Source organism: Homo sapiens, chromosome 22 (genome assembly GCF_000001405.40).
Source record: "Homo sapiens chromosome 22, GRCh38.p14 Primary Assembly".
Taxonomy (NCBI): Eukaryota; Metazoa; Chordata; class Mammalia; order Primates; family Hominidae; genus Homo; species Homo sapiens.
This window is the reverse complement of record NC_000022.11, coordinates 44,469,393-44,522,421: the sequence shown is the minus strand read 5'-3', so window position 1 is coordinate 44,522,421 and position 53,029 is coordinate 44,469,393. Positions and strand designations below refer to the sequence as shown.

At 45.2% G+C, this 53,029-nt stretch overlaps 1 protein-coding gene and 1 pseudogene across 1 annotated transcript, besides 4 other annotated features; both read left to right on the top strand.

Moving 5' to 3' along the window:
* Positions 23,979–24,038: a silencer, noted in NCBI's record as "silent region_13868". NCBI's record gives its function as "represses an Ori minimal core promoter by ATAC-STARR-seq in GM12878 lymphoblastoid cells {active_cell/tissue: GM12878}" and the evidence as "EXISTENCE:reporter gene assay evidence [ECO:0000049][PMID:35858748]".
* Positions 24,129–24,258: a silencer, noted in NCBI's record as "silent region_13867". NCBI's record gives its function as "represses an Ori minimal core promoter by ATAC-STARR-seq in GM12878 lymphoblastoid cells {active_cell/tissue: GM12878}" and the evidence as "EXISTENCE:reporter gene assay evidence [ECO:0000049][PMID:35858748]".
* RTL6 (retrotransposon Gag like 6) lies at positions 24,189–29,839 on the top strand. Its single transcript, NM_032287.3, has 2 exons — positions 24,189–24,378; positions 24,611–29,839. Exon 2 carries the CDS (start codon positions 24,866–24,868, stop codon positions 25,583–25,585), a length of 720 nt encoding a protein of 239 aa, NP_115663.2. The 5' UTR covers positions 24,189–24,378; positions 24,611–24,865; the 3' UTR covers positions 25,586–29,839.
* Positions 25,518–26,295: an enhancer, noted in NCBI's record as "H3K4me1 hESC enhancer chr22:44892007-44892784 (GRCh37/hg19 assembly coordinates)". NCBI's record gives its function as "activates a minimal SCP1, AML or CMV promoter by ChIP-STARR-seq in naive H9 embryonic stem cells {active_cell/tissue: H9 hESC(naive)}" and the evidence as "EXISTENCE:reporter gene assay evidence [ECO:0000049][PMID:30033119]".
* Positions 26,296–27,073: an enhancer, noted in NCBI's record as "H3K4me1 hESC enhancer chr22:44891229-44892006 (GRCh37/hg19 assembly coordinates)". NCBI's record gives its function as "activates a minimal SCP1, AML or CMV promoter by ChIP-STARR-seq in primed H9 embryonic stem cells {active_cell/tissue: H9 hESC(primed)}" and the evidence as "EXISTENCE:reporter gene assay evidence [ECO:0000049][PMID:30033119]".
* On the top strand, positions 38,746–38,980 carry MRPS18CP6 (MRPS18C pseudogene 6; annotated as a pseudogene).

Genomic DNA, 53,029 nt, shown 5'->3' with positions numbered 1-53,029 from the left:
CCCTGGAGTTCAAGACAAGCCTGGGCAACATAGTGAGACCTCATCTCTACAAAAATAAATAAATAAATAAATGTAAATAAATTAGCCAGGCATCGTGGTACCCACCTGTCGTCTCAGCTACTTGGGAGGCCGAGGCAAGAGAATCGCTTGAGCATGAGAGGTTGAGGCTGCAGTGAGCTATGACCTTGCCTCTGCACTCCAGCCTGAGTGACAGAGACCCTGTCTCTAAAAAAAAAAGTCCTGAAGAGTTCACATCCCTGGAACACCCCTCATCCAGTGAGTGCTGAGGGTGGGGGATAGACACTGCCAGGGGTCCCTGAGGCACCAGCTCTCAAGGGACTCCCAGCGTCCCCAGCTTTTGGGATGAATGCAGAATATAAGCACGCGTATCTGCAGCCGAGACGTGGGTCCTCAACCACAGGAGACCCCACACGCTCAGTCACAGTCCCCAGTCCCTTGTGGCTCAGTCTTGTCCTTTTGTGTGTGGGACAAAGACCCAGGGAGCTGGCACTTTCAGCTCCTCTTCCATTCACTGTGTATGTCAGTAATAAACTGTCTCCAAGAGTGGTTTATTGTGTTCATACTGGCTGAATCTGACCATCAGACCTCAGCTTTGTCGAGCCTGCTGTGAACTTCTGAAGAGGCCCAAACTAAGCCAGCTTCTCATTTATTCCAACGTACACTAGAAAAAAATATAACTAGAGCCACACACCCTACACTAAGTCAAGCATTGAAGGTTTGTATGTTTCAGTGAATTTTGATTCGAAGGTGACAGTCCAGACCAGGTGGCCCCGTGACACAGAACAAATGGAGAGGCAGGGCTTGAAGCTGCCGGCTGAGAAAGGCCCCTGAGCATCAGCCTCTGGGCCACATGGGAGGTGGGTTTGTTCCTGGGATACATCCCAGATGGCTACTGGTGCTTCCGTGACCAGATCCCAGGTCCCCATCCTCCAGGCACAGGGACTTCCCTCACCTTTTCTGGTTAACTGATCCTGAGTCACCACGGCATGTAGATTTGTGGGTTGCCCTGCCCTCATACAGTAGAGCATACACACTGTGTTTGTCCCTCCCTCCCTCCCTTCTTTCCTTCCTCTCTCTCTCTTTCTTTTCTTTTCTCTTCTTTTTTCTTTCTTTTTGAGACAGGGTCCTAGTGTGTGGCCTAGGCTAGAGTGCAGTGGTGCAATCATGGCTCACTGCAGCCTCTACCTCCCAGGCTCCAGCCATCCTCCCACCTCAGCCTCCTGAGTAGCTAGAACCACCATGCCCAATAATTTTTTTTTTTTTTTTGGTAGAGACAGGGTCTCCCTGTGTTGCCCAAGCTGGTCTCAAACTCCTGGGCTCAAGCAATCTGCCCGCCTTAGCCTCTCAAAGTGCTGGGATTACAGGCATGAGCCATTGCGCCCAGCCCACACTGTGTTTTCTTTCTCTCCGTCCCTCCACCCACTCGCAGCTTTCTTCCCAAATTAGATTCGAGGTGGCATGCAAAATCCATTCCTCATCCCTAAGATGCCCCCAAGCATGGGAGGCAACACTAATTTGATAGTTTTCCAGGACACTAGCAAACACCACTATAATTCCAAGATTAAAAAAAAAAAAGAAAAGAAACCTCAGTGACAAGTGCATACCTCCAACCACACAATTCCATCCCGATTGCTCAATTTCTTTTTGGTGATCACTATCAAGATTTGAGCCCACGATTTCTTCTGAATCCCACTTGGCCACTGCATGTAACATCACACTTTGCTTTCCAAACCCTGTTTGTGATCTGCCTGCCACCGCACCCTCAGAACTGGCAGAATGGATCTGAGTGGCACTGAAGAATCCAGGGGGTTTGTACAGGAGCAAGAGTTTCATTTTCCCCTTAATTGAATTACTTATCACTGGAAGTTAAATGACTCTTTCTGAAAAGCAGCCAGACGCTTCAGATGGAGGGATGTTTGGCTCCTGAGTGATATTCCTTTTTAACACACGAATTGGTCACCGAAACCTCTCCCAAGCCTCGGAAATGCTGGACTCTATTCTGAGAGATTTGGCAATTTCACCTGCCTTTAATGCATTGGCAGGTGTGTGACAAGCATGGGTCTTACATGCAAAATGAATTTTTGGCCTTTTTGTCTATTACTGTAGCTCAGGAATACACTCACAGAATTGGGAGACTATGGTTGGGATGGCCCAACATAAAATGTATTCCAAGAAGTAATTGAAAAATTCACTTGGGGGTGGAGTGGAGGGGAGTTGAGGCAGCACTCAAAGACAGAGGCACTCATCATCCTGAACAACCAGCACTGAAGTGCTTCAGTAGGTCCATGTGACTGCTGTGATATTGTGATATAATTAGAAACGTATATTTTGGTCTTTGTCCCTGGCTGTGGGCCAGAGCTCTGAAAACCCTTGTAATCTTCTGAGTGACAGGGGTGCTAGGAAAACCTTTTGTTCTGACATTTTGTCTGTGACCCTGGTTCCTGACAGTGATTCTGAATCTCTTGGAATTTCTGGGGAGATAGAAGCATCTTTTATTCTAATGAGGTGATGCTTGGTGGCTCCTGGGTGGGGGTTAAGTGCTAGAAAGACCCAGACATGATTAGAAGCAGGGGAGAGGGGCTGGAGATTGAGCTAATAATCAGTCTTGCCTACATGATGAAGCCTGAACTACAGGTGCAGAGAGCTTCCAGGTGGGTGAACACATCCAGGTGCCGGGGGGAGGCGCACCCCAACTTCAGGGCGACAGAAGTTCCTGCTCTAGGGGCCCTCCCAGGCCTCTCCATGTACGCATCCTCCTCTGCTATTCACCTGCCCCCTTTATCATCTCCTTTATAATAGACCAGGGAGCACAAGTGCAGCGTTTCCCTGAGATCTGAGTCGTGGTGAATTAATCGAAACCGAGGAGGGGGTCATGGGTGACTTATAGTCAATTTATAGCCAAGTTGAATGGAAATGTGGGCGATGTGGGGATTCAATACTTGCAACTGGTGTCTGAAGTGGGGGACAGTCTTGTGGGACTGGCCCTTACCTGGTGGGGTCTGCACTAATGCCAGCTATGTAGTGTCAGAATTGAGTTAAATTGTGGAACAGCCAGCCAGTGTCTAGGAAGCTGCAGAATTGGTTGGTTTGGGAAGACATATTTGATGTCAGAAGGGAAGAGGTGGTGAGAGTATAGGAAATTTTTTTTCCTTTTTTTTTTCTTTTTGAGATGGGGATTTCACTCTTTCACCTAGACTGGAGTGAGGTGGCGCGATCTTGGCTCACTGCAACCTCTGTCTCCTGGGTTCAAGCGATTCTCCTGCCTCAGCCTCCAGAGTAGCTGGGATTATAGGCGCCCACCACCATGCCTTGCTCATTTTTGTATTTTTAGTAGAGACGGGGTTTCACCATTTTGGCCAGGCTGACCTCGAACTCCTGACCTCAGGTGGATCCACCTGCCTTGGCCTTCCAAGGTGCTGGGATTACAGGTGTGAGCCACCGCACCTGGCCTTTTTAAATTTTTTAACTGCCTATTAAGAGAGACAGGCTGTGAGTATAAAGATGCTGACATAGATTAGATTATTGTTCCAGAATATTCACCCTCTGCCCCACAACCCCATGGGGGATGGTACTTCTTCACCCCTTGGTGCTGGACCTGGTCATGTGACCTGCATTTGTTCCACAGTGGGTAGAGCCCAGTTGCCCACTTATTGGTGTGACTTGTTTTGGTCAAATGGAAATGAGTGGCTTTGGCCCTGCAAAGACCTGAAATGCTCAGATGAAGTGGCCTCACCACACTGCGCTTCTGCCACCCATGAGGAGGCTGCCCTGAGGTAGCTGCTGCTTCTTTGGCTTGCAGCCGCAAATGAACACAGGTGGAGCACACCTGGATTCAACCTGCAGCTTAGAGTCAAGCCTGGCCCAGTCCTCGTCCACTGACCTCCAGCTAACCACAGGCATGTGGGAGAGAAGACTTGATTATTGTATGAAGCCGTTGAGTTTGGGGTGGTTTGTTAGGCAGCATCACTAACTGTAGCTGACTGATACAGACGCCAACACAGTTTCAAACATGAGCCTCAAAAGTGGCTCATGCCTGTAATCCCAGCACTTTGGGAGGCTGAGGCAGGCAGATCACTTGAGGTCAGGAGTTCAAGACCAGCCTGGCAAACATGGTGAAACCCCATCTCTACTAAAAATACAAAAACTAGCCATGCGTGGTGATGTGTGCCTGTAATCCCAGTTACTCAGGAAGCTGAGGCAGGAGAATCAGGAGAATCACTTGAACCGGGAGGTGGAGGTTGCAGTGAGCCGATATCGTGTCACTTCACTCTAGCCTGGGCAACAGAGTGAGACTCCATCTCAAAAAAAAAAAAAAAAAAGGTGAGGGGGAACTCCCCCGCCCCCTGCCACATGCAGGCATCAACTTGTGATGAAGCTGCTGATGGCGTGGGCAGCTCTGCAGATGCCTCTTTTCCATGTGGACAACTCGTCATTTCTCCAGGCAGCCTGCACTGACCAACAAGGAGAAATGAATGTTTGGCTTTAATACTTCACCATCTTGTCCCATGAAACCCAATTTTAAAGTCAAATTAGGTGTGCACACTTAGGTTTCAGTCTAAATGCTGTGGTGCTACCACTGTCCACAAATTAACTGAAGTGACGAGGTTGAGAGGACACCAAGTGGGCTGAGGTCACACCCTCTGGCCTGTACAGCTGGGTCACCCTTGCATAGGATGACTTGCTTATCCCATGTTTAAAATGGAAATTCCCAAATCCCAAGACCCCTCTTAGTTTGGGGGGTGGGGTCACTCTATGCCCACCTAGGCTTGGGACTGGCCAGGTCTTTGACAGCCACTGTAAGATGAATTCGCTCATTTCAGAAACATTTACACTTTGAAAAATTTGTGTCTTAGGATTATGGAGACATTATTCCTACAGTAAACAAGATAAAAATAGACGCAGACATTAGGATGGAAATTAGGCTGGTAAAGATGGTGTATGAAACACACACTATTTCTCACTCTCCCTCTTCAAACCCACTAGCATGACATTCAGTGGATTTTTACAGATGTTTATCCACAAGGACAAAGAGAACAGGACAGGAGATGATGGAAATAAGATTTGAGAAGCAGAAAGAGACACGCAGCACCTGACCCAGCAGCTCTGAGAAAGATGAATCAGAACAGGTATGGGGGAAATCTGAGAAGCCCTGACTTATCCCCACAGAATCCCCTGGAAGAGGGATGAAGGGTGCCTGGCTAAGAGGCAGTTTGATCCTGATTCTTCTCCCTGGTGCCATGCTGGGGTGCTGCCCTCCTATACCCTGAGGCTTATGCTGGCAGAGGAAACACAAATTTGGTTGTAGTAAAGAAAGACTTTATTCAGAAGGACTATTGCAAGTGGGTGGAGGGGAACTATTGTAATAGAACACTCTGCCCATGAGGTCTGCAAGCATCTCCAGAGTTAGACAAAAAGAACTTTTCTTTTCTAGAGAGGAGTAAGCAAAGCTAGAAAGAGCTAGGTGTGGGGAAATGGGATGAAAGGATGGTCTGTGGCCATGTGTGGTGGCTCATGCCTGTAGTCCTAGCACTTTGAGAGGCCGAGGTGGGCGGATCACTTGAGCTCAGGAGTTCGAGACCAGCCTGGCCAACATGGTGAAACCCTGCCTCTACTAAAAATACAAAAATTAGCTGGGCGTGGTGGTGCACACCTGTAATCCCAGCTACCTGGGAGGCTGAGCAGGAGAATCGCTTGAACCTGGGAGGCAGAGGTTGTAGTGAGCTGAGATTGCGCCATTGCACTCCAGCCTGGGAGACAAGAGCAAAACTCCGTCTCAAAAAAGAAAGAAAGAAAGAAAGGATAGTGTGATTAAATAGTAGATCAAAGAATATTTTATTGTGAGGCCAGCCTATTCTTAGGAAGGGTTGTAAGTTAGCTAAGGTGAGGTGGTGGAGGGCAATGTTCAAAGTTCAGAGATTTTTGAATTTTGAGGAAGGAGACAAGCTTAACCAAAGTTTGGTTCACAAGCATTTTTTTTCTGATTCATTAGTGGGGACAGGCAGTTCAGCTTGTCTGGTAAGAAAGAGAAACAAAGGAGAAAAGACAGAAGGAACTCGTCTAGCAAATTAGAACTGGAGGACTTGAGTTTTCTGATTGAAATGGCTCAATGAGTTTCCAACACAATGGGTAAAAATAAATTTTTTAGAATTTTAGAACAACAGAGCAAATACTCACACACTTCCTAAGAGGAAGCACGGATCTTGAGGCAGAATGATTTTTGCCCTCCCAGCAGCAATATTGCTAGTTAGATGATAATAGAAGAATGCCTTCAAAATTCTGAAGGCATTTCAATTTTAGAATTTAAATTCTAAAACCAGCTGAAATGTGACATTAGATTTTAAACAAAACCAAAACCAAAAACTTTTAACACACCTTTTCTGAGAAAGCTACTAAGGCGTTTTCACCACTAAACAATGACATAAACCAAAAGAAAGAAGGCAGAAGAAAAAGAAGTAGGGAATTCAACTTGAAGGAGAAATGAAGAGAATCCTTAGAAGGGATTCATGAAGGCAGATCCCAGGATGTAGAGGATTACCAGTTCATATTGGGGCATATTAAAGTTCTCTAGGAGAATTATCACCAATAACGTAAAAGTGTTAGAATTCTGTTGCGTATAAATATATTGAGAGGCCATTTAGACAATCAGTGGTAAATGTGAGACTAAATTAGCAATATGTAATTGAAAACAAAGCAAATAAAAAACAAGACAATCATGAATTCAGGAAAAAAATATAAGAAAGGAAAAGTAATCATAGAATACTGTATGGTTCAGCTGTAAATATACTTATATAGTCATAAAAAGTATTGGATATTGATCTAAACACAATTACAATATACACATCTGTGAGGGGTGGAGAGAGAAAGCAAGAGGTTGAGGATTAAGAGAGAAGTCAGGAAAGAGGAGATTGTGTAGTGTTTGCAGGCATGAAGTGAAGCTAAATCATCATCTTTCACAATGGGAAGCTGATAGATAATGCCTAATCTAAGTAATCAGTAACAATCTAAGAATGATATTGATAGATTTATAGCTACATGTTAAAAAATCAGGCAAAAGAGTACGTTTTTGGGAAGTGGGAAATGGGGATGTGGGTAAGAGATTGCTGTTTTTAGTAAAACAATACTTATAGAAAAATTCAATTCTTTATCCATGTTCTTTAACCTAAAATTTAGATAAAAGCAAAAACACTGAATAGCGGTCCCCTCACACATGAACAAATAAAGACAATACAAAAACATGGAAACCCGTTTTGGATTTAGCTTGCAATCTCTTCTCTTCTCTTCTCTTTTCTCTTCTTTTTTTCTTTCTTCTTTGGAAACAGAGTCTCACTCTGTCACCCAGGCTGGAGTGCAGTGGCATGATCTTGGCTCACTGCAACCTCCGCCTTCTGGGTTCAAGTGATTCTTGCTCCTCAGCCTCCCGAGTGGCTGGGATTACAAGCATGAGCCACTACGCCTGGCTAATTTTTTGTATTTTTAGTAGAGACGGGGTTTTGCCATGTTGGCCAGGCTGGTCTTGAATTCCCGACCTCAGGTGATCCACCCGCCTTGTTGGGGATCTTCCCAAAGTGTTGGGATTACAGGCGTGAGCCACTGCACCTGGCCACAATTTCTTGATTGTTAGTCAAATTGAGCTTTTCTTTTCTTTTTTCTTTTTTCTTTTTTTTCCAGTCTGTTTGCTGGCCTTTTGGGTTTCTTCTTCTAAAAAGTAACTCTTCATAGTCTTTCCTTATTTTTCTATTGGATGTACTGCTGGTCATAACTTAAACAACGATCTTCTCTCATCTTGACCTTGGCCTTCATCTTGACCTTCATTTTGTGTTATTTGTGTGTGTGCATGCTTGCACATGCGGAAGTGTTACATGTTTTGATTAACTGAATTTATCTATCTCTCTTGGTAGTTTGAGTTTTGGTGTCTTACTTAAGGGAGACTTCGTAACCCTGGGGCCAAATGATACTGTCCTATATTTGCTTCTAAAAGTTTTAGAATTTTGCTACTCGTCTTTAGGTCTTTTATCCATGTGTTATTGATTTTTGCAAAAGATGTGGAAATAAATGTGTCACATCCTCCAATACAGCAGGGCAAAGTGAAAAAAAAAATCAATGAACTGGAAACTGTACCTGAAAAAATTATCTAGAACATGGCACAGTGGGACAAAGTGGCAGAAAATCTGAAAGAGGCATTGAGAGACATAGATAATAGACATGGAGCATAGACCGAGAAGGATGAGAAGAGTTAGCATCCCCTATGTTCCAGAAGGGGATTAGGGAGTCCATGTGAGTGAGCAACATAGGAGATGTTTAGACAAATTTCCAGAATGAATGTGAGACACCAATCCCTAAAATCAGGAAACCTTATCAATTTTAAACAGAATAAATAAAAGAAATTCACACTTAGGTAAAGAATAACAGAGATGGAAGGAAGGATGGGGGCGAGACAGAGAGAGAGAGATGTGAGGAAGGAGAGAGAGAGAGAAAAAAAAGGAGGAGGGGTAGGAGGGACCAATGGCTGGCTCTCACTAGCAAAAATGGTAATCTGAAAATAGTGAAAAATATCTTCAATATGCATAAAGAAAATATCTACCTAGCAAAAATGACTTTTAAGAATGAACGTAAAGCTGGGTGTGGTGGCTCACACCTGTTGTAATCCCAGCACTTTGGGAGGCTGAGGCAGGAGGATCACTTGAGCCCTGGAGTTTAAGGTCAGCCTGGGCAACAAAGTGAGAGCTTGTCTCTATAAACAAAAAAGGCCACGAGTGGTGGCGCATGCCTGTAATCCCAGAACTTTGGGAAGCCAAGGCGGGAGGATCACTTGAGGCCAGGAGTTCGAGACCAGCCTGGCCAACGTGGCAAAACCCTGTCTCTACTAAAAATATAAAAAATTAGCCAAGCATGGGTGCAGGTGCTTGTAATCTAGCGACTCAGGAGGCTGAGGCACAAGAATAGCCTGAATCTGGAGGCGAAGGTTGCAGTGAGACAAGATTGCACCACTGAACTCCAGCCTTGGTGACAGAGTGAGACTGTGTCTCAAAAAGAAAGAAAGAAAGAAAAAGAAAGAAAGAGAAGGAGAGAAAGAAAGAAAGAAAGAAAGGAGGAGAAAAAGAAAAAAATGGAAGTAAAATAAAGACATCTTCAAATATTGAAAAATCTGCAGGAATTTTTCCCAAAAGATTGTCACTAGAAAGAATTGTAAAGAAAAGTCAGATACATAAGGAAGAATGATGAGTGAAAACAGTGCTCAATACGTGAGTAAATCAAAACAAAACTGATTACATAGAAAACCAGCATTTTGTGGGGTTTAAAAGATATGTGTTTATATTATTCATCAATATTATACAGCAGGAAAAGACTGATCAGAGTTCAAGTGTTTAAGGTTCTTGTGTTGTTTAGAAAAAGAGTAAAGATTGTGATGAATCTCAGAATTCCTTACTAAAATTACTAGGGCAACCACTAAAGGAATAAAAATAGAAACTATAATTTCCAAATTAACAGAGGGAGATACTGGAATGAGGAAAAGGAATTTAATCCAACAGGAGTTAAGGCAGGTTAGAAAAAAAAGCAAAATCGGTAGCACAATTTGAAAGCACATAATGTGTTGGCGGAAACGAATCCAAATAGAACTATAACTACTATACATAAATGAAGTAAACTTGTAAAACTCTACGGTTAAAGATTGTCATTCTGAAATTAAAAAAAAAATCTGGTCATTAGTTTGAGACCAGCCTGGCCAACATGGTGAAACCCCGTCTCTACTAAAAATACAAAAATTAGCCAGGCATGGTGGCACGTGCCTGTAATCCCAGCTGCTCGGGAGGCTGAGGCAGGAGAATTGCTTGAACCCGGGAGGTGGAGGTTGCAGTGAGCCAAGATTGCGCCACTGTACTCCAGCTCTGGGTGACAGAGCAAGACTCCATCTTGGAAAAAAAAAAATCTATCTACAGGCTATTAACAATAGATACACCTAAAACGTAAAGGCATAGAAAAATTGAATGCCACTTACTAAAAGAAAGCTATAGCTATATTAATATCAGACCAATTGACTTTAATATAAACCACTTGACCAGAGACTAAAAGTGCTGCTCATAATGGACAGTTCAATTAACTAGGAGTCTGTAACAATTACAATTTTGCATGTATCTAATAATATAAATCAAAATACAAAAAGCAAAAATTGATAGAATTACAGAGAGATAAATTCACTACCATGTTGGGAAGTTTTAGTATACCTCTCTCAGCCATTGATAGATTAAGAAGATAAAAATTTAGGAAAGATGAAGAAGATTTGAATAACAAAATAACTAAGCTCAAAAGGAAAACAAAAGACAAACTCAATCCAGGTGGATGAGGAGAGTTTAATAAGACAGATAATTTGCAACAGTGTCCTGACAAAAAGCGATGTTCTCACCAAGTTAAGAGACCTGTAGAGCAGAGGTGTATTTGGCATTGTTTGAGGTGAACCTGTTATTCATATTTGCAGTCAAAGCATCTCTGACATTTTATCTGATATTTTAACAGTAGAAGCTGTTACAAATGTTTACAACTTTTTTTTTTTTTTTTTTGAGATGGAGCCTCGATCTGTCACCCAGGCTGGAGTGCAGGGGCATGACCTTGGCTCACTGCAACCTCTGCCTCAGAGTTCAAGATCACCTTGAACTCAGGTGATCTGCCCGCCTGGGCCTCCCAAAGCACTGGGATTACAGGCATGAGCCACCGCATCTGGCCTTACAAATATTTTTATATATACAGTTCTGGAAATTGGGCTACAAAAAATATTGCAACAAAGTTAATGCTGAGTACCAAAATAGACTTCAGCCTCCAAGGTGTCCTGTCTTTGCTGCAGTCATTAATCAGACCCTCGAGAGGTTGGAGCCCTTTGTACATCAACCTAATGTCCTCGAGAGGGACGCAACTTTTTATAAATAAGTCCTCTAAATTTCTGTCGCACTGTTTTCAAATTTGTTGGAAGTCTTTTTTTTTTAAATTTTTTTAGTATTTATTGATCATTCTTGGGTGTTTCTCGGAGAGGGGGATTTGGCAGGGTCATAGGACAATAGTGGAGGGAAGGTCAGCAGATAAACATGTGAACAAAGGTCTCTGGTTTTCCTAGGCAGAGGGCCCTGCCGCCTTGTTGGAAGTCTTTAATCAATGTGTTCAATAAACCAGTGCCAAGAATTTTGAGCTTTGAAGCTCTAGTGAATTATAATTATCAGAAACAATCCTTGCCAATAGAGAAACATTGAAATTCATTCCTACAAAAGCAAGGGAGGAGATGAAGAAATTAAATGCTGAGAGCTCCAATGGTGTACGAGGTATAATTTTTAAATCCCATAATTGTTTTTGGAATAGCTCAACATGTGGGGAAGAAACTTTTGATGAGATTCTTAGTTTTAATTGGAAAAATTTATATTCAGTACTGGAATGGAAGGAAATCAAGAAGGTCTCCTGTTTTGCAGCATCTAAATTTGATTAAACATTCGAAAGGATAATCAATTTTGGCAGGGGGGAGGGGATAAGTTTTGGCTTATAAAAATATTTGTTGATGAAAATTACCCTGGATGGAAACAGCATGATTGAAATCTATGGAGATATTTGAGCTGGAATATTTACACATTTCAATTAAAAAAAAGAAAGACTCAGTATATCCTCCATTTAGTAGAGTTTTTTCTGAGCTTACCTATTACCTCAGCACCTATAGAAAGAAGATTTTCTCAATTAAAATATGGTCTTTAGAGAACAGTTAATTAGTGTCCACAGATGTAATTTATAACAAAAGAATGCAACTTTGAGTAAGACTGTAAGTGATTTTATCAAAGAAGTAAGAATAGTAAGACCAAACTTAAGAAAAAAAGTTTTTAGAAAAATGCTGGCATTTATAGGTCCATCACTATAACAAACTAATTTTTTTGTTGTTTGTTTGTTTTTTTGAAATAGAGTCTCGCTCTGTCACCCAGGCTGGAGTGCAGTGGCACGATCTTGGTTCACAGCAACCTCCGCCTCTCGGGTTCAAGCGATTCTCCTGCCTCAGCCTCCTGAGTAGCTGGGATTACAGGCGCCCACCACCATGTCTGTCTAATTTTTGGATTTTTTATAGAGATGAGGTTTCACCATATTGGCCAGGCTGGTCTCGAACTCCTGACCTTGTGATCCGCCTGCCTCAGCCTCCCAAAGTGCTAGGATTACAGGCGTGAGCCATCGTGCCTGGCCAACAATCTAATTTGTCAGGCAATACATAATATTTCAGAAAATGTATTATTTTAATTATCTCTAGCAACTCTCAAAAGCATCCCAGTTTGAATGGCAACCCTATCTTTCCTAAGACCTTGACATGATCGATCACCCCACCTCCTCCTGGAAGCCTTTTCTTGGCTTCTGAGGCTCAGCAGTTGCCTGATTTTCCATCTGCCCCATTGGCCACTCCTCAGCTGACATCTCTGCTAGCTCCTCCCCAAACCCTATGCCTCTAAACCATGGCCTGCACAATTCTCAGCCTTCTTCCTTTTCCTGTTTACACTCTCTGCCAAGGTGATCACAGGATTGGGCTTTAAATACTGGTTATTAATGATTCTCCAAAGGACCTCTTTCCAGAACTCCAGAATCCCATATTCCAGAGCCAGCCTGATATCATCCCACTGGGAGAATTTATTTATTACATTTTTTATTTCCATAGGTAACTGGGGAACAGGTGGTGTTTGGCGACATGAGGAAGTTCTTTAGTGTTGATTTGTGGGATTTTGGTGCACCTGTCACCCGAGCAGTACATACTGCACCGAATTTGTAGTCTTTTATCCCTCACCCCCTTCCCACCCTTTTCCCCTGAGTCCCCAAAGTCCATTGTGCCATTCTTATGCCTTTACATCCACATAGCTTAGCTCCCACTCCAAGCTCAACAATCTGTGATCTTCTCCTCGCCAAGCCTATTTCTCTCACCCTTGTTGCTGCTTCAGTTGATGTCTCCACGTTTACAGAACCTGGGGGCAGCCTTAAGTCCTTGCTGTTTCTCACACTTCACATCCAGCCCATCAGCAAGTCCTATTGGCTCTGCATTCAAAATACACCAATAAAAATGGGGACTTAACGAATTACAAATAGGGGTAGTTTGTTACACAGCAATGACTAACTAATACAGCCTGGATTTAATGAATGTGGACACTTTAATTTTGGACTCCTATCTTTCTCCAGTTCTGGAAAAGTTTTCAGCTATTTTATCTTATCAGATATTGTTTCTCCTCCTTCTTTGTTCTTTTCTATCCTCCAAGTGTTTTACCTTTTTCATATTTTTCAAAATATTTGTGTCTTTGCTGCCTTCTAGATGAATTATTCAGTACTTCCTTCTAATTCATGATTTATTTAGCTGTGTCCAGCCTAAAATTTACACTCTCTATTAACTATTTACTTCAATTATTTTCTTTTACTTTTTCTTCTTCTTCTTTTTTTTTGGTTTGTTTTTTGAGATGAGGTCTTGCTCTATTGCCCACAGGGCTGGAATGCAGTAGTATGATCACAGCTCACTGCAGCCTTGACTTCCTGGGCTCAAGCAATCCTCCCACCTCAGACTCTTGAGTAGCTGTGTCTACTGGCATGTGCCACCGGACCAGGTAATTTTCTAATTTTCTAATTTTTTGTAGAGACAGGGTCTCCCTATGTTGCCCAGGCTGGCCTCAAACTCCAGAGCTCAAGCGATCCTCCCACCTCAGCCTCCCACAGTGCTGAAATTACAGGTGTGAGCCACCATACCCAGCCACATTTTCTCTTTTAAACGTTTTTCATTTCAAGATAATTGTAGATTCACTTGCAGTTGCTGAGAAATAATATAGGAAGATCCATCGTACCCTTTACTCAATTTCCCCAGGTTGTTACATCTTGCAAAATTATAGTGCAATATCACAGCCAGGATCTTGACACTGATGTAGTCATGACACCAAAAAGGCTGCCTGTTGCTCTTGTAGAGCCACACCCACTTTTCCTCTGCCCCAACCCCCTCCTTAAGCCATGGCAATCACTAATCTGTTATTTTGTTAACTTCAAGAATGTTACATAAAATATATCCATGTAACACATAGGTACATTTGCATCCTAAATCTAAAATTTAAAAAAGGGGAATAATATCTTTTGGAATTGGCGTTTTATTGATTGATCGAGTGAGTGAGTGAGACTGAGTCTCACTCTTTTGCCCAGGCTGGAGTGCAGTGGTGCGATCTCAGCTCACTGCAACCTCTGTCTCCTGGATTCAAGCGATTCTCCTGCCTCACCCTTTCGAATAGCTGGGATTACAGGCATGTGCCACTATATCTGGATAATTTTTGTATTTTTAGTAGAGATGGGGTTTTGCCATGTTGGCCTGGCTGGTCTCGAACTCCTGACCTCAGGTGATCCGCCCACCTCAGCCTCCCAAAGTGCTGGGATTACAGGCGTGAGCCACTGCACCCGGCTGGGATTGACATTTTTCACTCAGCATAATTCTCTACAAACTCAACTCATTTGTTGCATGTATAAAAAGTTTGTTCCTTCTTTTGTTGAGTATTCCGTGGTAAGGATATATCATAGTTTTTCTAATCATTAATGTCTAGGTTGCTTGCAGGTTTGGGCCATGTAGTTGCTATAAACATTTGTGTACTGTTTTTGGTGTGAACATAATTTTTCATTTCTCTGGGATAAATACCCAGGAGTGCAATTGCTGGGTCGTATGGTAGTTGCCCGCTTAGTTTTTGTTTGCTTTTGTTTTGTTTCGTTTTAAGAAACTGCCAGACTGTTTTCCAGAGTGGCTGTACCACTTCACATTCCCATTAGCAATGTATCCACTTTCTCTGCATCTTTACCTGCTTTAGAGATTGTCACTATTTTTCATTTTAGCCATCCTTAGATGTGCATGGTGACATTTCATTATGGTTTTAATTTTCATTTCCCTAATGGCTTATGACGTTAAATACCTTTCCATGGGCTCATTTGCCATTTGTATCTCCTCTTTGGTGAAATGCAAGTTCAATGTCTTTTGCTCATTTTATAATCGGATGTTTGTTACTTTACTGTTGAGTTTGAGAGTTCTTTATATATTCTAGATACTAGTCCTTTAAAGGATATCTGATTTGCAAAGATTTTTCTCTTTGTCTCTAGCTTGTATTTTCATCCTCTTTCACATACCAGAAGTTTTAAATTGTGATAGAGTCCAATTTATTAATTTTTCCTTTTATGGATCTTGCTTTTGATATTAAGTCTAAAAATTCTTTGCCTAGCCCTACATCCTAAAGATTTCATCCCAGATATATAATTTATCCTGTATATATAGTTTTATAACTTTATGTTTTACATTTAAGTCTATGATCCATTTTGAGATAATTTTTATAAATGTGAGACTCAGAAGTTCTTCTTTGTTAAACCTATGGATATTTAATTGCTCCAACACCATGTATTGAAAAGGCTATCTTCCTTTAATTGAATTGCTTTTGCAACTTTGTAAAAAATCAGTTGGGCATATGTGTGTGGGTTTATTTCTGAGTTTTCTGTTTCATTGATCTTTGTGTCAGTCCTTCCATCAACATAACATAGTCTTGATTATTGTAGCTACGTAGTAAGTCTTGAAATTGGATAGACTAATACCTCCCATTTTATTTTTCTTTTTTAAAATCATTTTACCTACTCCACTTCCTTTGCCTTTGCATATACATATTAGAATAATCTTCTCTATAGCTACACAAAGTCTTCCTTGGACTTTGGCAGATGTTGCTTTAAACCTTCACATCAACTTGGAGGATTGGAGGATAACTGACTTTTTTTTTTTTTTGAGATGGAGTCTCACTCTGTCACCCAGGCTGGAGTGCAGCAGCATGATCTCAGCTCACTGCAACCTCTGCTTCCCGGGTTCGAGCGATTCTTGTGCGTCAGCTTCCTGAGTAACTGGGACTACAGGCACCCACCACCATGCCCAGCTAATTTTTGTATTTTTAGTACAGGCAGAGTTTCACCATGTTGGCCAGGCTGGTCTAGAACTCCTGATCTCAAGTGATCCACCCGCCTTGGCCTCCCAAAGTGCTGGGATTACAGGTGTCAGCCACCTCGCTCGGCCCACTGACATCTTTACTATGTTGATTCTTCCTATCTGTCTTAGTCTGTTTGTGTTGCTATAAAGGAACACCCGAGGCTGGGTGGTGTATAAAGTAAAAAGGTTTGTTTGGCTTTTATGGTTCTGCAGCCTGTACAAGAAGCATGACACCAGCGTCTGCTTCTGGTGAGGGCAGAAGGCGGCTTCCACTTGTGGTGGAAGGCAAAGAACAGCTGGCATGTGCAGCTCACATGGTGAGAAGGGAAGTAAGAGAGAGGTGGGAGAGAGATGCCAGGCTCTTATAACAACCAGTCCTTGTGTGAAGCAACAGTAGAACTCACCACTGTGAGAATGGCACCAAGCCACTCATGAGTGATCCACCCCCGGGGACCCAAACACCTCACATCAGGCCCCAACTCCAAAACGGGGATCAAATTTCAACAGGAGACTTGGCAGGGCCAAATAAATCATATCCAAACCACAGCACCATCCATGTCACAGTGTGTCTCTATTTAGGTCTTCTTTGATTTCTTTCATCAGTTTTTTTGTTGTTTTCTGCATGTAAATCCTGTACCTAGTTTGTTAGATTTACATCTGAGAGGTTTTTTTGAGTTACTGTAAATGATACGGGGTTTTTTTTTGTGTTGTTTTTTTTTTGAGAAATAGTCTCACTGTTGCCCAGGTTGGAGTGCAGTGGCGTGATCTCGACTCACTGCAACCTCCACCTCCCTGGTTCAAGCAATTCTCCTGCCTCAGCCTCCCTGAGTAGCTGGGACTACAGACACCTGCCACCATGCCTGGCTAATTTTTGTATTTTTAGTAGAGATGGGGTTTTGCCATATTGGCCAGGCTGGTCTTGAACTCCTGACTTCAGGTGATCCACCTGCCTCGGCCTCCCAAAGTGCTGGGATTACAGGCATGAGCCACCATGCCCGGCCCATGATATTGTATTTTTAACTTTTCTGTACAAGTGTTCATTACTAGTCTATATAAATACAATGGATTTTTGCATGTTCGTATTGTATCCTGCAACATTGTTGAACTTATTAGTTGTAGGAAGTTTTTATGTTTGTTTGTTGTATAGATTCCTTGGGATTTTTTACATACACAATTATGCCTCTGAAAATAGGGACAGTTTTATTTCTTATTTTCAATCTGTATGTATTTTATTTCCTTTTCTTGCCTTATTGCATTGACTAGAACTGCCAGTACTATGTTGAATGAGAATAGTGGGAGTGGACATCATTACCTGGTTCTCCATCTTAGGGGGAAAGCATTTTGTCTTTGGCCATTAAGTATAATGTCAGTTATAGGGTTTTTATAGATACTTCCTATCAAGTTGAGGAAGTTCCCCTTTATTCTCATTTTTATGTGAGTTTTGATCATAAATACCATTGATTTTTTTCAAAAACATAATTCACATACCATAACATTTTAAATAAACTTAGTAGTTTTTAGTATAGCCACAATGTTGTGCAGCCATTAATATTAATTCTAGAACAATTCATCATTCAAAAGAAACCCTATATCAATTAGCAGTCATTCTCCTTCCTTCCTTCTCCTCAGACCCTGGCAATCACTGCTCAACTTTCTGTCTCTATGGATTTGCCTATTCTGGACATTTTATATAAATAAAAATCATACAATATGTGCCTTTGTTCTTGACTTCTTTCACTTAGCACAGTGCTTTCAAGGTTCATTCATGTTTTAGTATGTATCAGTATTTCATTCCTTTTATAGCTTGCTAATATTCCATTGTATGGTGATACCACATTTTGTTGGTCCATCTATCAATTGATGGACATGTGGGTTGGTACCTTTTCGTGGGAGGGGGAAGCTATTAGGAATAATGGTTGTATGAACATTTTTGTACAAATTTTTGTGTGGATATATGTTTTCAATGCACCTAAGCATACATCTAGGAATGGTTTAACTTTTTGAGGAATTGCCAAATTATTTTCCATAGTAGCTGCACTATTATATATTCCCACCAGCAGTGCATGAGGTTTCCAATTTTTCAACATATTCACCAACATTTGTTATTGACTGTCTTTCAGAGTATGGCAATATGGGGGTGGGGGTGTGAAGTGACATCTTATTGTGGTTTTGATTTATATTTCCTTGATGGCTTATGATATTGAGCATTTTTTCATGTGCTTATTGGTCATTCATATATCTTCTTTGGAGAAATGTCTATTCAACTCCTTTGCTCATTTTTATTAGGATATCTTTTTATTATTGAGTTGTAGGAGTTCTTTATACACTCTGAATATTAGACTCTCATCAGATATGTAGCTTGCAAATATTTTCTTCCATTCTGTGGGTTGGTGTCTTTTGGCTTTCTTGATATGTTCTTTGAAACATAGAAGTTTTTTAACTTTGGTAAAATTTAATTAATCTGTGTTTTCTTTTGTCACTTGTACTTGTTGTTATTTCTAGGAAACCACTGCTCAATCCAAGGTCATGAAGATTTACTCCTAGGTTTTCTTCTAAGAGTTTTATAGTGTTAGTTCTTACATTTAAGTCTTTGATTCATTTTGAGTCAATTTTGTGTATAGTGTGAGGTAGGGGTCTAATTTTATATTTTTCCTTTGGGTATCTCAGGAAGGACCCTTCATTGCCCATTGAACTGTCTTGGCACCCTGTTTGAAAATAAATTAACCATAAATGTTAAGGTTTATTTCCAGACTATCAATTCTATTCCATTGATGTATGCCAGTACCACACATTCTTAATTACTATAGCTTTACAGATATGTTTTGAAGTTGTGAAGCGTGAACCCTCTTAGTTCTTTAAAATTGTTTTGGCTATTGTAAGTCCATTGAATTCTCATATGAACTTCTGAATCAGCACACTAGTTGCTGCAGAAAGGCAGCTGGAAATTTGATAGGGATCACATTGAGTCTGTAGATAAATTTGAGGAGTGTTGCCAGTGTTTGGCTAGAGTAGAGTGATCACTGTCTAAGTTTCCTCTCTTGCTAGGCTGCCCCTGCCCCCCACTTTGTTTATTTGTTTGTTTGTTTTTGTCTAGAGAGAGCAGGCTTTTATGGAGGGGGTGCTTTTTTTTTGTCTGCACCCATTGGCATTTCGGGGTTGCCAGCTTCTTCAGCTCCAAGTCTGGGTTATATGATGCAAAAGAAAACTCGAGGAACTCACCACAGTGTTATTCCTTAGGTCCTGAGGTGCCTTCTCTCCACCTACTGCATCTTGTGGTTTTTTTTTTTCAAAGCTGTTTTTCGATACGTTTTCTGCAAAGAATAGGCATGAGTGCATCTACTCCATCTCACTGGAAATGGAAATCAACTACATTTTCTTTTAAAAGGTACTTTTTCACAGGTACCTGATCTTGGTACAATATGGCTTTTTCTCCACAATCTGTTCTTTTCACAAATATTATTCCTTCCTTGTTCTCACTGAGCATCCCAAATATACTTACTTTAAAGTCTGTTTTTTTCAGACTCTTCTATTATTTTAATTTCCTCTGGAGTTAATTCACCTTACAGTTATTGATTTTTCTTGACTATTATTCTTAGCATAAGATGTCTTCATGGGCTTCAGAATTTTGAATCTCAGACTCATTTTGTGTTGAAAGACTTTGTCTCTCTTTCTCTCTTGGTACTCCCTTCCCCCATCTAGCAGTTTGGGGTGGGTCCACTTGATGTCTGGTCTGTGGTAAAGAAATATATATATATACACACACATATATGCATATTATATATACACACACATACACATATACATACATATATACATATATGTGTATAATATATATGTGTATATATATTTTGTTGGTGGTTTGGAATCCTGACCCTCTTGGTCTACTTGTTAAACCAGGGGACAAGAGATTAAGATGACTATATCTGTGTTCTCCTTTGACCCAGGGCCACACTTTCACATAAACTGTCACACCCCACCCCCATGAAATGACTGAATCCAATTTTTCAGACTTTTTTTCTGACACAGGGGTGACTCCTCTCTCCTCCATCCCCTGGATTCAAATAGGAAGCCTGGCTGTGTTCCCAGCCTTGGGTCCCTATTATGTCTCAGGTCCAGAGCCCGGCAGGCCCACGTCAATACTCAGAAGTTTGTGTTTCTGGACCATTGTGAAGTTTATCTTGTTTATCGATTGGAGCCCACTTATATCCTTTCAATATTTTCTTTGCATATTTTATTGTTCTGTGTTCACAGCCCAGACAGGCACCTCAGGGCATGAATCATAGCTTCATCTGGATGAGAAGCCAAATATTCTTCTCCTGTTTTTACTTTTAAAAGTCCATTAATTTTTATTTTGCTCTATTTTATGGGCTGCCATCTAATTTCCCCTTGGAAGTAAAGTGAAATACAGATAAATTATTTATTTCTTTAAATGTTTTATCATTTCTGAAATTGGGGTGCATCTTATATTCAATGCACCTGGGAATTTAAGATTCATGGTGTCAACCACACTTAGAATTGCAGCAGACACTTCACTAATGTGCCCAGTATCCAGGGGCCTAGACAGACAGAGAGACAGAGAGACAGATGGAGTGACTCCCACGAGTGGATGGGATTCCTCTGTGTGTTTAGAAGAACCTGGAGGGGTAGAAGGCTGCAGGCTCATTTCTGCTTTTGAAGTCATTGACCTCAGTCAAGGTTAACACAGCTCCTGCCCCCATCTGATTTAGAAGGTCTCATGGAAGAAGTTTAAGGACACACAGTCTTCTTTATTTCCCTCTTGCTTCATGCTCTAGAAGTTTTCACCTGGTCACAAAGGGTGCACACTTTGGCACACTGGGGTACAAGTATCCTTTCCAAGTTCTGACACTGTAGTTGTGGGACCAGCCCAAACTGGGCCTACCCTGTTGGTAACAAAATGTCAAGCTGCCTTTTAGGTAGAACAGAGCCCAAAACTGCAAGTCATGTAGCCTGGGCATGTGCCGTAGAAAAAACTTTGACCTCCAACAACACCCAGAACCAATGATTCGTCCTCTTAGAACCAAGAAGACTGGGACATGACCAGAAGTTGAAAACCAGAACTCATTCACAAGCAAAGGGGTCCATCAGCCTGGAAGGTCTGGGGCTAAAATCTACTTTAATATACATTACCACATATGGTCAAATTTGAAGCCCTCCAATCAGACCCTGGCAAGCCAGCATTGATAAATACTTTCTCTTGCCACCTGATCCCTTAAAACTTGCCCCATACCTCAAATCAGGGAGACGGATTTGAGCCCACCTCCTCTCTCCTTGCTGGTCAGTTTTGCAATAAAGCTTTTCTTTTCTCAAAAGCTGGTGCCATATGTATCGGCTTCCGTGTGCATCAGGCAGCAAGACCACTTGCTCAGTAACAACATCCTTATGCCCTAATTCCCTTGAGTGAAAACTGCAGGTCTGAGTGAATCCAGCTCTGTCCCAGGCCTGCCTAAAGAGTGCAGATGGTTCCCAGCTTCAGCCTCCTTGAATACTGTGTCCTCAAAAGACTGGCATACTGGGTATTGTTAACTGAAGAATGACGAGGTTCATAAACCTGGAAAGGAGAGTTTTATTTATCATAAAAGGTTGCACCCTGCAGAGTGGCCATTTGAATAGGCTGGGAAGTGTAGCCTCTGGCCAGAAGCCATAAACAGGCACTTCAAGGGTTGGAAGAGTAAGACAGGAATTTATGTTGATCAGGGTGGCCAAATATACATATTCAATAAGCTACAGGAGGAGTTATAAATATTTATGAGAAGAGAAATATGCACATGTGCAACTGAGCTTCATCCCCCTTCATGGGTAGCACCTACAAAAAATGGCAGTGTTAGCGTGATCTGAAGGTGGAGTTTTCAGCCCTCTAATGTCAAAAGGTGTATCAGAGGACACAAAAGCTTTCACTGCACATCCTCCACAGGCTGGCCAGAACCACTCCAGGGTTGGTGGTCTCTTACTAGGAAAGAATGCTGGTCAGTTGTTGTGTGCCACAAAAAGGGAGGGGCAGTGTCAGATGGTTGGTTGGTATCAATGTTGAAGTCTTTCAAAGAGGCTTGTTTCTGTTTAACTCTTAAGGAAAAAAGCCTAATGGTGGTTATCGGTTATGGAGCGGGGGCAGATAATGAAGTGTGTCCAACCTCCCATCCCATCATGGCCAGGAACTCGGCTTCCCAGGTTTCTCTGGGGTCCCCTGGCCAAGAGGGGGTCTGTTCAGTTGGTTGGGGGGGGGGGGCTTAAATTTTTATTTTTATTTCTCAGTATCTTTTCTCTCCAGCCATGCCAGCTTGAAACTGACCATGCAGAAGGATCACCTAGGTCAAGCTGGGAATCCAGACCCGGAATCAAACAGTTCTTACCCTTTGGCCAGTGTATTAGTCTGTTTTCACGCTGCTGATAAAGACATACCTGAGACTGGGCAATTTACAAAAGAAAGAGGTTTATTGGACTTACAGTTCTGTGTGGTGGGGAGGCTCACAATGACGGCAGAAGGTGAAAGGCACGGAGGAGCAAGTCAGGTCTTACATGGATGGCGGCAGGCAAAGAGAGAACTTGTGCAGGGAAACTTCCCTTTTTTTTTTTTTTAATTTTTTTTTGAGATGGACTTTTGCTCTGTTGCCCAGGCTGGAGTACAGTGGTGCAATGTCTGCTCACTGCAAGCTCCGCCTCCTGGGTTCACGCCATTCTCCTGGCTCAGCCTCCCAAGTAGCTGGGACTACAGGCGCCCACCACCACGCCTGGCTAATTTTTTGTATTTTTAGTAGAGACGGGGTTTCACCATGTTAGCCAGGATGGTCTCGATCTCCTGACCTCGTGATCCACCCGCCTTGGCCTCCCAAAGTGCTGGGAGTACAGACGTGAGCCATTGTGCCCGGCCGGAAACTTCCCTTTTTAAAACCATCAGATCTCTTGAGACTCACTCACTATCACAAGAAGAGTGCAGAAAAGACCTGCCCACATAATTCGATCACCTTCCACCAGGTTCCTCCCACGATGTGGGAATTGTGGGAGTTACGACTCAAGATGAGATTTGGGTGGAGACACAGCCAAACCATATCAGCCAGGTATCTTCACTCCTTGGTATTTACTCTGGGGAACCCAGCAGAGAAAAGGGTGGGGATTTATATACAAGTGTAGTTTATAAAACTTTAGCATGGTAAACAAGATAAGGATCTATCAAAAAGGGCATGGCTAAATACTTTGCGGTACAGGAGTTCCATGGACCACAGGCAATAACTGAAAATCATGCTTCTGAACTATCTTTAATAGGAAAATGCTCAAAATTCAATGTGCTGTTATGGTTACAAAATATTCATAAGGTAAAAAATATTTTGTAGAACATATCATAGAAAAATGACTGGATGGAAGTACAGAAATATTACTATCTCTACGTTACATATATATGTATTACTATTTGCTATCTTTAGGTGGAGGGAGTCTGAGTAGTATAAAGTTTTTTTTACTTCTCTTACATCAAGATTTGTTACATTAAATTTATATTCAAATCACAATAAGGGCCTGATGCAGTGGCTCACGCCTGTAATCCCAGAACTTTGGGAGGCCAAGGCAGGCGGATGCCCTGAGGTCAGGAGTTGGAGACTGGCCAGGCCAACAAGGTGAAACCCCGTCTCTACTAAAAATACAAAAATTAGCCGGGCATGGTAGCACGCGCCTGTAATCCCAGTTACTTGGGTGGCTGAGGCAGAAGAATCGCTTGAACCCGGGAGGCGGAGGTTGCAGTGACTCAGGATCGCGCCACTGCACTCCAGCCTAGGCGACAGAGCGAGACTCCGTCTCAAAAAAAAAAAAAAATAAGAAGAACAGTAAATCATCAAAAAAATAAACCCAATGACAACCACAGAAAGAGCCTTGCAAGCCCTCTTGGGAGGAATGACTGGGAGAACACCAGGTACCCGCCCTGATGAAGACGCCGCAGCAACTACAGTCTTCCCCGATTGGCAGCAGCCCGAGTTGGGGGGTGGGGGGGGGTGGGACTTTGTGCATCACTTCCGGGGGCGGGGCAGCGGTCGTCTCCGCACGCGCGGGAGCGGTCGGTATCCATGGCAACCAGCGGGGCCAGCCTAAGGCCCGCCCGCCACCGCCACCGCGCCGGCCCCGCCCGCACAAAGGCCGCGCGGTGACCCGCCCTCTGCCGCGACCCCGGCCCCGCCCCTGCCCCGGCCCCGGCCTGGCCCGGTCCCTGCACCTGCCGGAGGCCGCCCGCCGCCATCGCCAGCGCCGTCGCTTGGCTGCGCTGACCGGGAAGCAGTTCTCGGCGGTCCGCGCGGTGATTCATCGGCCTGGCCGCGTCCCCCGCGCGGGCCATCTTGGTCACGGCCGGCGGCGGACAGAGCCGCGGAGGAACCGCGAGACCCCAGGTACGCGTGCCCCCGGCCCCCTGCCCGGCCGGGCCCCGCCACTGTGGTGGCCCCCAGGCCCGCGGCCGCCAAGGAGCAGCCCCCTTTGTTCTCCCCCGGGCGGGCGCGGGGCGGGCGCCGCGGGGCTTTGTGCAGCCTCGCCACCCACGCGCGGGCCCTCCACGCCGCCCCTCACCCTCCTGCCCGCTAGTCGCAACTGAAACCTTGAAAACATCTTTTCTTAATCCTCCAGGGCCCAGAGCAGGTCCAGCCACCCGTCTGGCTCCGTAGTCCGCGAAGTCTGCAGTAAAGGAGCCGCGTGGGACCGGGGCCGAAGTCCCTAGGGCCTGGCACCGCGTGCCCCTCTCTCGGGCCCTCGGCTTGGGGGTCTCGCAGCGCCCTGCCGTCGTGCACCCCACACTGCCCCCATTTCTACAGGGGCCCACCTGGTCACCACACCCTCTTGGTCCACCCGCGGATCTCAGCGTGTGGCTGACCTCTGGCCAGCATGGTGCAGCCGCAGACGTCCAAAGCTGAAAGCCCAGCCTTGGCAGCGTCTCCGAATGCCCAGATGGATGACGTTATTGACACCCTGACCTCCCTGCGCCTCACCAACTCGGCGCTGAGGCGGGAGGCTTCCACCCTGCGGGCGGAGAAGGCCAATCTCACCAACATGCTGGAGAGCGTGATGGCAGAGCTGACCTTGTTACGCACCAGGGCGCGGATCCCGGGGGCTCTGCAGATCACCCCGCCCATCTCCTCAATTACTTCAAACGGGACTCGACCCATGACCACACCTCCAACCTCTCTGCCCGAGCCCTTTTCCGGGGACCCAGGCCGGTTGGCGGGGTTCCTGATGCAGATGGACAGATTCATGATCTTCCAGGCCTCCCGCTTCCCGGGTGAGGCCGAGCGTGTGGCCTTCCTTGTGTCTCGACTGACTGGGGAGGCGGAGAAGTGGGCTATCCCCCACATGCAACCTGACAGCCCCTTGCGCAACAACTATCAGGGGTTCCTGGCAGAGTTGCGGAGAACCTACAAGTCTCCGCTCCGGCATGCGCGGCGCGCCCAAATCAGGAAGACTTCTGCCTCTAATAGGGCTGTGCGAGAGAGGCAGATGCTCTGCCGCCAGCTGGCCTCTGCGGGCACGGGGCCTTGCCCAGTGCATCCAGCTTCCAACGGGACTAGTCCAGCGCCAGCCCTGCCTGCCCGAGCACGGAATCTTTAAGAATCCGCCAGCACTTGGTAGCGTCTGCAGCCACCCAGGTAGCATACGCTCTTTGCTGTGTAGAAGAAATGCCCATACGACAGCTTTGCCCCTGTTTGAAGACCTCCCTTCTTGCCTCTCCAGACGTGTTCCCCGAGGAGATCTTCCTTCCGTCCTTCCTGGCGCCCTGGTTGCCCACCTTGCCGTGCTTCCTCTTACGTGCTAGCTTTGTACCTATCGCTCACTGCATGCTCGCCTCCCTCTTGCTGGCATCCCGGCCTGTTTCAATGACTACCGCTCTGCTACTTAGGCACAGGGACTCCGCCGCACGCTGACGGACCACGAGGGCTGACCCCTTCCAGCCTGACTTGGTTCATGGAGGCTCCTACTCTGCCCTCTCCAAGCTCCCCTGGCGGCTCCCCACCTGGTTGCCCAGTTCCTATTGATGAGCTCTGGACAGAAAGATGCCCGTTTGGCCAGGCTGGTGGCTTGATGGGTGTACCTGGAGAGGGGGTCTGGCTTCCTGCCCAAGATGCCTCCCAGCCCTGCCAGGGCCCGGTGCAGCGGGCAGGGCCTCATCTGTGCTGTAGTGGTCGAGTGGTTGCTGCAAGGAGCGTAGTTCTGCCATGTCTGGGGGCCAGGTTCCACTCTGCACATGAATATGCAGTCTGGGAGGCCCCACTGCTCTCACTGGGAAGGACCAATGTTGCACCTCTGTTAATGCCTGACTTCAGCTGCTGGTGTTCTGATGGAGCCAGAGGCTTGGGGAATCTGGAACTTGCCTGCTAAATAAGGTCGTGGTGGACTCTCAGCCATTGGGCAGGTCTATCAGGCTGCAGGTTCCTACACACCCACGCCTGAGGGTCATAGCAGGCTAAGGGTGGATACCAGCGACTCCCTTTGCTGCCCAGGATCTCCATGGGCAGTGCCACAGCGGCTGATGCTCAGTCACTCCTGCTTCTACCCCCTGTCACTGATGGCGAGCCTTGCCCAGCTTGAGACCTGTTCCCATCTCTATTCAGGTGCCATGTGGCCTTCACTGCAGCCCTGCAGCCACCCACGCACCATCTGTGGGTCTCCAAAGGCACCTTGTAGCATGTACTCCCCGTGCCTGGGCAATCAGATGGGCTGCCTTTGTCCAAGGGAAAACAGACTCCCTTCGGGAAACATCCTTAAGCACTTAAGGCCGGGGGGGGTGTCTGCCTCTGGCAACCCAGCCAGGGTCTTGGTGGCATTTGTAAAAGCAAAGAGCTGTGGACTGCCGTGGTCCTAGTGTGGTGACAATGCAGCACTGGCATGCATGTCCTCCTTCTGAAGGACCTCATCCTTCCTCACAGGGGGATGACCAAGAAATCATTTTGTGGCTGAGTTTGGCCACGCCCTTTGGACTGTGCTGTTCCGCCATATTTCAATGCCAAATGAACCACATTGACATGACCTGGACCATAGGGCTTCCTATCCTGGGCTCAGCTGCCCCTGTCTGAAGGGTCTTGGCTTGATTGCAGAAGGACAACCTCCGCACCCACCTAAAGACATGTATATGTCTTGGGATCCCAGAGATTGGGTCCTTGGGCCTGGCTTCTTAAGAGTTTTGATGATGCTGGGAAAAGTGACTGCGATTCTGAAGAACCGCTGCCTTGCAAGGTCAAGGACATTCAGTGGTTGCTGGGGTCCGCAGACTACTGCCACCCACTCACCATCAACTCTGTTAGCCCAATTGCCCTGCTGAACAACTGCCTGAATACAGGCTTTAGGTTCCCCTGGACTCCAGCCAAGGCTGTTCAGGTGGGACCATGGTGCTCTTTAAGCGTGATCGGAGGGAAGACACACAGCAGGGCCACCATTCCATGAATGGGAGGTGTACAGATCACTTTCTCTTTGTGCTCAGTTCTGTTCTGTCTCCAGCAGCTATATTGGTAAGACTAGTACCTGCCAGGGAGAGGTGCCCCCAAGTGAAGGGGTACAGTGGCACCTGGGAAAAGGCACCTGGAAGGTTTCCATGTGGCCCAGCCCAGCATGGAAGCAGGGTGGGAACTCTGCTGTGTCGCCAGCGCTCACTCTACTCGAGTGGCTTTTTGAAAGCCCTACCATGTCTGTGTCAGGCCTGTGCTGCTTCACATCCTACAGCTGCCTAGGAAAGGCCGGCCACGCTCCCTGTCCACACACTCCCTGTCCACACACTCCCTGTCCACACACTCCCTGTCCACAACTGCAGCCGGGCCCTCTGCCTATGGGCACCCAATCCAAGCAGCTGCTCCACCTTTGTTTGGCATGGTGATTTGTGTTTTTTCTCTTGGTGCTTATGTGTGTGGGCTTGGGACGAGTGCTGGTATGCACTTAGGACCTTCTTGATAGCTCCCTGCACTTTGGAACACGGAGCAGATGAGAGAGGGTCGGGGCTTGCCCTCCACCTTGGACTTGGAAGAAGCCCACATTGGAGAGGTGAGGACCCCATGGTGGCTCTAGTGGAAGATACGTTAGTCTCCAGCTAAGGAGGATGAGGCGCAGCCCCAGAGGGAGACCTCAGTGATAGGGGATCAGGCTAAGAAAGTGGGGGAAGGGAGATGCTTTGTACATATTTTGGGGTTATAATTTCTCTAAATTTTAGGAGAACGGGTATTGATTGATAAAAGGGACAGGCAGTAGTGTTCAACAGTGCATGTGAAGGAAAGTTCTGTTTTCCATGGTTTTGACATTCTTTGGACTGTATTGTGACTGCTGTCTGGTCCACATGGTACCCCTTTGGTAAGTAGGCTTCAGTGCATACCAGGGTATCACTGGAGATGGGAGTTAGTGAAGGGGTGACTCCCTGGCCTAGTATAGTGTGACCCTGGGACTAACTTAATGTCCTAAAGCATTTTGGTGACTTCTAGGGAATAGCAAAGACCTATTTCATTGTCCCCAGGTAAGTATGTGATGAGCAATGAGGAGGAGTGGAAAACAAAACCCAGAAAGTGCGGCAGGACCAGCCTGACGCACACGCTCCTGTTGTCATGGCAGACAGCCGCCTTGGGTGGGCACCACCCTGGCAGTTCCAGCCTGTAGGGGAGTGAAGGGACATGGCTGAGCTGGGCATGTGCTGAGGTTGACTTAGGGAACAAGCCCTGGGATTGGACAAAAGGGCCCATGCTGCAGCCACTGACTGGGGGCAGAGCTCTGGGTGGAAGAGGGAAGAGATCCTAATGGAGGCGCCTCCATCTGCAACCACAGTTGTAAGGCTCATGGCACCTCTGCTTGGAAAGCACTGGTTTAGGGACTTAGAGAGGTAGGCACAAGGTGGGTCTCCTGGGTAAGGGAAGCAAGAGCAGACTGTTGGGCCAACAGGAGAAGCTCCCCAGAGTAGGGGAGAAGGTTGGGGTGTAGGGCCTTCCACGTGGAACAGACAGCCCCTGTGTCTCTGTCTCTTGGGGACCTGAGTTTGGGTGGGGTGGCAGTTGGCACAGCGCAGATGCGGTAGAGATGGGAGGAAACCCAGCTCCTCACTTCCGTGTGCCTCATGCCTTTGCATACACAAGCACCAAACCTACTAGGTCTTCTCATTACCCATGTAAACCACATGTTAGATAAATTTTTGCAAGTAGAGGAAAGAAGGAAATAAAACATCACATTTTGGTGTCTCTCAGGCTTTCCCCCCCAACTATGGTTTCTTTGCTTTTTGTTTTAACATAGTTTTGTTGCTGTCTTCTGTAATGATACAGTTTTGTGCAGCTGTTTTCACTTAGCATATCGTGGGCATCTCCCCTTATGATTACTAAATATTTTATTTTGGAGTGGCTGTGTACTCTCCCATTGACTAGATGGACCATTGTGCCAGTTGCCAATCACTAATGCTGTTACTAACTTTTCAGTTATAAATTGATGAATATCTTTGTGCACAGGCTGTTTCCCAATGTCAAGTTATTAGGGTAGACTCCAGGAGGTGGGATTCTTCAACTAAAGAATATGAAAACCTTTGAGGCTTTTACTACATATTGACAAAATGGTTTCCGGAAATATTTGTATCCCCTTACACTGCCACCAGCAAGGATAAACATGTCCATCTTGCCCGTATTGGGAATTATCATCTGGCTAAATATTTGCTAATTTGATAATGAAAAAATAGCATCGTGTTTCAGTTGGCATTTCACTGACTTCTAGCACGGTTGAACATCTTTCATGTGGAGCGATTGTATTTCCTCCTTTGTGGATTGTCAGTGTCCTTTGCTCTATCTTCTGGGGTCAGATAAATTTGTATGAGCTCGGTATATATTAAAGATATTAACCTGGTGTGTGTCATATTTGCTACAGCTGTTTCTGGGTTTTTGTGTGTTTTATCTTATTGGAATTTTGACATACATAGTCGATCTGTCTCCACAGCACTGTGTCTGCTAGACAAGAACACAAGGCAGGCAGGTGGATTTTGTCTGTTTTGTTCATGGCCGTAGCACTAGCACCTATGACAATGCCTGGCACGTGATAGGTACTCAGTACACTTCTGTTGAATTAGTTACTCCAGTGGATCTGCAACGCCTTGGGATCCACGGCACGTGATAAGCACTCAGTACACGTTTGTTGAGTTAGTTACTCTGATGGATCTGCAACACATTGGGATCCACACATGGATCCAGCAGTCCGCGCTCCAGCTCACAGGCCGAGGCTCTCACACTCCAGAGCTCGCAGGCCGAGGCTCTCACACTCCAGAGCTCGCAGGCCGAGGCTCTCACACATTTTGTCTCAGGGTCCCCTTGCACTATAAGAACTCATTGAGGGCCTCAAACAGCTTTTGCTTATATAGGTTTTCTCTATCAATATTTACCATATTATACATTTAAACAGAATTTTAAAATAATTATTTGGAAAATAAAAACACTGTTAAACAACATTTTAAATAAAAAAAACTATATTTTCCAAAACAAAACGCTTGTGAGGAGAGGCATTGACGAAGACATTTTTGCAAATGCCTGTAATGTCTGGCTGAATGGAAGACAGTGGGAGCCTCCTACCTGCTGTGCTTAACCTGCAAGAGCACATGCCATGGTGCCTCTGAAAGCCCCACTGCGCCCATGAGATGACGCGGAAAAGGCACATGATATTTTGGGATTATTATGAAAACAATTTTGTGGACCCCCGAAAGCGTCTTGCCCCTCTTTGAGAACTGCTGGCCTAAAGAGAGACAAGGATTGGCAGTTTGGAGAACATCACCAACTGTTCCATCGCTTTAAACTTCAGGTCTTTCTTCCCCCTCTAGATTAATACACAGTTATTTCTGGGATTAATTTGGCATGTAATGTGAGAGGAGGCTCTAAATAGACTGTCTTTCAAAGATTTAAATACCCTGAGTCCAGTTATTAATAAGTATTTCTCTCCCTTGGTCACGTGTGTTCTTTCCTTCACACGCAGGGAAATCTTATCTACCGTAGGACCAACTTTCCCACTGTTTATTCAGTTGATCCATTTGTCTTGCCCAGTACTTCCCTATTTTAGCTGACTTGGGTTTTATAATTTTTTTTTTTTTTTTTTTTTCTGAGACGGAGTCTCTGTCGCCCAGGCTGGAGTCCAGTGGTATGATCTCGGCTCACTGCAACTTCTGCCTCCTGGGTTCAAGCGATTCTCCTGCCTCAGGCCCCCGAGTAGCTGGGATTACAGGCACCAGTCATCACTCCTAGTTAATTTTTTTTTTTTTTTTTGTATTTTTAGTAGAGACAGGGTTTTGCCATGTTGGCCAGGCTGGTCTCAAACTCCTGACCTCAGGTGATCCACCCGCCTCAGACTCCCAAAGTGCTGGGATTATAGGCATGAGCCACTATGCCTGGCCAGGTTTTATAATTTCTATTCACATATAGTAGGACTCTCCCCCTTCAGATTTTCTTAGCTGTTGTTACTAGATGAACTTGAAAACATTCTATGGTTTCCCCAAAACCCTGGTAACAGGTGAGGGCCTGGAGAGGCATAAGCACTTTGGGGAGCTGTGTGCAGGGTGCAGCGTGGGGGGCTCTGTGTAGGGGCTCTGTGGTTGTGGGCTGCAGAGTAGAAGGGAAGGCTCTCCTTCCACCCTGCAGAAAGCCTTGCCCTGAGGTTTCCCCCATGTGCTGCTCTGTGACGGGTGGCTCGTTTGGGAATGGGAGTGAAAATCAGGGTGCCCTCTGGCTAGCCTGTTGTCTAGTCAGTGTCTTCTTCTATGGAAAGGCCTGGAGTGTACATAGTGCCCTCCTGCCTGTCCCCACGTGGCTGATCCGAGAGGTTTACAAAGACTGGCCTTGCAAGGACTCTGCCTGACAGGGAGATCTAGGGCTGAGCCCCCTCCCCATCCCACTGTCTGGCCCCTTCGAGGCAAGAGAACAGATTATGGGTTGGAGCTGGGCCTCTACTCTCTGGCTCTGTGACACTTGCTCTCACTTTGTGCTCCCATGGGCCCAGCCTGGTGAAATTCCATCCTGTTGCCCTGGAGATTTTCTGGGGAGCCTCCCCTTCTCTATCCAGGGCATCCCCAGCTTAGCGTCTGGGCATCTTCCTTGACTTACTCCTCTCTCCTGCACCTGCTCCAGTGCCTGGACCTCGTGGTCCTCAGCGACTGTCAGGTCAGCCGGGCTCTCTGTCCCCACTACCACTGCCCGCTGCAGGTCTGGGCAGCCAGCCTCGCTAACCGCCTCCTTTCTCCTGCTCTTATCGTTCTGTTAAGAAGGATCCAGTGTTACTCCACTTAGGACACTCCCTGAGCAACCAGGCTGTGCTCCTGCCCTGACACCCTCAGGCTCACACCTAGTAAGTGATAGACTTATGCCTTACTGAGCCTATCTGTCTCCCCCAACCGACTGTGCTCCCAGAGGGCAGGGCTGCTGTGTGAGTCACCTGCGTCCGTAGCACCTCACCCAGAGCCTGGCGGAGAAGCGACCAGGTGTCTGTTTAGCGGTTGAGCAGAAGGACCACACATCAGAGCACAGCCGGAGTCTCGGGTCCACGTCACGCCAACCAGTCACATCGCAGCTGGCCACCAAGCTGAGCCAGAAACCCCAGCCAGCCGCACTCCTGTGTTGTCCTGTTTACTTTCCTTTCTTACAGAATGGGACAATATTCTACATGCTTAATATGTGATGAGAACTTGCCAAGGTCATGACATGGTCTTTGAAAATAGGATTTGTAAGTAAATATCCCATCTCTGGACTGGCCATGCTTCACCCAAATGATCCCTTTCCTTTAGAAATGTGTTGACAATTTTCGTCATAGTGAACAATGCTGTGAGAAGCATCCTAGTCACTAAACGATTCCTTGGGCGTAGTTTTCTGTTGTCGATATGATCCTATGGCGAGTCTCACAGGCTTCCTTCATAGTTACTAAGAGATCGTTGCTGATACGTACGAAAGATTAATGCTGTGTTTTTATTTGGCTGCTTCGCTGAACGTGTAGTCGTTTGAGGGATGTTTCAGTTGATTCCACGGACTGACTGGGTTTCCACCAGAATCAGCAGAGTTTCCAATTAACTGCGATCATCTGCCCTTGCCATGGATGCCTTGGGCCGTCTGGGTTTCCTTCCAAGACTAAAGGGTCTGCTCCCCTGCTGCTGGGAGTGCTGGCTGCGAGAGCGGTCAGCTGGGGTCCCTTCTGAACCTTGCCCTCGAGCAAAGGTGCCACCTCACCCGAGGCCATGTGAGCCTCTTTTCTGTGGCAATGCTCACCCCGGGCCTGGGGGACGCGGGACTACCGTGCAGGGTCAGCCGGCTCCAGAGCTCTCCGTGGGACTCACAGAGACTGCAGACATCCCCAGTGCCAGTCCTTGGCCTCACGTCCCACAGGTGTCCATCCTGAGAGCATTTTCCATAGCCTTCCCACAGGCAGATCTCCAGGGAAGGTTACTGGTAACAATTCTTTCCTTCCTTCCTTCCTTCCTTCCTTCCTTCCTTCCTTCCTTCCTCCCTCCCTCCCTCCCTCCCTCCCTCCCTCCCCTTTCTCCCCTGCCCTCCTCTTCTCTCCTTTCCCCTCCCCTCCTCTCCCCTCCTTTCCCCTCCCCTCCTCTCCCCTCCTCTCCTCTCCTTTCCCCTCCCCTCCTCTCCTCTCCCCTCCCCTCCTCTTCCCTCCCCTTTCCTCCTTTCCTTTCCTTTCCCCTTTCCTTTTCCTTTTCCTTTTCCTTTCCCTTTTCAAAAATTTTTTGTAGAGATGGACTCTTACTATGTTGTCCAGGCTGGTCTGGAATTCCTGGGCTCAAACAATCCACCTGCCTCAGGCTCCTAAGGTGCTGGAATTACAGGTGTGAGCTGCTGTGCCCAGCTGTTTCCTTATTTAGACTGTCGCCTGTACCTCCTCTTAGGTCACTTGTGGAACTTCCCCAGCACTGCTGTTGCCGGGACTGATGGGTGACACCCTCGTCCTGCTCCCAGCACTAACAGAAAGCAGACTCGATGGGCTCCATGGGTGTTCCCTCTGTGGTCGACTGTGCTACTTGCTGATGAGTCTATCTCAGTTCATCCTCATAACAGCCCCACTTGACAGATGAGAAAATCGGCTTGGAGTGCTGAAGACAATTTTCTAGGTCAAGATTGAGTTTATACAGAAACCTCCCTCTTCAAGTCCATGCACTCGAAGTGAAAACATCAATAACACCACACACACAGACACACACAAGAGCTGTATGAATGGAGCATTTGAAAATAATGAAAGGACATTTCTATGGACCAGAAGTGAAAACATCTCCCCGAAACTAAAATGCAAGCGATAACTGGGAACCACGTGCCGTCTGCCCATGGGTGGGGGCTGGAAATCTTGCCAGGATTTGTGGCCAGAAAATGGTCCCCCATGGCCAGGGACAGAAGCTAGTCATTGACATGAGTCCAGGGTGCATCCTGCATGGCACGAGTGGTGTGCACAGTGCTCTGAAGACAGAGCTTCTTCACCCTGTGTGCCCTGGAGGACCAGGGTGGATACAACCAGGGAACCACAACACATAGACACACAGACCCCAGTCCAGGAAGGAGAGATGCCCTGCAGGAGACAGCTGCAGAAACAAACAAAGCACGTAGGACAAAATAGCATTGCGACAGTCACCAGACCACATAGAGGAAGATTCTTGCAGTAGCATAATCTTGGCTCACTGCAACCTCCGCCTCCTGGGTTCAAGCAATTCTCCTGTCTCAGCCTCCTGTGTAGCTGGGACTACAGGTGCGTGCCACCACACCCAGCTAGTCTTTGTATTTTTAGTAGACACGGGGTTTCTCCATGTTGGCCAGGCTCGTCTCAAACTCCTGATCTCAGGTGATCTGCCCGCCTGGGCCTCCTAAAGTGCTGGGATTACAGGCATGAGCCACCACGCCTGGCCCAAGGTACTATTTTCAATGATGTCACCTGCAGTGGACTGAATCTTTGTATCCCCTCAATATTTGTGTGTTGAAATCCTAGCCTCCAATGGGATGGCCTTAGGAGGTGGGCCTTTGGGAGGCAGTGAGGTCATGCGGGTAGCACCCTCACGAATAGATACAGCAAGAGGACAATTGGTCATCGGCCTGCAACCTGGAAGCAGGTCTCACCAGACACTGAATCTGTCATCACCTTGATCTTGAACCTCCCAGCCTTCAGGACTGTGAGAAGTAAATGTTTGTGGCTCAAGCCACCCAGTCTGTGGTACCTTGTTATAGCAGCCCAAACGAAGAAACCATCACATCCTGAAATCTCAATTTTTTTTTTTTTTTTTGAGACAGAGTCTTACTCTGTCTCCCAGGCTGGAGTGCAATGGCACAATCTTGGCTCACTGCAACCTCCGCCTCCCGGATTCAAGTGGTTCTCCTGGCTTTGCCTCCCAAGTAGCTGGGATTACAGGTGCCTGCCACCGCGCCCAGCTAATTTTTGTATTTTTAGTAGAGACAGGGTTTCGCCATGTTGGCCAGGCTGGTCTTAAACTCTTGACCTCAGATGATCCACCTGCCTCGGCCTCCCAAAGTGTTGGGATTACAGGCATGAGCCACCATGCCTGGCCTGAAATCTCAGTATTTTTATAAATTGTAAAGTTATTTTCCGTATCTCTTGGACATAATGGTATTTTTGTGACTGTGATATTTTGTCATTTTATTTTCTTCTCTCACAGCGTCAGTGGAGGTCAGCAGGAGGTCCCTGCAGGCTTGCACTGCCCTGCTGGTTATCACTGCTGGTGACTCATGCAGCCAGCCTGCTGATGCCCTGAGCTGGCCTGTTCAGCTTGGTGTCCAGAGGGCTCTGCTGTGGGCCCGGGGGGAGGGAACCACGCACCTTCCTCTGTGGAACTGTGGCTGCTTTCCCCCTTCCTCATCCTGTTCTTCATCTGCCCCAGCCTGTGAAGGGAACTCCTCGTGCCTGGGCAGGCTTATGGGTGCCGGGAGGCTGGGGAGCTGGCTCACGCTCTGAGTGGGCTTCCCTGGCCAGTCCTGTGCCCCATCACCAGCCTCGCTCTGTGGTCTTTGCCCTGGTGCACTGGGCGGTACCACTTCACCACGTCTTTCAGTGGTCCTTCCGTGTGTTCCAAAGCTTCTGGATTTCAAATGTTGCTGTGCTCACAGAAACCTGATGGTTTACACACCAAGCAATACCACCACCACCACCGCCACCACCACAACAACAAAATAATGAGTAGAAACTGCCAACTCCCTCAGATCAGGTCACAGCATTTTCAAAAACAGCAGAACCCATGTGACTTACCTGTGGCTCTCCGAGAGCTGTCTTCGTCACAGGACACCTGCCAAAGCCTCCGCCCACCTTTCAAGAAAAGCGATGTGTTTTCTAGTTATACACATATAGCAGGATATTGAACTGGGCTTTTTCTGTTGGCCCCAGATGATAACGAAGCCCCGAAGCTGAGAATGCAATGCAGTAAACAGGCTGTATTCTGAACCTGGAGAGCTGCCCACGGACCATCAGCTACCACACTTGAAGGGAATTCCTAGACCTGCCATTCTCCCAGAACCCAAATGTTGCATAGATGGGCTGGTTCTTTATTGATCTCGTTTTCTCTTCTTCCTGGGCAAAAAGCTCAATGACATCTCTCTGCCCCCTCAACGACAAGCTGCGGCTCAATGCTTAGACTAACATGCCAATGGAATGTAGGTGGGGATCCTGTCCCTCTCACTGGCTGGATTCAAGCTGATGGACAGGGTGACCTTGGAAATAGGCTGTGAAGGCAGCAGGTTCATGCAATGAGGAGGCCTGGGCCCCCAAGTTACTGGCTGGAGGAAGACTTCCAACTGCTCAGGAGCACACACTGTGGACATCCCCTGAAAGGGAAAGAAGCACCAGCTCTGGCCAGGCACGATGGCTCATGCCTGTAATCCCAGCACTTAGCGAGGCTGAAGTGGGTGGATCACTTGAGGCCAGGAGTTCGAGACCAGCCTGGCCAACATGGAGAAACCCTGTCTCTACTAAAAATACAAAAATTAGCCAGATATGGTGGCAGGTGCCTGTAATCCCACCTACTCGGGAGGCTGAGGCAGGAGAATCACCTGAACCTTGGAGGCGGACATTGCAGTGAGCCGAGATCACGCCACTGCACTTCAGCCTGGGTGACAGAGTGAGACTCCGTCTCAAAAAAAAAAAAAAATTTCAGAAACCAAAACCCCCCAAAAAACACCAGGTGTGAGTCCTTACGTGCAGAAGATGGGACTGTGGGAGTGATCTGTCCGGGGGCTACCATGGAGGCTTGGTGGTAAGTACTGTTTTCTCCTTCATAGGAGAAAGCTAGGGGAGAGTGGGCTTTGAGAACTTCATGTAGGTTGAAGGCACCTCTGAGATGGGGACAAGTGCATTCTGGTCATGTCTGGTTGGCCAGTGGACTCCCCACCTGCCTTCATCCCATGAACCATGGGTTAAGGGACTCAGAGGGAGAGGAGGTTTCTCATTCAAGGGGAGCCAGCATCAACCCCTTTAGTTTCCTTTTCCAGAATCTATGGAAGCTGGATCCCCACCCTCCAGTTGCCTGCTGCCCCAGGAAGGTGGATGAGACAGGGAACCACGGTGTTGTGGGATCCCCATGGTGGGGAGCACACAAGAATTCATGCATCAGAGCACTGCGGTGTGACCACCACCAGCCAGGGCCAGCCAGGAGAGGAGGCCAGGTGAAATCATGGACCAGAGCCACCTGGGAGGGCCCAGGTGGGAGCCGACATCTTCTCATGCTCAGCGGTGGATGGGAAAGTGGGAGAGGCCACCACCCTGCCAGGGCCCTCTCCCTGCGCCCTCTCTGAGCCATCCCAACACGTGAATAAACACAGCCTGGTGAGGCAAACAGTTTCGTTGAGTCCAGAGGGGCCCTTTCCCGCTCCTCCAAGCCGCAAGAGCCACAGAGAACTCTGGCCACAAGTCTTGAATTGTGTTTGAGCTGAACATTCTTTAGAAATAGACAGGGCTTAGTCTTAAACACCAAGAGGCTGTTCTAAAGACGAAAATGAAAAGAAAACCAGCTGGGCGCGGTGGCTCACCCCTGTAATCCCAGCACTTTGGGAGGCCGAGGCGGGCGGATCACGAGGTCAGGAGATCGAGACCATCCTGGCTAACACGGTGAAACCCTGTCTCTACTAAAAAATACAAAAAAAATTAGCTGGGCGTGGTGGCGGGCGCCTGTAGTCCCAGCTACTGGGGAGGCTGAGGCAGGAGAATGGCTGGAACCCGGGAGGTGGAGCTTGCAGTGAGCAGAGATCACGCCACTGCACTCCAGCCTGGGAGACAGAGCGAGACTCCTTTTCAACAAAAAAAAAAAAAAAAAAAAAAAAAAAGAAAATGAGAAGAAAACCTTGGAATCTGGCCAAGATGTCATTAAGGGACCTCCTACCTAGCAGGAAAGAGAGCTTCAACAGATCCCATATGGATTGGAGTTGGCAAGAAATAAAATTGCGTCTATTTATAGTCTCAACAAGTTGAGGTTCCTCAATAAACTCGTTACACATAATTCACTTAAATTATGAAAATCACAAACAACAAAGCTATTAAATAGGAAAAGAAGAGAAGACACTGGTGCCGTCAGTGCTGAGGGAGCTTTTAGGGCATGGAGAGTGGAGTGTGAGAGCGAAGTACCCTTAGCATGCCAGCTACCCCGAGCCATCTAGAAGAAACTTTTGTATCTGAATGAGAAAAACAACTCAAATAATGCACTGCACTCCAGCCTGGGTGACAAGGGCAAGACTCTGTCTCAAACAGAAAAAAGAAAAAAAGAATTGTATCTTGTGTGGAAAGCGTGTAGATGATAAGAATGTACAGCTCTTGTCCCACTTTATTTCTCCATTTACTGGAGGCATTTATGGAAGGTACATTATAGGTCTTTGTGGGAAGAAACAGAAAGAAATCACAGAAGCAATTAAGAGAGCTCAAATAATGGGATTTATGCCAGTTACATACAAGGATCTGCATATCTCAAGGACCCTAAAGTTTGTAATATCAGATGTTGGGAATAAATTCTATCACGTTACCACCAATAAACTTATTTTACAGTTAAAAAAAATTCAGATGGGGTCTTGCTGTGTTGCCCAGGTTGATCTCAAACTCCTGGCCTTAAGCAATCCTCACACCCAGGCCTCCCGAAGTGCTGGGATTACAGGTGTGAGCCATCACGCCCAGCCTCAAATTTCATTTATTTTCTTTCTTTTTTTTTTGAGACGGAGTTTTGCTCTTGTCGCCCAAGCTAGAGTGCAATGGTGCGATCTCGGCTCACTGCAACCTCTACCTCCCGGGTTCAAGTGATTCTCCTGCCTCAGCCTCCCAAGTAGCTGGGATTACAGGTGCAAACCATCATGCTTGGCTAATTTCTGTATTTTTAGTAGAGATGGGGTTTCACCATTTTGGCCAGGCTGGTCTCAAATTCCTGACCTCAGATGATTCACCCACCTCGGCCTCTCAAAGTGCCGGGATTACAGGCATAAGCCACTGCGCCTGGCCCTCAAGTTTCTTAAGATGAAAACTATCTTTTGTTTCTATTCCCCAGAAGCTATGGATCTTTGTGGGCCTTGGGAGGATTTCCTGCCCTTCCCCCAGTGGCCTGGAGCTCTTGTTTTATATAAGTGAAGGGTCTGGGAAAAGGTGTTGTTTTTCATGTTTGTGCATCAAAGAAGTGGCAGCTTTTGATGCTGTCCTGCCTGTCTCCAATATTCCCAGTGAGCACTCAGAGGAGGGAAAGAGTTTGTAGGGGACTGAGATGACCTCCGCTAGGGTCTGGATTCCCACTTATTCCAGAGGGTCACAGTATCCCATATTCAGCCCATAGGAATTTGTTACTATTTTAGCCATTTGCTCCTTTTCTGTCTTTCCAGCAGCCCTATGTTTTCTCATGCTCTGCTAACAGCGCCACAATTCATGTGCCTTGTCTTATCTCTCCTCGATGGGGCTGGGCACTATTTGGAATTTACTTCCTTGTAATCTTAGCTCTCTCATGGGCTCAAGAAAAATTCCAGTTTTGTACCTTTACTCACCGTTAGGTTAGGAGTGGTGTTCTTTTGTGGCTTTCTACATGCTAAGCCTCAGCTGACTTTTTAAAAACAATTAAGAGGCTGGGCACGGTGGCTCACGCCTGTAATCCCAGCACTTTGGGAGGCCAAGGCAGGTGCATCACTTGAGGTCAGGAGTTTGAGACCAGCCTGGCCAACGTGGTGAAACCCCGTCTCTACTAAAAATACAAAATATTAGTTGAGTGTGGTGGTGGGTGCCTGTAATCCCAGCTACTTGGGAGGCTGAGGCAGGAGGATCCCTTGAACCCAGAAGGTGGAGGTTGCAGTCAGCTGAGATCACACCACTGCACTCCAGCCTGGGTGACAGAGAGAGACTCTCTCAAAAAAAAAAAAAAAAAAAAAAAGGCCAGTCGCGGTGGCTCATGCCTGTAATCCTAGCACTTTGGGAGGCCGAGACAGGTGGATCACGAGGTCAGGAGTTTGAGACCATCCTGACTAACACGGTGAAACCCCGTCTCTACTAAAAATACAAAAAATTAGCCGGGCGTGGTGGTGGGTGCCTGTAGTCCCAGCTACTCGGGAGGCTGAGGCAGGAGAATGGCGTGAACCCTGGAGGCGGAGTTTGCAGTGAGCCGAGATCGCGCCACTGCACTCCAGCCTGGGCGGGACTCTGTCTCAAGAAAAAAAAAAAAAAAGCAATACAGTATAACAACTATTTACATAGCATTGACATGGCATCAGGTATTATAAGTAATCTAGAGATGATTTAAAGTATACTGGAGGGTGTGTGTCAGTTATATGCAAATACTGCACCATTAAGTAAGGGACCTGAGCATCTTCAGATTCTGTGGGGGTGGAGGTGTGTCCTGGAACCAACCCTGCAGATACCAAGGGAAGATCGCACTGCATGTAAATACACATGCTCCGTTGAAGGTTGTACACACTCATGTGGCTGTGCAACTGCAGGGTCACTGTGGAGAGGAAGTGCTCTCTGACATTTGTCTCCTTCCAGTTTCAACCCTGTTCCACAATCAAGTTTTGTATTTTCCTTCAAACAGGTCTTATACATCTCTTGTTATAGCTACTTAGTTTAATTTTATCACATTTACCTTGACAGTCTCTATCTGACTCGTGCTGGGTTTTGTCCTTTTTTCCTGTGACTCTACTTCTCAATTATTCATGATCTAGCTAGATAAACATGTCCTTGGCAGATAAGAGTGTCTGTCTCTCCTGCTTGAGGAAGCTCACTCCCTCAACTTATTAAGTCTAATTGACTGGAATTTCTGGCACTGGGTACCAGAGATGGGAAATAGCATTTTTTTCCCAGATAAGCTACTTCTGCTTTAATCATTTGGGGAGGGAACAGAAACCTGTCCATTTCATGGAGATTTTCTAATTGATCAGCATAGAACCGTGCGTAGTTTCATCTCAGGCTTTGAGAATCCTCTCTGCATTGATCACACCCTCTTTCTTCTGCTTAATTTAATCTGTTTTCTTTTTTTTATTGATTAGATTTGTCAGAGACTAACTGTTGAACTTATTTATTTTTAAAGCATCAGCTGTTGGTTTAAAGTATTCTCTCAGTTTTCTTTCTTATTCATTAATTTCTCATTACAGTTTCACCATTTCTTCTTCCAATGCCAGCAGCTCCTAATAAGTGAGGAAGGAGCCACATTTTAATTTACACATTACAAAATACGCTTCTTAGATTGTCACCGGTGTCAGTAAGAAACCGTGTTCCACAGCAATGAAACCTGGGAAGTAATGGATTAAGTAAATTTCCCTGCTTCTTTTTTTTTTTTTTTTTCCTGAGAAATTTTCTCAGAATGTGAAAAGGGCCAATGTCCATTTAGGATGTCTAAGGAAATTTAGCTTAAGTTCCTCTTAAACTAGTTAATTAGAATATGCTTCTCTGTCTTCTTTTTTTTTTTTTTTTGAGACAGATTCTTGTGCTATTGCTCAGGCTGGAGTGCAGTGGCGTGATCTCGGCTCACTGCAAGCTCTGCCTCCCCAGTTCAGGCCATTCTGTTGGCTCAGCCTCCCAAGTACCTGGGACTACAGGCGCCACCATGCCCGGCTAATATTTTGTATTTTTAGTAGAGACGGGGTTTCACTGTGTTAGCCAGGATGGTCTCGAACTCCTGACCTTGTGATCCGCCCACCTCGGCCTCCCAAAGTGCTGGGATTACAGACATGAGCCACCCCGCCCAGCCGCTTCTCTGGTCTTCTTTTAGGCCTAAGATGCCTCAGAATTCATGCTGGGAAATGCATTCCACACGGTCGATTGTTACTTTTGATATGGCCAGTTTTCGCTCGTGTCTCTCTGTGTCTCTGTCTCTGTCTCTCTCTCCTTCTCTCTCTCTCTTTCCCCCAAACCTATCTGAGATCATCTTGGATCCATGTCTGCCACGTCCAGGTATCATCCAGATGTTTGAGAAACGTCTCTTCTAGCATAATGATGATGATGATGGTGATTATGGTGATAATGATGATGGTGATGATGGCGATGATGATAATGATGATGGTGATGATGGTGATGATGGTGATGTTGATGATGGTGATGATGGTGATGATGATGATGGTGATGGTGGTGATGATGGTGATGGTGATGATGGTGGTGATGACACTCCTGTATAGCCTCTGATGGTTTACAGAGTTTGTAATACGTAGGCTGCTCAAGTTACACAGTTCAAAGGAGGGGGTAATAACAGCACTTCACTCAAGAGGTTTATTGCAAATGCTCAGGAAGTGTTTGGCTCAGTGTGAAGTGCCCAGTGGGTTACATAGGAAGTGAATGACTGTGAGGGGTGGAGCCCAGATTCAAACCCAAGCAGTGTGGCTCCAAGATCATGCTTTCCTCATTTTTAGAACAGAATTGTAGCCTTCTACTCATTATCTTTCCTTAAATGGACCCTCATGCAAGTCTAACATGTGTGTGGCTGAGTAATCGTTAAAGCATTAATTAGCATTTTTTAATCATGTATTTTTTCTCCTATCTCTCAGGTGAGCACTGTGCAGTCAAGCTTCTTTTTTTTTCTTTTTCTTTTTTTTGAAATGAAGTCTAATTTTCTCACCCAGGCTGGAGTGCAGTGTCACGATCTCGGCTCACTGCAACCTCCGCCTCTCGGGTTCAAGGGATTCTCCTACCTCAACCTCCCAAGTAGCTAGGATTACAGGCACCCACCACCATGTCCAGCTAATTTTTGTGTTTTTAGTAGAGACGGGGTTTCACCATGTTGGCCAGGCTGGTCTCAAACTCCTGACCTCAGGCCATTCACCTGCCTCAGCTCCCCAAAGTGCTGGGATTAGAGGCGTGAGCCATGTAATCCCACTGAGTCTGGCTCAGTCAGGCTTCTCTAGTTACAGGTAGAAGGGAAGGGTGTGGTGGGCAAGAGGCAGAAAATTCCCAGGAACACTTTCTGGCTTTTGTTCAAAATCCAAGTTCAGAGAGAGAAGAGGCTTCCCCTGGTAGAAGAAGAGTGATTGGGAAGAAACAAGAAGGGAATTAGGAAACCCATACACTGGAAAGACATTCCCCAGGAGGGAAGGTGAGGACAGAACTGAGAGCAGAGGGGTCCTGAGCCCTGTCACCAGGCAGAGCTCCTGCAGGGGGTGGATTTCGCGAGACGCGCTTTGTGGCCCTTCAAGTGATGACGGGCTACAGAGTTCAGACCCACCATTTCTCTGAAGATAAGGAAACAGATGCACAGAAGATTTTAAGATCTTCCTAGAAACATCGAAGAGTGACGAGATAGTGAGTAAAATCCGAGAAGGAAATTCAGAAAGGTGAAGCCTGCATTTGGGGCGCCTTCTCCCCAGAGAGCATTAGCTGATCTGGAAGAGGAAAGTCAGAGGCCAGGCAGCACTTTTGACAGCCTCACAGGGTGACGGGGACAATCACTGGTGTCCAGAGCCTGCCAAGCAAGGCTGGGGGCCCTGGCAGACATCCCTGACCCCATATTTAGGGTTGGGTTCCAAAAGGGTGTATATTAAGTATAAAGAGTACATTGGAATAAAACCAGCTCTTTCATGTCCTATAGCTTAGCTTCCAGTAACCAGGGTAGTGCCAAAAATCTCAATCCCTGAAACTGGATTAAGGTAAATCTAGAATGCCCAAGCACCTGGAGAAGGAAAGAAAATTCTCTCTGGAAGAAGATAAAGTCATCTTGGCCTCAAATTATTATTATTATTTTGGAGACAGGGTCTCACTCTGTCACCCAGGCTGGAGAGCAGTGTTACTGCAGCCTCAACTCACTGCAGCCTTGACCTCCCAGGCTCAGTGATCCTTTCACCTCAGCCTCCCAAGTAGCTGAGACTACAAGCATGGGCCATCATGCCCGGATAATTTTGTAAATTCTTTGTAGCAACAGGGTTCTGCTGTGTTGCCCATGCTGGTCGTGAAGTCCTGGGCTCAAGAAATCCTCCTGATTCAGCTTCCCAAAGTGCTGGGATTATAGGTGTGAGCCATTGTACCCAGTAGATTATTTCTACAGAGAGTTTTTCAGACATAATGTCCATCACCGCACAATCAAAGACAACCAGCACAGAAGGAGGCAAGAGAGCAGGAATGAAAACCAAGACAACAATGGAAAGATCCACAGTTATCTCAGATGGTAGAACTATAAGACACAGTCTTGACAACATGATCACTATGTGTGCTCTTGGGGACAAAAGTGGAGCTTAAAAATGTAATCAAGGAACTAGAAACTAGAAAAAGTAACAAGCATATTGGAAGAACCAACCACAAATTTTAGAAGTAAAAAACCAATAACCAATATTAAGAATTCAATGGATGATTTTAATAGCTGAAGAGAGAACTGAAAATTTACCATTAAGAATGAAACTCTGCGCTGGGCACAGTGACTCATGCTTGTAATCCTAGCACTTTGGGAGGCCGAGGCGGATGGATCACCCGAGGTCAGGAGTTTGAGACTAGCCTGACCAACATGGCGAAACCGCCTCTCTACTAAAAATACAAAAATTAGTGGGACATGATGGCGCACGCCTGTAATCCCAGCTACTCGGGAGGTTGAGACAGGAGGATCACTTGAACCCAGAGGCAGAGGTTGCAGTGAGCCGAGGTCGTGCCACTGTACTCCAGCCTGGGCAATAGAGTGAGACTCTGTCTCAAAAAACAAAAAACAAAAAACACAGAATGAAACTCTAAGGGATAAGAGGATGGAAAACAGAAGGGTAATAGAAATATACAATATAGCGAGTATATGAATTTGTAATTGGAGAAGAAAAGGAGAGAGGGAATTGAGTGGAAGTAACATTTGAAGAAATAATAGCTGAGAATTTTCTAACTGATGGCAGATGTAAATCCATGGATTTCAAGAACTTAATGAACCCCAAACAAGACAAATAAGTAGAAATTCACACCTAGAAAAATCAAAACGAAGATTTAGAATAACAATGAGAAATCTTATATGCAGTCACGAGTGGAGAGCGGGGTGGGAGAGTTGAGTAGAAACAAATTGCAATCACCTCCAGTTTCATGGAGTAATAATGCAACTGACAGCTATTTTTTCCATGGCAGCAATAGAAACAAAAAAACAGAGAAATTATAGTTTTGGTACTATTAAAAAAAATGAGTGCCAACCTAAAGTTATATACCTAGAAAGATGAAGGTGAGAAAAATGAAGGTACACCAGGTAACAAGACCCTCCTCCCACATGGGATGCTGGAGAAGCTGAGTGAGAATCTAGACTTCCACCTCCATCTGGCAGTAATGAGACAGTACCACTCCCCTACTAGTGTAGTGTCATAGGCCGCCTGATAAATTAGATTTAAATAAGATCTGAAATCTCATAACATAATGCCCCAAATGACTGGAACACAATTGAAAATTATTTGTCATTCTGAGAAACAAGAAAATCTCAACTTGAAAAAGAAAAGACAATCAATGGATGCAAGCCCTGAAATGACACAGATGTGAAGTTATCTGACAAGGATTTTAAAGCATGTATCATAAGAAATTTTCAATAAGCTTGAAACAAATGAGAAAATAGAAAATCCTGGCAAAGATACAGAAGATATAAAGAAGAGTCAAATGGAAATTTTAGAACTAAAAAGTAATAACCAAAATTTAAAACCTCATTGAATGAGCTCAATGGAAGGGACTGAGGAATAACCACTGAATTTGAAAATAGAACAACAGAAATTACACAATTTGAACAATAGAGAGAAATTGACTTTTTAAAAAATGGACAGAGTCTCAAGGACCTGTGGGACCATTAACAAAAGAGCTAACATCCATATCATCAGAGTCTCAGGAGAGGAGAAAAAGTGTGGAGCTGAAAATGTATTCAAAGAAATATAGCTGAAAATTTCCCAAATTTGGCAAAAGACACAAACCTACAAATTCAATAACTTAAATGAATCTCAACTAAAATAAACCCAAAGAAATGCATGCCAAGACACATCATAGTCAAACTTCTGAAAAATAAAGACAAAGGAAAAAATCTCGAGGCCAGCAAGAGAGAAATGACACCTTACCTATAGAGGAAAATCACTAGATTTCTCATCAGAAACCATGCGGTCCAACATTTTTGGATTCTTGAAAGAAAGGATTCACAACCCATAATTTTATACCTAGCAAAAATATCCTTTAGAAGTGATGGGGCAATTAAGACATTCTCAAAGGAAAACAAATGAAAATAATTTATTGCCAACATACCTACCATAAAACAATGGCTATAGGAAGCTCTTGAAATAGAAAAAAATGATAAAAGAAGGAATCTTGGGACATTAGGAACCTAGAATAAGGGAAAGAGCAAAACTATGAGTGAATGCAATATAATTTTCTTTTCTTGAATTTCCTAAACTGTGTTCAAGGATTGAAGCAAAACTTATAACATCATTCACTATGGTTCTCAATGTATGTAGAAGAAATATTTAGGAAATAATATTTTAAATGGGAGGGTAAATGGACTCCAAGGGAAGTAAAGTTTCTATATTTCACTTTAACTGATAAAAGGTTGACACCAGTAGACCATAGGTTATGTATGTATATTGTAGTGCCTAGAGCATCCACAAAAAATCTACACAAAGAGGAACACTTGAATATACTATAGACAAATCAAAATGGAATCCTAAAAAAGTGTTCAAATGCTCCACAGGGATGCAGAGAAAAAAACAGAGAAACAAAATTAGAGGAGACACACAGGAAAAAAATGACAAACTTAACCTCTGAAATATCAATAATTACATTAAATGTAAATAGTCTTAATACACTAATGAAAAGACAGGTTGGTGGAGTAAATCTTAAAAATGACCCAACTAAATGCTATCTGGAAGCAACTGACTTCAAGTATAACTAGAAGAAAGTTTAAAGTAGAAAGATAGAAATATGAAGATGAAATAAAAACATTTTCAGACAGACTAAAACTAAGAAAATTCATCAATAGTAGGTAGACCTATGTAAAGAAAATACTAGAAAGTGTTCTGTTGGCATGAGGAAAATGACCCCAACAAAGGTCAGACTTGCAGCAAAAAAGAGGACTACAATGCAAATATGTGGGTAAATATAGGCAAAAATTATCACAATGAGATGCTACTTCACACCTGCCAGAATGGCTATCATCAAAAGGATAGACAATAACAAATGTTGGTAAGTCTCTTAGTCCATTTTTGCTCCTGTAACAGAATACCACAGACTGGGTAATTTGTAAAGAACAGAAATTTATTTCTCACAGTTCTGGAGGCTAGAAAGTCCAAGATCCAGGTGCCGGCAGGATTGATATCTGGTGAGGGCTACCGTCGGTTTCCAAAATGGCATCTTGTTGCAGCATCCTCCAGAGGAGAGGAACCCTGTGGCCTCACATGGCAGAAGAGACAGAAGGCAAGAGAGGGTGCTAATCCCAATCATGAGCATAGAACCCTTCTGTCTTAATCACCTCCCAAAGGCTGCACCTTTTAATTTACTGTTGCACTGGGCGTGAGTTTTGGAGAGGACACCATCATTCAAACCATAACATTCTGTCCTAGCCTCCAAAATTCATGTTATTTGCACAAACAAAATACATGTATTCCATCCCAACAGCCTCAAAGATTCTTAGCTCATTCTAGCATCAACTTTAATGTCTAAGTCCAAAGTCTCATGTAAATATCATCTAACTCAGATACAGATGGGACTCAAGGTACCATTCATCCGTAGGCAAATTCCTCTACAGCTGTGAGACTGAAATCAAACAAGTGATGTGCTTCCAAGATACAATGGTGGGAGAAGTATAGGATAGGTACTGCCATTCCAAAAGAGAGAAATAGGCAAGAAGAAAAGGGTAACAAGTTTCAAGTAAATCCAAAACCCAACAGGAAAACAACATTAAACCTTAGAGCTTGAGCTGGGTGCAGTGGTGTGTGCCTGCAGTCTCAGCTACTTGGAGAGGTTAAGGTGGGAGGAATGCTTGAATCTAGGAATCCAAGGCCACCCTGGGCAACACAGTGAGACCCTGTCTCTAAAAAAAAAAAAAAAATCACTTAAAGTTTTGAGAATAATCTTCTTTGACTCCATGTCCTGCCTTCTAGACACTTAGGTGGGAGTTGGTCCTTTAACGTTTCCAGGGATCCCTTCCCTAATGGCTTTGCTGGGTGGTCCACACAGCAGCTCTCATGGGTTGGAGTTTGGTGACTGCCCCTCTCCCAGGCTGGGATCATACTCCAATGGCTCCACAGTTCTGAGGTCTCGAGAACAGCCCCACTCCCGTGGCCCCACTGGACATTCCCCTGGTGCCCCTTTCTTCTGGCCTAGTAGGGGCTCTCCGTGGTGGCCCTGACTTCACTAGGCATTGCCCTAGTGGGGACTCTGCAGTGGTCCTGCCCCTGCAGCATTTCTCTGCCTGGGCCCCGAGGCTCTCTGAGATATCCTTTGAAATCTAGGTTGAGGTAGCCATGGATCCACAGCTCATACACTCTCTGTGCATGAGCTCTGCCTGCAAAGTTAGCACCAAGTGGATACTGCCAAGGCTTATTGCTTATGCCTTCTAGAGTGGCAGCCTGAGCCACATCTGGGTCCACTTGGGCTATGGCTGGGGTGGCCAAGGAGCACTGCACAAAAATGTAGGGAGCATTTTTGAGACTTGAGGCAGCAGTGGGCAGCGAGCTCTGACGTCCCGTGAGTATCCTGAAACCCTCCCTTTGAACTCTGCTACCCTCAAGAATGTGGCCCTCTGGGCCTGTGAGACTTGTAGCAGATCTCTGAAATCTTGAGGACGGAAGATCTCTGAAATGCCATCAATTGACTCTGAAATGGGCCATTTTTCCATTGCTTTGATGGATAGTATCTGCCTCCCTTCTATCCATGCTAATCTCTTTATCCAAGTGTAGCTTAGCCATACCCTTAATTTTCTCCCCTAAACATGCGGTTTCATCCTTCACATGGCCAGGCTGAGATTTTCCACATCTTTATGTTCTGCTTCCCTTTTGATAATGAATCCTGTCTTTAACTCGTTTCTCTTTTCTTGTATTTTATAAGCAGTTAAGAGAAGCCACGCAGCCATGCTTAGAGTTTTTCTTTGCCAAATATCCTAGTTCATCACTTTTGAATTCTGCTTTCACAGAGCAGCAGGGCACAGATAAAATTCAGACAACTTTTCTGCCACTTTGTAACAAAGATGGCCTTTCCTCCAGTTTCCAATAAGAAATTCCTCATTTCTGTCCAAGACCTTATCAGAATGGCCTTTCCTGTTCATGTTTCTACCAACATTCTGTGCTTGACCTACTCAGATAATCTCTACAGCTCTTTTCTGGGAAGACCCAGCCCTCACCAGAATTTCCCTTAATGAAATACAGGGTTTTTCCAGCACTCACTTCAAAACTGTTTCAGCCTCTATCCATTGCCCAGTTCTAAAGCCACATTCACATTTTCAGGTATGTATATATATATACATATATAGCAATACTCTACTCCTGGTACCCATTTCTGTCTTAGTCTGTTTGTGCTAGTACAACAGAATACCATAGACTGGGTAATTTATAAAGACCAGAAATTTATTTCTCACAGTTCTGGAGGCCAGAAGGTCCAAGATCAAGGTGTCAGCAGGATTGGTGTCTGGTGAGGGCTGCTCTCTGCTTCCAAAATGGCGTCTTGTTGTAGCATCCTTTAGTGGGGAGGAATACTGTGGCCTCCCACGGCAGAAGAGACAGAAGGCAAGAGAGCCCTCCCTCCAGCCTTGAGCCCTTTTACAAAGGTACCACTTCCACTCACCCCTCAAAGGCCACACCTCTTAACACTGCTGTATCATCGGGGATTTGGTTTCAACACGAATTTTGGAGGGACCCCATCATTAAAACTACAGCAATGAGGATGTAAAGAAATTAGAACCCTCGTACATTGCTGCTGGGAATGTGAAGTGACGCTGCCACTTTGAAAAACAGTCTGGTGGATCTGCAAATGGTTAAACATGGACTTAGTGTATGACCCGGTAATTCCACTTCTGGGTATATACCCAAGAGAATTGAAAGCATATGTCCACCTAAAAACTTCTACACAGATGTTTATAGCAGCATTATTCATAAAAGACAACAAATGGAAAAAACATAAACATCCATCAATAGTGAATAAACAAAAGGGGTTATATTTCTGCAGTGCAACATTATTCACCAATAAAAAGGAATGAAGTGCCGAAATATGCTATAATATGGGCGCTCTTGAAAACATTCTGCACAGTGAAGCCAGACACAAAAGACTGTGTGTTTTATTACCCCACTTATATGAAATGTTAAATTAGGCCCTTTACAGACACAGAAAGTGAATTGGTGTTTGCTAGGGGCAAGGAGGAGGGTGAGGAGAAGTTGGGAGGTGGGTCATGGGGAGTGGCTGCTAATGGGTACAAGGTGTCTTTTGGGGATGATAAAAATGCTCTAAATTTAACTATGGTAATGGTTGCAGAACTTTGCAAATAACTTAAAAACATTGAATTGTACACTTTAAACAGCGGAACTATATGGTATGCAAATTATATTTCGATAAAGTTGTTTAAAAAACCGAAATGAGAACAAACTGTATATACATTCTTATGGAGCTTAAAATATATGGAGTATATTATATTAAAATATATGGAACATATAGAAACACAAGAGCGTATAACTTGGAAAGGGGGTAATGGAATTAGACAGATCGTAGATCCTTGCATTTCCTGGGGAAGTGGAAAAGTAGCAATTAATATTTCATGCTAACAAGAAAAGGAAGGGTATTGAAATTTCTAGGTAAGCCGCAATAGAATTGTCAAACTAAGACAGGACAAAAATGGAATAATAAAATATATAATCAATCCCAAAGGGCAAGAACAGAGTGAAAAATAACATAGAAGAGGTTAGATAGATATACAAAGTAGGATTGAAAAAGGGAAATTTATCAGCAATTAGACTGAAACTACATGGGCAGTTTCTCCAGTTGAAAGACAAAGCTTGTCAGGATGGGTTTTCAAAACTCTACATGCTGTTTTCAGGAGATACATGTAAAACTTAAGAATGCGGAAAAGTGAAAAGTAAAAGGATGGAAAAACACATACCCTGCAAACACTAACCAGAACAAAGTCAGTCTAGCTTTACGTCTGGTAGGCAAAATAGCACGAAAGGAAAAGTCATTGGATAGCATAAGCCCTTTATAATGATAAAGGTTATGTTCATCAGAAAAATATAGCAATTGTATATTTGTATGTACCCAATAACAAAGCCTCAAGATAGCTAAAGAAAAATGACAGAACCACAAGGAGCAGCAGACAAATTCACAGTCTTAGTGCAAGGTCTCCGTAATTGGTATAATAAGCTGACACAAAATCAGTATGCATACGGAAGATTTGAAATACACCACCAACAGACTTGGCCTAATTGGCATATAGAGAAATTTGCATCCAACTGCAGAATGTACATTATTTTCAAGCACACACGAAAGATTATTTTAAAATTGACCTCATTTTTGGCCATAAAACAATCTTAATACACTTTAAAGGACTGAAATCATACATAAAAATCTGACACAAGATAGCAACTATGAATTAAGAAATACTCATCTAAGTAATTCACAGGTCAAGAAAAATCATCATGCAAATTAGAAAATGTTTTGAATGAAATGAAAATAAAAGCAAGGCACATCAAAACATATGGGAGGCAGCTAAGCAGCACTTAGAAAGTTACAGCCATAAATATTTACTTTAGAAAATAATCAAGGCTGGGAATCAATGGGCTAAGCAATCATCTTAAGGAGTTAAAAAAAATAATAATCAAACCAGGGCTAGGAACAGTGGCTTATGCCTGTATTCCCAGCACTTTGGGATCCCGAGGTGGGAGGATAGCTTGAGTTCAGGAATTTGAGACCAACCTGGGCAACACAGTGAGACCCCGTCTCTCCAAAATAATAATAAAAATAATAATTAGCTGGGCATGGTGGTGCACACCTGTACTCCCATCCGCTTAGGAGGATGAAGTGGGAGGATCACTTGAGCCTGGGAGATTGAGGCTGCTGTGAGCCATGGTCACGCTGTTGCACTCCAGCCCAGACAACATGATGCCTCAAAAATAAAACCAGGCCTGGTGCTGTGGCTCACACCTGTAATCCCAGCAGTTTGGGAGGCCGAGGTGGGCAGATGACGAGGTCAAGAGATCGAGACCATCCTGGCCAACATGGTGGAATCCCGTCTCTACTAAAAATACAAAAATTAGCTGGGCATGGTGGCACCTACCTGTAGTCCCAGCTACTCAGGAGGCTGAGGCAGGAGAATCGCTTGAACCCGGGAGGAGGAGGTTGCAGTGAGCTGAGATTGTGCCACTGCACTCCAGCCTGGTGACAGAGTGAGACTCCATCTCAAAAATAAAAAAATAAAAAATAATAATACAACCATAAAACCAGAAAAATAGGCCAGGCGTGGTGGCTCACACCTGTAATCCCAGCACTTTGGGAGGCTGAGGCAGGCAGATGACAAGGTCAGGAGATTGAGACCATCCTGGCCAACATTGTGAAACCCCGACTCTACTAAAATACAAAAAATTAGCCAGGCATGGTGGCACACGCCTGTAGTCCCAGCTACTTGGGAGGCTGAGGCAGGGAAATTGCTTGAACCCGGGAGGCAGAGGTTGCAGTGAGCGGAGATCGCACCGTTGC

Bases quoted from the DNA above. Each gene is read 5' to 3' on its own strand.
- RTL6 (NM_032287.3), top strand. From the start codon at position 24,866: ATGGTGCAGCCGCAGACGTCCAAAGCTGAAAGCCCAGCCTTGGCAGCG.